We start from the raw sequence: 72,089 nt of genomic DNA on the forward strand, positions 1-72,089 counted from the left end.
GAGAGATAGCGATGAGAAAGAGATAGAAAAATACAGTAAAGGGCGCATAGTTAGGGCCCGACACACATGATTTTGCCTTGGGCCCCCAAATCACTAAATCCGCCCCTGGCTAGTTTACATATTTATACAGGGCCGAGCAATCTGTGCTTTTGGTCATTTTCTCTTACTGTGAGAAGATCATCTCCTGTGAATTTGTGAAAAGTTTGGATGTGTTTTGGTTAAGATATTGAACATAGAGGCATAAAGGTAAATTTCTTCGTCTTGTGTTTTTTTTCGATTTCTGAGTTGGGTGTGTAAGTCACCAAATCCAACCTTATATTATTTTAATGACTGTCTTGTTACCTAAAACATACAGTAACAACAGTTCAAAACATGTCAGCAACTCCAAGTAACTACCGAGCCCGTCTCATGATAAAGTTTTATAAATTCCTGCCAAGAATTTCATTAAAATCATCGGAATAGTGACGCTTATCGCAGCTCAATGCATTAATACATTGCTATTAAGTATAAAATTTATACACCTTATGGCTCGTGTATATATACAGTTTTTTTTAACTCCTTCCCAGAATTTCATAAAAAACATTGGGACATAACGTGAGCTAACGCATTGATACAGTGCTATATAATCAAATTCATACATCTTGGATCTTAATCCTGCCCGGAATAATAAAAAAAACCATCGGGACATTAACATGACGCTTAACGCATAAATACAGTGCTATTTAAAGATCAAGTTTACTATATATACCTTATTAATGAGTCATACTTCATATACAGTTTTATTAATTCCTGTGCAGAATAAAAAAAAACTTAACACAACCTTAGGGACATTAACATGACGCTTCATGCATGCTAATGCATTAAATACAGTGCTATTAAGATCAAAATCACTTTATTAATAAGTCACATATTCCGTTTTATTTATTCCTGCCAAGAACTAAAAAACATATTGGGACATTAACGTGAGCTGGCTCATGATACAGTGCTATATAAGGATCTGCAAAAAAACAAAATTTTCATAATAATAATAAAATCATTAAATCATGGCTAATTTTCCTAAATGAGTAACTATACAAAATTATACCTGTTTGAAAGACGGAGTTGCACACCTGTCAATCAGCTATTACATAACAGAGCCAGGCCAGAGATGAACGTGTTCATAAACGGGAGTAATATGGAATAATGTGTGCATCTTTGAATAACTGTAAGAATATTTCCTTTAAATATAATTTTGTCGTATAAAGTTTTGATAACATAACATAACATAAATTCCTTTAAAAAAACTCAATTTTTTAAGCTTTTTGATCAAAATGTTGTATTTTTGAAGAGAAATATCCATATTTCAGTGGTTATATTACGTGGAAAAAGTAATTATATAATGAAAAGTTTTTTCCCCATTTTGTTTGTTTATTGTTTGTTTGAAAGCAGAGGGTGTGTTCTTTAATTTGATATAATTTGTATGTTTATATATTTATAGAAAATAATTTTTCCTGCAAGAAATTTTGTGAAAATTTTGTTAAAATCACAAAAATGCAGGTGGGCAACTTTTCTCAAAAAGGCTGGCGGTGAATGAGTTAATAGATATGTAATTTAGCATTGTGTTAATGTCTCGATGGTTTAAATGAAATTCTGGGCACTAATTCATAAAACGTGGCCACGATTTAGCTTAAACGAGGGAACGAATTACTAAAACGTGGGCACGATTTAGCTTAAACGAGGGAACGAATTACTAAAACGTGGGCACGATTTAGCTTAAACGAGGGAATGAATTACTAAAACGTGGGCACGATTTAGCTTAAAAGAGGGAACGAATTACTAAAACGTGGCCACGATTTAATAATTCGTGGGAACAAATTGCTCATTCGTGGCCCTGATTTAAAAAAAAAGTTTTACCATGTCATGAGACGGGGTCCGTAAGTAACTGATAGCTGGGATTAAAAACATTTTTGCACAGCGGGGTTAGTTATAACACAGTGTTACAACTAAGCTTTCAGTATACAATGATAATGAAATGAAAACAATTTAAATAGTATTAATCAAAATGATAACTGTTTCTACAATATCAGGGGAAATAACTGACAATTATCATTTTGTCTTAATCGTGCAGCATTTTCAAAATACCTATTTATGTGCATTGAGGCTTAATACAAGGATGGTTAGATGAAGGATCATGGATGGATGTATTTGTGAATATCTATCTATTATAGGGAGATATATAAACAATATCCACCTTAAGTATATAGGCAGACTTTTATTGAATTATTTGTGTTAAAAGACACACTATGCAGTTATTTTACCTTATTATAACAGCTTCAAAGTTATTTTGGTGGTAAACAAAGTCATAGTAGGGCGAATCATCCTCCTGTTGAAGCTCGGGGAAGATGCCGCTATCAAAACCAGCAATGCAAGCTTGAGAGGCGCGACCCTGACAAATCTCGCGAGAATCACGACTTGCTTTACGGCAACAACGTCACACACGTTAGGCTTGTTCGACTTCATGTGGGGCTGCAAGAGCCAACCGCTGGATGACGTCAAAGTACCGCAAGAATGATCCGAGACGGCACTTTGACGTCATGAAGTCGATCAAGCCTATAACAACAACTGCACGCGCGAATTTGAGACGTGATGCTAAACGATTCAAAAGTTAAGAAAGTGCGTTCGGAAGAGAGTAGGAAAAGGGAATCTTACCGCGTTAGGAACCGGACAAGAGTTCCACTTGGTCAGGCTTTTACTCGTTGGCGTGAGCTTAAAGACAGCACTGGATGCAACAGGGATGCTGATCTGGCGATCTTGTTGATGGACTAGTAAGTAATTTGTAAACTTGTTATCTTATTTGTAAACTTGTTTGCGGTCTATGTTGTATGTTGTTGTGCTTGCTTGTAGTATGTCATGCGATTATCAAGACAACAGTTGTCAATATCTCACATAATTATCAGGACATAAATAAAGCCTAGAGGTTGTAAATAATGTAAACATGCACAATTTGCAAACTATTATTAATAGCAATAATCATGTATAGTGACATTATAATGACCAATGTTATGAAATAATGCAACGTACACAATTAACTTTGTCATGGCATTTTGTAATGTTTACAATACAATAAAAGAACACAAATGAAATTATACAGTAGACATAGACTATACAGGGAGTGCAGAATTATTAGGCAAGTTGTATTTTTGAGGATTACTTTTGTTATTGTACAACTACAGTGCTCTTGGTCAATTCAAAATGTTAACAAACCCTCAAACCTGAACATTTAAGTAGTAAAAGTGAAATTTTGGCTTTATTAAGAGAATATTTCTATGTACATCATTATTAGGCAACTATTAGTGTGCAGAATTATTAGGCAACTAAATGAAAAACAAAGATTTTACCATCTCACATGTTTTTTTTTCACCTGTTAAAGTGAGAATAATAAACAAACTCTACATTTACAAAAAAAATTATAAAACAATAAAAAATAAAAAAGATATAGACTCAATGACCAGTATAGCCACCCTTCTTTTCGATAACAGTCACAAGCCTTCCATTCACGGATTCAGTCAGTTTCTTGATCTGGTCTGAACCAACATTTTGTGCTGACGCAACCACAGCCTCCCAGACACTGTTCAGAGAGGTGTACTGTTTACCTTCACTGAAAATGTCCTGCTTAAGAAGGGATCAAAAGGTCTCAATAGGGTTTAAGTCAGGTGAAGAAGGGGCCATGTCATTCGTTTTTCACCTTTAAGGCCTTTACTGGCCAGCCATGCAGTGGAGTACTTTGATGCATGTGCTGAAGCGTTGTCTTGCATAAAAAAGTCTTCTTGAAAGATGCAGATTTTTTCCTGTACCACTGCTTGAAGAAAGTGTCTTCTAAAAATTGGCAGTAGGTCTGAGAGTTGTTTTTTATTTCCATTTTCAACCTAAAAAAAGGTCCAACAAGCTCATGTTTAATAATACCTGTCTGTGCCTGCCTGCCTGTAATGTGGAGGACGCTTTCTTCAAGCAGTGGTGCAGGAAAAAGTTTGCATCTTTCAAGAAGACTGATTATTTTGTAAGACAACGCTTCAGCACATACATCACAAGTACTCCACTGCATGGCTGGCCTGTAAAGGCCTTAGAGATGAAAAACTAATGACATGGCCCCCTTATTCACCTGACTTAAACCCTATTAAGACCTTTTGATCCCTTCTTGGACAGGGCATTTTCGGTGAGGGTGGACCGTGCACCTCTCTGGGCAGTGTCTGGGGGGCTGTGGTTGCGTCTGCACAAAATGTTGGTTCAGATCAGATCAAGAAACGGACTGAATCCGTGAATGGAAGGCTTGTGACTGTTATCGAAAAGAAGGGTGGCTATACTGGTCACTGAGTCTATATCTTTTTTTATTTTTTATTGTTTTATTATTTTTTTTTGTAAATATAGAGTCTGTTTATTATTCTCACTTTAACAAGTGAAAAAAAAAACAAGTGAGATGGTAAAATCTTTGTTTTTCATTTAGTTGCCTAATAATTCTGCACACTAATAGTTGCCTAATAATGATGTACATAGAAATATTCTCTTAATAAAGCCAAAATTTCACTTTTACTACTTAAATGTTCAGGTTTGAGGGTTTGTTAACATTTTGAATTGACCAAGAGCACTGTAGTTGTACAATAACAAAAGTAATCCTCAAAAATACAACTTGCCTAATAATTCTGCACTCCCTGTAGACTGTTTACTTGTGATTTAGCTGCAATCATGTAAAAATGTTATAAGCCAGCAAATGCGGTAGGCTACTTTATTATTATATGCCTACTCTACACTTGGAATAAACTTCTTATTATTCTATTACCATCATCAGTAGTTTAGTAGACTATGCAGGAGCATAATATTTGTATGAAATTGTGAAACATTACCTGGTCATTATCTTCGGAGGTGTACAGAGTGGGGGGGGGGGGGTTACGACAGTTGCAAGTATTCTCCAGCAACTCTAGGGGTCACTGTTTGACAAAAACGCAGAAAATGCATAGAGCGCCTTTAAAGCAGTCTAGCAGGTGTTACAACAAACCCTCTGGCCATTTCTCAATGTCAAGGATACTTCCTTGGCAGGACTAGTCTTATAGGATTGTGGGTGATTTCAGCGCATGAAGGATACACATATGCATCCTTTCCTGTATATGGGATACTTCCCGAACAAAGGACTCAGTTCTTGGCTAAATTCCGAGGAACCTCGACATTGGAACTGTCCTTCAACGGACGTCGATGACGTAGCATCCTCGAAATTCTGGCTTCCGAGGATCCTTCCTTGACATTGAGAAACGCCTTCAGTTTGTTACAATGAACCCCGCCTATGGGGCAAGTTGTATCGTTTGCACTCCTGTCACTTTCAAGTTGTTCATTAGTACCAGAGATGTGTCTGTTGATTGTGTAAAAACATAATTAATCTAACTTAAAGGGGACATTCCATGAAAATCCGACTTTTTCCATGTTTAAGTCCTATAATCGGGTCACCAGTACTTCTACCAACCCAGAAAACATGAAAAATAGCAACCCTGTAACTTTGTTTTTGTTAAGGCTCTCTCATGTGAATATATAGGTCATTCGGATTTCGCTCCCCCCATGAGGTATTAAGGGGATCTTATTATAATGATACCGCCCCTTCATCTGCGCTATCCAACCATAAAGCGAGTGCGAGAGACGGAGAGAAAGAATGACTGACAGCAGGACGCGTTTGTATTCCCTCAAACACAAACAGTAGCCTACAATCTTATAACTTGTAGTTTTAAAGGTCTTTCTTAAGGTTGAAGATGATGATTAATTACCTTAGTGCAAGAGAGAGTGAGCGAGCAAACGAACGAGAGAGAGAGAGAGCGCAACGCGACGGTTACAAGTATGTTGTTTAATATGTTTCTCTGAAGTTAGTATGAATGAACACGAGGATTAATGCACTGCACGAGACAGAGTGAGGGAACAACGTGTATTCACTATCATACACAATAAGCATAACTATGTTGTTTAATGTTTCTTTGAAGTTTCAAATCAATACGAGGAGTTACAAGACAGAGATTGAGAGACTGACAGAAACGCGAATGTGTTCCCTATGTGTACACAATAAATTTAAACCTCCACTTCTGAGTGTTTTTGGAAGTGTATTTTATTGTAACATGCTGAAAATCATTGTGCCTGTTTAACTCATTCCCCGCCATTGATGAGTTATCTCGTCAATTATGAGTTAATATTTAACTAATTAATATGCCTTTCTGGACGAATTTCAAAGTGAAAGTGTAATACCGCTTTTATCCACTGGATGGCGCCAAAACCGAATTTATCAAAAACGGAAGTTAAAAAGAAGTAATGACTGATTTTAAATGCCTTTATGTTTGATAGTCATTCTGAGTCTGATATCTAACATAAATTCCTTTACAAAAACGCAATTTTTTAAAGCTTTTTCCTCAAAATGTTGTATTTTTGAAGAGAAATATCCATATTTCAGTGGTTAAATTAAGTGGAAAAAGTAAATATATAATAAAAGTTTTTTCCCCATTTTGTTTGTTTGTTTGTTTGTTTATTGTTTGTTTGAAAGCAAAGGGTGTGTTCTTTAATTTGATATAATTTGTATGTTTATATATTTATAGAATATAATTTTTCCTGCAAGGAATTTTGTGAAACTTTTGTCAAAATCACAAAAATGCAGGTGGGCAACTTTTCTCAAAAAGGCTGGCGGTGAATGAGTTAAAACCCTGACAGCATGAGACCTAAAAGTCTTTAATTTTATTCCACAATGTTCCCCATCTGCTGATAAACATGTATTTAGTAACAGATGATTGACTTTTTAAACTTGTTCAAATATATAATGCTTAACAACGCTTACTAACTTCTTTCGTGAGAATATCTCCCTGATGCTCTGTCATGTCTACAGCGCGGGCGCTTGAGACTCCGCCCACCTGAGCAGCTCATTTGGATTTAAAGGGATATACACAAAAACGGTGCATTTTTGCTTAGACCTATAAAGTGCCTATTTTAACATGCCACAATAAGTTACCTATAGGGTATTTTGAGCTAAAACTTCACATAATGTACTCTGGGGACATCAAATATTTATTTAATATCTTAAAAACGTCTTGTGGAATGTCCCCTTTAAATATTGACTTGATAAAATTACTTTCTTAATTTCTAACTATTTTGTCTTATTTTCTTGTTGAAAAATTATAAAATTTAAGCGAATTTGCAAAAAAAAAATCTGCCAATGGAATAGGAATTTAGTGTTTATGAAAAAAATATGAAAAAGTAAACTTACTTCAAGAAAATTTTTCTTATAAAATTTTTTTTTTAAATCTAGCTTAAAAATCTGTATTATGACCAATCACTTAGTAAATATACTAAATTGTGTTCTCTTTTTAAATAAAATGCCTGATGTGTTCTGTCAGGGTTATGGGTTGGTGTGGAAGGGGATAGAATATAGTTTGTACAGTTAAAATCTTTACGTCTATGGAGAATCCTCATAAACCGTGCATGTGTGTGCGTGCCTTGGGGGCACTTTTAAAGTATTTGAAGTAGGGATGCACCGAATCCAGGATTCGGATTCGGCCGAATACTGGGCTTTTTGACGGGGTTCGGGTTCGGCCGAATCCTAGATTTTTTTTTTACCGAACCGAACCCTAGGCGTGCGCTGCGCTGGTCGCCGTCACGCGGCCGTTGATTACACACATCAGGTGCTGACGTGGAGATGAGCTTTTTCTTTCGGTGAGCCTTAGGGGCTGGACACACCAAAACTTTTAAACACGGCTGAAAACACCTTGAGGACGCCAAATGCCAGCTGTTTTTCAGCCGAGCGCTTGGTAGCTGTGATGCTTCAGCTGTGAGCCGGTTGGTTGCTGTGGTAATGTCCCCCTCCTCCACTGTAATTGGACGGCCGTGTGAAAACTGACATTGACGAGCGGATCTTCTCACTCAAAGTTGAATATGGTTTAGCGCGGAGCTGCTTGCTTATTGGAAAAACGAGCGTGTCACAACGCATCGCTTTCATTATGCATAGGCTTATGGTTATTGTCAAAATAGTTTTTCCAACTTGTCATCCTGGCATAATGTACAGTTAAAATTAAATAAAATGAAAAATACACTGCTGTGGATGTTGTTTACTTCATTAATGTGCTTTACTGTGTTAATGGAATAAGGATGCAAGTAGGATTCGGTATTCGGTTTCGGATTCGGCCGAATCTTAAACGGTGGATTCGGGATTCGGCCGAACCTAAAAAATCTGGATTCGGTGCATCCCTAATTTGAAGTATAGTTATGTTGTTGTATGTATTCAATAGTTTTCAGAAAAAAGTAAATTTTTTATCTAGACCCCCACTTTAGTGAATTTAATGAATATTCAATTTATTCTGTTAAAATGTTTTTTTACTCAGTCTGAATAGGTTGCATAATGATGAATAAATCAAACAACAATATTGTTGATTATAAATTCCAAGTTTTTTTAAAAATGCTATAAATCCATCAATTTATTTCCATAAATTTTTGTCTTTAAAAACAAAAAACACAAATAAGAGAACATGCAACATATAATCAGGGACTCTCTATACTATAAATGAATAAGGCTATGTCCACACGAAGCCGGTGCATCCCCTATCCGATCATTTTTTTCCCTTGCTCTAAAAAAAATAATCCGTACACACGAAACCACTGAAACAGACTGAAAGTGGTGTAGTATATATGCCGGACCAGTATGGGGCGCTGTAATTCTGCCACAGATATACACTATACACGGAGAAGACGACGATTGTTGGTCACCACAATTGCATAGAAGCAATAGATTTGGCTGTAATAAAGCTAGTAGGCTTTAGTAGCCTCTGTAGCACGAACACAATCACGTAGTCCACCGTTATTGTTGCTGCTGTTACGTGTGACGCTTCCGACACGTGATGTGATGACGTTTCCGCTTCACAAAATATACGGATTGGCTGTACAGACGAAACTGCAAGGGTGTCGGTTTCAGATTTATCCACTTTAGGACCCGGTTTCAAAAAATAGCGGATTCAGTCTCCCAAAACGCCGGATCCGTGTGGATGTAACGCCAATACGATAACAAATTTGTACGTATGCAGTGATACGCGTCTCCGTGTGGACAGCCCCTAAGTAAATTATTCAGATTGTGATATAAATTGGAGCCAGTACGAAATAAACAGAATTACACATAACTAACTTGCTATTACTCCCGCCACCATTTCAGTTTTTTCCTTAGCAGGGCGTTAGGAACCTCTTTTACTTAACATATTTCACATCTCTCTCTCTCTCGTCTCTCTCTCTCTCTCGTTTTTATTAACCTCAAATACATTAGGAGTTATACACATGCACGCACAAACAGCTCCGCTCGACCTGCTCTCGATGACATACCATGTAACAACACGCTCACATGTCCAATCCAAAAAGCACAGCTTTGCAGATATCCCTGCATTGTTCACTAGCCACATTTTGTACTTTTGCGCTACACACAATCTACCATAGCACCTTATTATGGTCAATGTATCAAACACCAGTCTATCTATCAGCAGGCTATCGAACTATTCAGTACTTTTCATGTTACGTTAGCAGGCTTCTTCACAGGGAAAAAACTTTATCGTAAAGGAGAAACCTATAAAACGGTAGCCTGACGTTGTCATACTCAATTCTAGTCAGAATTTGAGTCTGATACCGCTCCATTGAGCTATAATTATGAGGCGTGTCTCAACCGAAAAATGCCTCTGCACTCAATTGGATAGACCTACGACCAATCAGAGCAACGGAGTGTGTGACATACGTTACGTCTTTTACAGCCTGACCGAACTGCTAGTTATTTCGCAACAATGACACTAACATTGTGATTATACTGAGTTAGCGAATGTACATCAACACCTATTATGTTTACAACATTTCGTTTATATCACAACATGAAGTATTTACTAAGTCATAGAGTAAGACTATCTCTTACCATTTGTACGTTAGGTGAACTTCATCCACGACAATACCCATTACGTTTGCTTGAAAATATCGGAGCCTAGCATGTCCCTCCACTTATTCAGAAACCACGATTCCGGGCTTCCGAAAAGAAGCTGGCAACGACCGCTAATTATATCCACCTCGTCGTGCACGCTGAGTTGCATCGCCGTGATAACGTTAGCCATTTCAGTTGCGACCAACTTTTGCCGAATAGGAAGGACGGCAAAAACATCAACAAATGCCCTGCTCGCGTTTCTCTGTTCCTCTTTTAAAATCAATGCTCTGTCGATATCTTTTAGAACAGACTCAATGTCAGAATCCACACATCTGAACTCTACAGCAGCAGCCATTCAACACACGCGATCTTTGGTGACGTGGTTCATTACGTTACTGTTGATTATCTGTCCATCATCGTATAAAGCCCGCCCTGACAATTTGATTGGTTCGACCAGCATTTGTCCAAGCATAGTAGCTCCTCAACAGAGAAACGCCAGACCGATCTTCCCGTTTTCACATTCTTGTGGGCGGGGCTAAGATCGGCTGGCACCCAGGCTAATAAAACGGTATTAAACGAGCCAATTCTGAAACAAAAGTTGTACTTACCAAACACCTTGATGAAGATCGCCTTGCAAACGGGTACTTTCTCCGGATGACTAAGTTGTTATTAATCCAGTTGTTTTAATGCGCCACCCTAGTGGCGAACTTTCTTTTTTGTTGTTTTCTGTTATTTTCTTTGTCTAGTCGGTGTTTTCTACCTCAGGTGTAGGTCTTGCTTGCTTATCAAGGCCATCAAAAGTTTACACCGTTTAAAGCACTCATTTTGAGGAATGAATGGACACAAATAAACATCTGTTCAGAAAACCGCCATTGGATTGCGTAGAACGCTCACCAAATTTTCATTAGTTGACAGGATAAATCGCGTTTAGGCTAAAATAGGCTCCGCCGCTTATCACGTTTTGAAAAAGATTGGCATCTTGTACCTACATTTTAACAAGGAAATTTAGTGATTTGGCATAAAACGTTCATGGAGCAGTTCAGTACACAGCCAAATGACATGACAAACTGATTTTTTTTTTATTGCGTTTATCGCATTTTGGAAAAGAGCTCTTCACATATTTGTTTACATGTCTATGTGTTTTAATAAATGTTTGTACTACTAGCTTAGATTTTAAACTATAGAGATAATACATTTCAAAGTACAGCTTTGCAATGACAAAACGGTTTTATATTCAGTATATTAAGTGTGTAATATAAATAACTGATACAGTATTGTCAGGTAAAATACAAATACATAAATGATTATGGTATGTCAATCATTTTTGTATGCCTTTTTAATGACATTGTGTTATTATATGTTATATTAAATGCCTTCTTGTGCATTAAAACATTATGTTAAAGACATATTGCAAAGCAAGATATATTTTGCACTTATTAATAATTAATTGTTTGTATAAAATTATCACCATATCAAAAAAAGTGCTCAGAGTTATTTCAAAGGACCTTTCTATCTCAGATTTTTTTATAGTTTTTATTATACTTTTTTTAACATAAGTATATATGTGATACCTGAAATTATATAGGTCAAAGCTATCCTTTGTGTCCTGCTTTTAAACATTGTGGCTTCTCTGACTTCATCATAATTCTGAAACATGTCTTTCTTACAATGATCTCTTCTCCGGTATCTGATCCTTACTGAAAACTAAGAAAATACAAATGTTTGTTACATACCAATGAAAGGTAAGCAAAAAACATTTCAAAATATAAAAACCTTAAGTACTTAAGTATGACCAAGTTTAAGTATGTGTCACCGCTAAAACATAAGGTAAAATATATCACAGGACAATTGAATAATCAATAAGCTTTCAAACTAGCAGTTATTAGACCGCTCATTAAAAAACCAAACCTTGACCAGGGAGATCTTAATAACTTTAGACCAATCTCAAATCTACCTTTTCTTTCTAAAATATTAGAAAAAGTAGTGGCAAGCCAGCTACGCACATTCTTAGCAAATAATAGTACGTATGAAAAGTTCCAATCAGGATTCAGGCCCCACCATAGCACAGAGACAGCACTGCTTAGAGTTACAAATTACCTCCTCCTAACATCCGATCATGGCGAAATCTCACTCCTTATATTATTAGACCTTAGTGCAGCCTTTGACACAATAGATCACACAATCTTACTCAATAGGCTAGAAAACTATGTTGGCATCAGTGGTCAGGCGCTAGCCTGGTTCAGATCGTATCTAACCAATCGCTATCACTTTGTTTATGTAAATGAGGAGGAGTCATATCACTCCCTGGTTAAATATGGGGTACCGCAGGGATCAGTTTTAGGTCCTATCCTGTTCTCGTTATATATGTTACCTCTAGGAGATATTATCAGGAAACATAACATACGGTTTCACTGGTATGCAGATGATACCCAGCTTTACATCTCCTCACATCCCAACGAAACACACCAGTTTTCTAAGCTAACAGACTGCATCGGTGATATTAGTGACTGGATGGCATATAACTTTCTTATGCTAAACTCCAATAAGACAGAGATACTTGTTATCGAACCGAATCGCTACAAACATAATATGACAGATTACAAGTTGCCCATAGATGGCTGCACTGTGGTGCCAACCTCCACGGTTAAGAATTTAGGTGTGATGTTCAACAGCAATTTATCCTTCCATAGCCATATCTCCAATGTCTGCAGCACAGCATTCTTCCATCTTAGAAATATCTAAAAAGTACGCCATATGTTGTCTGCATCAGATGCAGAGAAGCTTATCCACGCTTTTATGACCTCTAGAATAGACTATTGTAACTCGTTACTTGGAGGATGCCATGCAAATCAGGTAAACAAGCTTCAGCTAGTTCAAAACGCTTCTGCAATAGTGCTTGCTTGATCTAAGAAGTACGACCACAAAAGCCCAATTCTGGCATCTTTACACTGGCTACCAGTTAAATATCGCAGGGCCGGCCCTGGGCATAGGCGGAATAGGCAAATGCTAAGGGCGCACGCACAACCCTTGGGGCGCCCGTGCGCCCAAATTATTATTTTTATTATTATTTATGTATACATTTAAAATATTTAATGTTGTACAAGAAAACAGCCATTATTATGAATTATTAGAGCATATTATGATGTCATGATATTATGAGATTGTGCTCATTAGTTAAATAGCTCTGTGGCTATACTGCACTGAAGCGGCAGTTTAAAATATAAACCCAGAATTCAGCCTACATCAAGGAAAAGAAAACAAAGACAGAGACGCGGGATTTAGGCTACATAACGTTACATCGACCATGTTTAAATTTCAATGTTTCTGGACAGAAAAACCAACTTGTTCACTTTGTTTGGTATTAATAAGCTGCTGACCAAGACCCTCTCGGACGGAGTACTGGTGGCACATATGCACAGATATTCACATGCAACCTATTGGAAAGCGCCTAACCCAACCCTAATATGTATACGACGGTTTAACGTAATGGGGTATTTTAATTATTCGTAATTATTTAATTATTTTTCATTATTTTCTATATAACTTCCACTTACGAAGAGTTCTGTACTTTTTATTTTAATAAAATAATCTCTTTATATAAATATAATTTCTTTAAATACTATGTTGTACTTAAAGCTATAATTTCATTATTTTACTAACGCAACTTCATCTGCGCTTTCCAATAGGTTGATGTAAGGGGGAAAAGTATAGCTTTCTTCCACTTGAGAAGAGTTGTGTACTTTCAAACACTTTAAAAAATATATCTCTTTACATAAATACTTTATTCTTAGATTTAAAAGCCATATTTTCTTTATTTTACAAACCCAACTAATGACTCATCCATGCTTTCCAATAGGTTGCATGTAAATATTGGTGCATATGTGCCACCAGTACTTCGTCCGAGCAGGTCTTGGTCTTCAGCACCGCGGGAGCAGCCAGCAGCACTCCAATATGCAGCTTATTAATACCAAACAAAGTGAACAAGTTGGTATTTCTGGCCAGAAACATTGACATTTAAACATGTTCTATGTAACGTTATGTAAATCCTGCGTCTCGGTCTGATTGATGTTTCCGCTTTCTTGTTCTTGACATTCGCTGAATTCTGGAATTATATTTTAAAGGGCAACCAGGCATTTGCGTAATATTTCTCTATGAGCTCCCCCTAGTGTCTGAAACGTAAAAACGAACTGTTGTCCCTCCCCCCTCGGAACCAAGTTTATCAGCTTATTTCCAATCCAGTTAGTTTCCCTTCCGTCAAGGGTTTTCGATGCTTCTTCCCCGGCTCTGCCATTTGCAACAATCGCTAGCCGTGTTTAGCTCGCCTGCCTCTGTGTTGTTTGCTGTAAAGTGATCCTGCTTCTCGCGATATCTGAGACTTTGCGAGACTGAAGGACACGGGGTCGGATACAGCGAAGTTGCAAGTGGGGTATTCTTCCTACAGACGGTAGGGGCGGGCGAGAGAGACTTCATTCGTCCGGTAATGAGTCATTTAATCCTCTGGGGTCCGACCATTTTGGGACATTCTCAGAGGTTCTGACATGCTCTTACATTTGGTCTTTTTTCAGTTGCTTTAAAACATAATAATGGGAAGTGTCTCATACCACTGCGTTCAGCACAAACTGGGCTAAAATAGTATATGAGCTACATGTATGTACATGTTTGTATTTTTGAGAGAAAATGTTTATGCGTGGTTTTTAAAAAAGCAAAATTTTTAAGTCACTGATATAAGTCCACAAAACCCATACTAAACATGTTTTAACAAGACTTTCCTAAACATAATCTAGTAGTCTAGAGTTTTTTCTTTAAAATGATGTGACAATCACTATGCCTACTTATTCACCTAAAACAATGTATTGATTTAGAAATTGTAAGACACTTTTTGTTTAGAGGGGCCGTATGCGAGAAGGATTGATTGACAGCAAGCAAACAAAGGCTCGCATAATGAGCTGCATAATGAGGCAGGAATGTGAGAATGAACTACAGTAAAGAATGTGAGGACAAATGTATACATGTTTGTTTGAGGTTTATTAAGTTAACAAAATAATCAAAATAGAAATGATGGTTAGTAGGACATTTTAAGTTTATTTGGAAAGAAACCCTATTCAAAAACTTTGTATAAACTAAGAAACTGATACACAACAGAGCTGTAAACTTCATGTGGCTCATGTTACCATATAACTTCATGTCCATAAAGTGTTTTTCCACTTCATAGTTTTGTACTGATGAGAGAGATGCAGACCTCTAAGAGAGTTATAAACAGCTGTTAGCATAAATTGTCCACAGAAATACCCTTACTTATATAACTGATGGGTAAATGTCACTGATACTAAGTTACATTCATATACTATCTTGTACATAAACTTAATCTCAGATAAACATCTGCAGCAATTCATATAAAAAGCTGTTTTCAGATGACTGTTTTCAGATGCCCATCCCCTTATCGTCTAGCTTCTGTTTTAAACCTGTTTCTGTAAGCGCGTATGAACTTTAAAAACACATCGCATGTGCGCGAGCTCGCGTCTCCGTGTAACGCAGCGCTCATAAAACGGTGTCGCGTGTAAAGCGCAATGTATGGAATTACCTTGCATGTAAACAATATGGAATCATTTTACAGCAAATCCCGCAGTGCAGCATTTACTCAAAGTTGCCATGACAGAATAACTGTGTCTTAACACTGTACAACATGTAACAGATATCCGCCATTACGGGAGGTCACGCGTACTCGTTTGTAAATAAGCATGTAAACATGGAATCATATTACAGCACACACTTAAAAGATACAGCAGTTCAGGCTTACTGAAAGTTTCCATGAAGGATATAAGTGAATAACTGTGTTTAACACTATTACAGCATGCAACAGTGAAATCCGCCATTACGTGAGATTGCGTCCATTTGTAAACAATGCGAAAGTTTTTCAATCCGAAGCGTGCAGTCTGCTAAGGTTGCTTAACGTTACTGTATGTAGGCTGAACTGCACAAGCCATGAGCATATTAAGTTACATGATAGCAAATATAAATGGTAAAAATTAACTGTTAACGTTACTTACTTCTAATCCAGCAGTGCGTTCTCCATTGTTCTTCTTAGGTAACGTTAAAGATAAATGCTTCTCTTCCTCAATGTCCAGACATAAATGAAGATATTCCTCACGTGTGTGAATAAAGTTTATAATCCAAACATGCGGTAAAAAGTCTTTAAATCTGATCAAACTTTACGCTTTGCTTGTTATGGTTGAACAGCTCGTGTCTTCATTACCACGTCAACAGCTGTGGGCGTGACCAAATTAAAGATAATGAAGTCAGCCAGGAAAAATGGTACTCTCTTTACTTCAATGCAGATTACATAAACAGGCAATATTTGTTTTCGATTATATTTAGCTTGTTTAAAAGTAGACATTTCTTTGGATGTGTGTATCATGCTTGTGTGACGAGTATTCGCGGAGTTTCAATTGATTTTTGTAACGTGTTTTGAGAGACAGCTGGCGGAGACAGACATGTCTGGATGCACACCCTGTTTATTTTCTTTATTTGACAAAAACACAAAGATCTGTTGTTATTGTGAATGAACACATATTAAAGAAGACCCTTTAACGTTTCAAATGATGTCAAACACGTAAGTGTATGATTATTAATGATGGAGTATTTTAAGTTGATTCTGCCATGATAAGGAAAAAACACGTCAAAACGCGGCCACGCGTTTTTGGACCCCAGGGGGTTAACCATATACCGACTTACGAAGATGATTTATTAACATAAAAATGCTGCCTTGTGTCCCTTTAAACTGCCGCTTCAGTGCAGTATAGCCACAGAGCTATTTAACAATGAGCACAATCTTCTGACACACTACAATATGCTACTAATAATTCATTAATAATAGCTGTTTTTTCTTGTACAAAATTAAATATTTTAAATTAGATGTACAGTGTTAAAACATGTAAAAAAGACAAGATTCTTACAATGTCAAGATCAAATGCCTGACAAGGTGTGTGTGTGTGTGTGTGTGTGTGTGTGTGTGTGCTTTCAAAATATTTTCCAAATAAAGAAAAACAAGACAAAGCTGTGCAGTTTGTTTCTTTGTAAGTTTATGAACAAAATGATCGGAACGTTTGGGATTCTAGGGGCAACAGGTGAAATCTTGCCTAGCCCTGTAAGACCCAAATATAGAAAAAAACTTTGAAAAAAATATGTAACCTTTTATATGTTGTTGTAGGAGTCCTCTAATGCAAAAATGATTGTGTTTTTACATTTTTGACATTTTGGTAAGTTTTTATGGAAATGTTGTAGTGTTGCAGCGTTGGGCCTTTGGGGTAGCAGAATTGCTGTGATTTTACTCACTGTCTGAACAGATGTTAATAACATCTAAGAGTTCATTAGCAGGGTGTACTGCTTATCTACCCCAATAATAGTATCCTATATATCCATATACATAATCACACAACACATAATAACCAGACAAAACCATATTTTTATGAAAAATAATTTATTATAAAAATATGCTCAGATTGTATTCACAAAACCAGATAAACTGAAAGAAAACTGGTATTTACTGTGTTTAGCTTAGCTGTCTTTAAAGACATGTTCAATGATAGTAATCCCATTTTGTAACTTTTGGAAACTGTACTCATTGGTGTTATCTGTCAGAGCCGTGATCATGTCTTCTGCCGCAAATCTTCAGAGGTACTTCAGTGGTATATCAAAGGAGATGCCAATAACAGAAATATCAGTATTGAGACTAACAAAATCATTTTTCAGACAGTAATACCTGTTATGGGGCATGGTCTGTGTTCATGAATGGCTTGGTTTTGTTGGCGTCATGTCCACATTATCATCATATGGACAAAGTTTTTAATATCTCTTTTATAGTTGAGAGGCATCACCACATTCCTCCTCATCAGTTATATCAGAGTCCCATCTCAAAGTCACTTTTTTCAAATTTAGATGATATAAATGACATCATACCACATTGTAGATAAGACAGTCATGGCTGTTAGAATTCTGAAATAAAGAACACACTGATTATTTTCATGCTTATTAATCTTGATGCAAATCATTTCCAATCCCATTTCTACATTTCAAAGGATTCACCCATTCCACAGAATTCACCAATACGGTCTAGGAAGCTTTTTGTCCTCTATTTATAATGCTAATATCACCTATACCCCCCACCCCACATTCCGAACATTATCACCTGATGTTGGACTTCATGGCGTCCATTGCATGTTCATAATTAGAGGAGAGGCACAGTATTAAAATTAAACTATTTATTGATCAGATATGAAAAAGTTTTACAGTGCTGGGCAGTCTCAAGGCCACAATAGGCAATCGACTAACAGCCAGCATTTGGGGAAAACAGTTATTTATAAAGTATGCGACGTCGATCTTCTTCTTAGAATCTCCACCCACAAAGGCCGTTCCCCTCGTCAATCTGACTTCCTCACCACACCCAGTTTTAGCCTGTAGTCGAAGATAAACACACACAGACAAAGAAAAGACTAACTGTTCTCCGCTCATCCCTAGGGCTGGGAAAAAAATCGATTTGATTTAAAAATCGAGTTGGTAGGTCAAATCGATTCATATTTTTTTTAAATCGATTTTTTAGATTTTTCTCCCCCTATGCAGTATAGCGAAATACATACATTTTGCATTCGCCAAATCTTCCTTCAGGGTTTCCGTAGCACGCTCCCTGCGACGCAGCCCTCTGCCCCTCCCCTCTCCCGAAGGCAGCGCATGCATATACACAAACAACATGGCGGGAACAGCCGGCGAAAGAGAGCAGCTGCTTCCAAAAAAAACTTCTTCGACTTCAGTCGTGTGGAGTTGGTTTGGATTTACGGCATCTGACGAGGAACAGACAACACCGCGATGCAAACTATGTCTTAAAGCTGTTGTTGTTGCTGGCAGCAGTACGACAAATCTGTTTCAGCATTTAAAGCGAAGACATGCGGCTGAATGGGAGAAGTGTTGCCTTCTTCGTAAAAAAAACCACTCTAGTGGCGTTAGCGCTAGCACCCCGTTTGCAAAGCAAACAACTCTTCCACAAAGCTTTTCAAACAGTTTACCGTATGAGAAGAGCGGGGCAAGGTGGAAAGCCATAACGGAGGCAATTACACTCTACATAGCTATGGATATGCTGCCAGTTTACTCTGTTGAGAAGAGAGGCTTTAACAATATGCTAAAAGTTTTGGACGCTCGATATACAGTACCTAGCCGCAAGTATTTCTCTGACGTTGCTCTTCCTCAGCTATATAATAACACTCGGCAAAAGATAATAAGCGAGTTGAAGGGAATTGACTTTTACGCTGCCACTACTGACCTGTGGTCGAGCCGAACAATGCAGCCTTACATGTGTCTTACGGTTCATTATGTCAGCGAGAGCTGGGACATGCGAAGCGTCTGTCTCCAAACGTCATATTTCCCCCAGGACCATACGGGCCAAACTATTGCACTAGAGTTAAAAGATGCTCTGAACTCCTGGGGACTTTCAGAAGAGCGCCTTACCCGTATGACGACCGACAGTGACTCCAAAGTAAGCAGAGCTATGAAGGACAATAATTGGCCAAACCTCAAGTGCTTAGGACATCGACTGCACAATGCTGTCGGTAAGTTTGTGTGAAAATAAATTAGAAAGGTTTGTGTGATATAACAAAAAAGTTTAGTACTACTCACCTTTAATATAAAAGTTATTATTAGTTTTATAACTTAAATTACACTTTGAAGTATTTTTTTTCTTTGTTAGTTTATATTTTTTTCCAACTCAACATTGTTATATGTATTTCCCCTGACTATTTTAAAAGGTAGAGTATTTTTGTTTTGTATTGTCAAAGCTACATCTAGTACTACACTGATTTTTCTATTACCATTTAATACAGGGGTGTCCAAAGTCGGTCCTGGAGGGCCCGTGTCCTGCAGAGTTTAGCTAAAACTTCCCTCAACACACCTGCCTCAAAGTATCTAGTCTGCCTAGTAAGACCTTGATTAGCTGGATCAGGTGTGCTTGATTAGGGTTGGAATAAAACTCTGCAGAGACACCGGCCCTCCAGGAGCAGGAGTGGACACCCCTGATTTAATACTATATGGTATGAATATGGCGTTACAATAAATATGAGAAAAATACATTTCTAAAGTAAAGATACAATTATTTGTACCTAAGCTGTGTGTAGGGCATGTGCTCAAAAATGTACACTTACAGAAACTAAATATTGTTGTTGTTTTCTTTATTACAGTGAATGGTGTGAAAGATGAAAGGATTGACCGTGCCATTGGAGTGTGTAAAAAGGCAGTTTCTGCCTTTTCATATAGTTGGAAAAAAAGACGGGACATGGCAGAGGTTCAGGCAGAGCTTGGTCTTCCTCCTCATCAATTGGTAACAGAGTCACTTACAAGATGGGGTTCGCGTCAAAAAATGATTGAGCGATTTCTTGAACAAGAGAGAGCCATCGTCCGTGTTCTGGGTGCTGACATGAAAACCCGCCATCTTGTTCCTATGTGGCAAGATCTGGAGGTTTTAGATGCCACAAATAAAGCTGTCAAACCACTTCAGGACTTTGTTGACGCGCTGTCCGGAGAATCTTATGTAAGTGTTTCATACTGCTGCATCTGTTCAAAACGAGTCTCCTTCAGCGAGAGGAGAAAGATGTAGATCTCACTGCTACAATAAAAAGAAACATTATGTGCTACCTTGAACAGAAATACAGTGACCCTGAGAATGACGAGCTCCTGGACATGGCTTCACTAATGGATCCACGTTTCCGTACCAACTACATTACCCCGGACAAGTTGGACATTATTAAGAAAAGAGCTGTCACTGAGCTCTCTGCCCTCTGCTCAGAGGAAGAAGGTCCTGCTGTACAAATGTGCCAAGAAGAACAGAGCCCACCACCCAAGAAGAAAACTTTAGCTGCCTTCTTTAAAAAAGCAGCACCTGCATCACTGTCCCACCAGACAGTAAAGGAAAAAGTCGAAGCAGAGCTCACCACCTACTTATTGGGTCCTGAGGTGGATCCTGACACTGACCAACTTGAGTGGTGGAAGCAGCATCAGCCCAATTTCACAAGACTCAGTCGTCTGGCAAGAAAATACCTGGCCATTCCAGCAACTAGCGCCCCATCGGAGAGGGTCTTTAGTGTGGGTGGTGGTATTGTCACCTGTAACCGAGCTTGCCTCAAACCTGCTGTTGTTGATAGGCTCATTTTCCTCGCAAAGAATGTTTAAAATGCAATGACTTTTTTATGGCGAATGGTGTTATTGTTTACATGTTCAATTCAACTAAGAGTTACCTCAGGATTTTTTGTTGTTTGTTAGCTCAATCCAAATACAGTATAAATAATTTGGATGTTTAACAGTCTTTGTTGCACACTGCACAGTGACTTTTCAGTAAGATAAAGGGTTTGCCTTTGCAATTTTATGTTGATGCACTTTAATTAACGTTCCAGCAACTAGTGCCCCATCGGAGAGGGTCTTTAGTGTGGGTGGTGGTATTGTCACCTGTTACCAAGCTTGCCTCAAGCCTGCTGTTGTTGATAGGCTCATTTTCCTCGCAAAGAATGTTTAAAATGCAATGACATTTTTTATGGAGAATGATTTTACTGTTTCCATGTTCAACTCAACTAAGAGTTACCTCAGGATTTTTTGTTGTTTATTAGCTCAATCCAAATACAGTATAAATAATTTGGATGTTTAACAATCTTTGTTGCACACTGCACAGTGACTTTTCATGTTAAAGTATTTTAATTAAATATAATAAATATATTTAAAATATATGTACAGTTTGCAATTATTTTGTTTTAAATGGGGGGCGGGGGAAAAAATTCGATTCGAATCGTAAATCGAGTTTTTTATAAACAAATCGCAGATTTTTTTTAGGGGGGTGAATCGCCCAGCCCTACTCATCCCTGAGATCCATGCAGCCCTTCACTTCACATATGATTGACTTCAGATAGCATATTATAATGCTTTCTTAAAAACAAATCATTAATAAAACATTCATTTATTCATAAAGAACATAAGCTGTAAGATGAAAGTGATTATTATGTAAAACACATTTCAATATCATGACATCATTTCATTATTCGTAAAATTGGTTATATGAATAAGGCACACATTAAAGGAGCAGTATGTAAGAAATTTATATCAATTAATCATAAAATGGCCCTGATATGTCACTAGACATTAAGAAATCATTTTCATTTCAAATACTTATATCACTGAAAACAGTGATCTGGTTAGGATATTGTCATTTAAAAAGTGGAGTTGCAGCCCTCAACTGATGTTTATGTTGTCATTTTGTGTATTAGCCACCAGTTGTGTGATTGCAGTACCACTTTTAGCCACAAGTTTTGTGATTGCAGTACCAGTTTTGGCCACAATCCTACATACTGTTCCTTTAACTTCTTTAGATAGATAAACACATATTAAATCTTTTACTGCAATACTACTTCTAAGCAAACACTTTAATCATTATTAAAAAACCATCTGTTAGGGAAGAATACACACACACAAAGAACAAGCGCAGGAGATTCTGTTCTTCAAAGTTGAGCTGCCATCCCCCCATTAAGTTATTCTGTATGCAACCTTCATTTCATTGGTTAATACACATTTATCAAAGACAACCTCATATCATTTATTACATCAATTATTCAATGATTAATACTGATTAAGTAAGAAATATATTGCATATTTTATCCTTTGAATATTAAAGTATTAGTTAATACATGGTGTCTGTTTGCTTTTCCTCTTCTGGTCTCTCTCTTATCTGTGACAATCTCCAGATCCACATTTTTTAGCTAATCCTTCTTGCAGTTTTACACACACACCCAAGCTGGTAGCTTTCCACTCTCAAACTCAAACACCTCGTTTTTACATAATAGCTCAATGCATATATGAAACACCCAGTGTTTGTAGAATAAAATGATTAATTAAAGAAATATAAAATGGAACAAAATCAATTTCCACAGTCCTTATTTGGACATCTTTGTAACTTTAACACTTTTGGCAATCATAGTCAGTAAATATGTAAAACATAATTATTCAACAACACAACAATACTCCATTGTTCATGAATTGGTTAAATGCATTCATTAGTTAAACATACTAATCTTCACTTTCTCTAAATGTAAAATAGTTATAAAGCAAACAACTTGTTTATTGAAACCATCTGTTCTGTGTGTTTTCCCTTAAGGGCTTTTCTATAGCCCCCCTGGCTCCCACACACATATCAGCCTCCTTGGTAACTTTCCACACACACAGACAACTTTCTTGTGGTCATCACAGAAATCATTATCGTAACAATACACATAAATTAAGACTTATAAACAGCACGATTAATAAAACAAAATCAAATCCCACACTGACCGTCATGCAGAAAACAGATATTTGAGGAAACAAAGCCCAGGCAAGATAAGAGGACCAGCTAAGAATATTTTATAAACAATAAGATATAAATAGTTTCAAATGTTGGCGCATAAATGCTTTCAAATTCTCAAATAAATTATTGATTTCCTATAAACATATTTTATAATCTTAAAACTTTAATTAAAACTCAAAATAGACATTTAACATACATTAACATTATTATATTTTGTTGCTACAAAAAATGATTAAAAAAGTAAATTTTTAACAGTTTAGAACAGGGCTATTCAATTAGTTTGTTGTGGGGGCCAGTTCATGAAAAGCATCTCAATTGAGGGGCCGGAGATATAACAGTGATGTAACAGAGATATACATTTTCCAACATTTAAACATACTAATGTTATATTTTGAAACTACATAAAAACAAAATCAGTGCATTGTACAATGGGCTTTTTCTACAAACATGTATTTTGAGACTGCGTTCAACAACATAAGTGCATTGTAAGATGCCCAAGTAAGCTTTATTCTACATTTAAATAGGTAAATAAGATCCATATCACACTCATTGAGAATTTAACTTATTTACTCACTTACATACACATAACAAAACAGTTTATAATATGGAACATAATTGTTTTATGCTGTTTTTTGTCAAAGCTAATTATTACAGTAGCCCTATTTAAACTACAACAGCTATCTTAATAATTGGCAAACATTAGGCTACCTTCTAATAAGACAGAATATGTTTTTAGATTGGCCAAGAGCAGTAAAATCAGGTGTATGTTTGTCAGCACGATACGCATACAGTGGTTCAGGTGCTGCGGTGGGCGATTAACTCGTTTTAATTGCATTCTTGTGTGAGAACGTTGACTCGCATAATATTTGAGCCGTGGTCTGCTTTGAATTTTGGAGAAACGGCAGGATCTTTTTGTCTAGTTCACAAAATCATTTCAACGAGTTTCCTTTATTAAGACATCTAACGTAAATGTCATTGTGGATAAGCAAGTCATCATTAAGCTGACATATCAGACAACAATTGTCGGAAAAGTGTTTTTAAGCTGGAAATACAAGAAATAAAGTTAAAACAGCCATAGAGACCGGTCTCTTAACCCACCACTGTCAGCGGGCGCGAGCGGGGGAGGCGATCGCGTTGAACTTGTGGAACAAAGCTCGAATATAAACACGTGACACAGCTGCTCACACCAGTCACGTGACTCGCGCTCTTCAGCGCATGCTGTATGAAACAGACCCACGCGCATCAACTCGTAACTGTAGGGCCCGTTGTCTAACTTACTAAATGTATTCTAGAGATGTCTTTTTTACAGACTACATAAAGGGCCGAATTAAATCACCTGGGGGGCTGGGTTTGGCCTGCGGGACACCAATTGAATAGCCCTGGTTTAGAAGAACAGCAAATTCATATAATGTGCAAGGTGCACAGGTACATTTTGTTACCCTTCAACCCAACGTTGTAAAACTACAACATTGACATAAACTTAAAATCTTATATAATCAAAACATTCAGCTGTATCTTAAAATCTGTATGATCTAAACACATAACTAATCACAGAAAAAAATATTTTAGGCATTTTACTTACATGATTGTTGATTTATTTAGTCCAGTAAAAAAGGTTATGTTCCTGTAAGTTCACGGCCAGCAAAGCAAACCTATTTACAAAAGTCTACCATTCAATATAATTGCAGGGTCAAACATTAGGACTTTTTAAGTGTAAATGTGGTTTTAAAGAGAAAAAACATGTAAAAGTATACTTTATTCGATTTTAAACTGATGTTGTAATGTTGCAACCGAGGGTTTTACAGGGCTAGGGTAGCAAATTGGCCAGGGCCAGCCCTGAAATATCGCATACAATTTAAAATATTACTAATCACCTACAAAGCTTTAAATGGCCTAGCACCCTCATATCTTAGAGAATTACTATCAGAATACAATCCATCACGTGCACTGTGGTCGCAAAATTCTGGTCTCTTAATTATACCTAAAATATCTAAAGTGTCTAAAGGTGGCAGATCCTTTTCCTTCTTAGCCCCTAAGCTCTGGAATGATTTACCAACCGATGTCCGAGATTCAGACCCACTAGATACCTTTAAATCTAGACTTAAAACTTTTCTCTTTAATAAGGCATTCACATAATTTGTTTTAGTAATGGTACTTATCTCACAATAGCTAGCTTGTACAACCTAATAAAAAAAATTAATTAAAACCTCATTTTCGTCAAGACTCCAAAGCATGGTAAATGTCATTAATATTCTTAAGAAATACGTTGAAACTTTGAATTAGTAGTCGGTTGAGTCCTAATTTCCACATATGGTCGGGTTGCGATTTTGGCTTTTTCCATGATCTTGAGAATAGTATGTCATACAGAACTGTTTGCCACTGTACGTTAGTATTAACGACGGCAGTGGGGCCCCTGGCCTTAGTCAAACGAGTTTCTGTTTCTATTTTAAAGATCAGATGGGGGGCCCCATAAATAGACTCGCCCTGGGCCCACAAATTTTCTAAAATCATCAACTATAGGTAATACACTTAACCAGCAATAGTTAGCCTGTCTGGAACCGAGCTGACTTAAACCACATCACTGTGTGACACTTGCATTACAAGTGAACGGCCCATACGCTAATACGATTTTGTTTCTCTCTCCCTGTCTCGCCCTCGATCCCGAGCAGTGTTGCCAACTATTTTCAATGGAAAGTAGCTAAAGCTTGCTTGGAAAGTCGCTAGATTACGTCATTGCGTCATTAGCAAAATGGTGACATCATCACGTCGTATATGCATTCTTACTACATTGGCTTTTTCACGTTTCTCTTTCTCTATGAACGATCACAAATTTAATTTTAATACACATGAATGCATAAAAATGTTTTCTCGTTCTTTACCTGCTTCTGTTCTAATGAAACGAAATATGTTCATGTTTAAAATATGTCCAAATAGTACAGTTTTAAGACATATGAGAATAAACTGATAAATGTATAGCTAATATAGCTAAACGTGTATAGCTAATTAAAGCGTCAACTCCGTTCACTTTGGCTGTTCTGAATGTGCTGCTGCCCAGCTTACTCAAATACATTTATTTTTGTAGAGTGATTTATTTTATTAAAAGACCATTTATTTACATCCCGCCATGTAAGCCATCGCGGGATCAGGCAGCTCCGGCTTACCGCATGCACGATTATGCCGTCTGGACGCGGAAAGATGTACAACATCTCCTGCCCTGACTGCAGCTGGGAGAGACTCTGCTCTCCTGCGCGAGGACTAGGCCACCTGTGAGTGCTTTGGGATGGTGGTGGAGCCCACGAAAGCAGCGGTAGCTGCTCGTTGAGAAGAGTGAATGATACGTGCTTTCAAGTCACAAAGTCTCCAAAAGTCTCCAACAACGCCAGAAAAAGTCGTGAGATTTGTCGCTAGGCCCTTTTTAAAAAATAAGTCGCTGAAGGGGTCTGAAAAATCGCTAAATCTAGCGACAAAGTCGCCAAGTTGGCAACACTGATCCCGAGGACAATGAGACAAACAGACCCAGTTCCGGTAAATGTGAAAGTCGGCCCACCTCTGATCTACTGGCTGTTCTTCAACATGTTGCCCAGCTGATGCCTGACCAACGACCACCGGCAAAACTCGCTCAATCTCTTTATCCGTTTCAATGTATATATATATATATATATATATATATATATATATATATATATATATATATATATATATATATATATATATATATATACACCTCCCAAGGGTTTTTCCCTCCTAGAACTTTTTTTACTTCCCCGGCTAAAAAGTCTGGGTTTTTTTTTCTCCTAGGGGGTTTTTCAACCCGGGGAGGCAGCCTTCTTGGGCTTAACTTAGCACCCTTTTCTATACATTACATTAGTAATACGTTCGCTTATAATGTTGATTCATAGCCGCAACAAATTTAGCTGCTTGTGCTATCGTGTATCATGTTGTGCTATCTGTCGATTTTCTGTGCTTTTCACGGCTTCTATTAATGTAAAGCTGCTTTGATACAATTACCAAATTGTGAAAAGCGCTATATAAAAAAAATTGAATTTAATTGAATTAAAGTATTTAAAATACAAACTGAATTCCATGAAAGTTCTATAACAGCAAACTTGCATATCAGGGCCACATGACAGATGTAAGTGGCTTACAGGAGCTCTGTTATTTATTGCTATCAGTTAGAATTCATCAGATTTTTTTGAGGTAATTGCTGTTTAAAGTTAAATTCTATTTAAATGCTGAATATTGTGGATATAATTGTTGTAAAGTTGATACACTTGTAATCAGCCTAATGCGTTGGATTTGCTAATAGACAATAGCATTACAATACCACCCAAGTTGTCCATGTATCTTTAAACATAAATAGTTTGAAGCGCTTCTAAATTTTACTTGATGGTGTGTAAACTGACACCTTTGTCAATGTTGAGAGACATCATTTACTGTAATCTGGGAAAGTTCTTGTAGGCAACGCGTATAAAACATTGTCTCAGTCTTTTTGCCAGATAGGGATCAATGGCTTCAAATGGGCTTTCACCCCCTAAAGGAAAATGCTGATGTGACCATGCATAGAGTTTATAGGCTTTTAAAGGGACACTTCACCGATTTGCATTAAGCTTTGTATCTTTAGAACCCCAGTCATGTTTTTGAATGGTCGTGTATCATTCCCTCAGTTTCCTCTGAGACTGGAGAAATACAGATTTCAGTGTTGCACTTCCTTCTTTCAATGATGTAAAAATTGTCATTCTGTGTCATTGAAAGAAGGAACTGCTGTATCTGTGTCGAGGGTGAAAGACAACAGACACTCATTACTCATTTTTCCAAGGTGGGGGCTATGGGTGGGACCCACTCAGGCTACAGATCTGGAAATGGACATTTGTTTGGTGAATGGTCCCAGGCAATAAAAGGTACTTTGCGCGTGATTCTTTCACAGACGTGTTTCAGCTTACGAGCATAAAATAGGCACACAATTCTAAATTTATGTTACATTTTGACTACAAATATGACCCACTTTTAATAAAGATTAATGTTTCTATTGATGAAATTTCCCTTTAAATTATTGATAGACATTTAATGTAAGTCATTAACATTTTGTCATCATTTACCTTTACCCCCTATTGGTCCAAAGCCATGTGTCTTTGTATTGATTGGGAAAGTACCCATTTATCCCACAACCAGGTGGCACCCCAACTGGACTATGGACACTCTATTCTCACACTACATCCACTTCCTGTTTGTTGTGTGTGTGTGTGTGTGTATTCTTGAAACACCCTTTTGTTTGGTTGACTGTCTCTCTGGTTTCTTTGATTTATCTGCCTGCCCTCTGTTTTGGATCTGTCTGTCTTGGTTGTTTTAAATAAACTCTGCATTTGGAGGCCACTCTAATCTAATCAGAAATACGTCTCATCTTTATAACTTTAAAAAAGTAAAGATAAATAAAACAAACATACAATATTAACAGTCTGACATCTACACTGCTTCCTTTTAGAAGTAGATGCAAAAAGTTAATTTATATAGAGTCAATAAGTCAGTTCATCCTCTTCAGGCCTCAAGCGTATCAAAAGGGTATTTGTATGTGGCAGAAATGCTCTGTCCTCCCTCTGGCTGGAAAAGCCATGATGCTGCTTCATATTTACCACTGGGACCCTCGCAGAGGTGACAGAGGAGCAAGGCCACATCCCACCTGACCAGCTGCCAAACAGATTAAAGAGGGCTGAAAATGTGTAGATTGCCACAAGGAAAAATAATAATGCTGACATGGCCTTCCTTTTATGACAGCAACAAAACATTCCCTGGAGACCAATCTCTTTATCATTCCAGAAAGAATGACAAATAAAATACTTCCAAAGGCAAGGAATTCTCACATTTATTGGGCTGAGGTGGCCAGGACAAAGCAGCATTATCACTAAGGCCCCCAATGTCTTGGTCAGATGTTGCAGGGTTTTCATTTGCCATTGTGACAGATAAATTCAATCTGTGGCCCTTTCAGTACGGCAGCAAAATAAATGGTTAAAGCTGACAGTGACATATACACACAAGATGTTCTGTCCAGTGAGATTTACATAAAGATCTAATCATGAAGGCACCGTAAAGATGTGTTAAGAGTTGTCTGTGTAGCAACTAATATAACAACTGCAAATAATTTAAGTATTACATTATTATTATTGTAATGAAATGTTCATAGTGTAATAATTTTATCACATTATAAGCTCAAATCTTTATTAAATTATGAGAAATGTATTACATTATAAACTCACCAAAATACTGTCATAACTATAATAGGCTTTTTAAACATTGCAAACTTATTATTAGTGGTGCTTGTAGAGACATGGGGGTGGGCTTATTTCACTAAGCATAATCATTGGCAGATGCTAATAAACTCCCTAGCAACCACCCTGGGTACTCTAGCAATTGCAAAACAATACACTATCAACAGCCTAGCAATCACCCTAGGTACCCTAGCAACCGCAAAGCAATACCCTAGCAACCACATAGCAATACCCTTGCAAGCACATAGCAATAACCTAGCAACCACCTAACAACTCCATAGCAACAGCATGGCAATTACCCCAGGTACCCTAGCAACCACATACTGTAGGAATCACATAGCAATCAAGCAGAATACCCTAGCAATCATTTAGCAAGACCTATATTTCTGAATCAGAACATCGTAGAGATATGTGTAAGCACTCTTTTGACTCATGTTAGCAAACAGGAGTTTTGCCACGACAAGCACCACTTCACATTTTCTTCAAAAAGGTTAATTATACCACAGTAAAAAAATTGAAAACAAGGATTAAAATAATTGACTAATAAACGTGCAAAATTAAAGAGACTGTGAGGATTTTGGAAAAGAAACTATGGCTGAGTCCAAATAACCACACTTGCGGTCTTTGCACTTGACCACTTGAATACTTGCATGACGTATTACCTGTATTTTGCCCAAGTGTTCTAGTGGGCGTGAAGATCCCAAGCATGCATGTAAAAATTATTCACCTGATGGGACACACTTAGCAAGTGTTAAAATCTCAATCCAAGTAATGGTAGCAATTTGCACCAAAACGTATTAAATTTTTATTTAGGCTACTTAAAATTAAAAATAAATTTTTAAGGTTTGCTTTAAATAAAACGAACACAAAACGGAAAGTGTTCCACATTTCATTGGTGCAAACATTGTTATGTATTTTGTAAAACATCTATAACTACTTTTATAACATTAAAACAACACTAATGGTGGCCAGTTCTGCCTTAATCGACTCTGGGGCGGAGGGGAATTTTATTGATGAGGATTGGGCGCTTCAGCAAGGTATTCCTCTCACACACTTAAACGACTCAACCCCTCTTTTTGCCTTAGATGGTAGTTCTCTACCTATAGTACAGAAGGAGATTTTTCCATTGACTTTTACAGTTTCTGGTAACCACAAGGAGACAATTTCTTTTTGATTTTTCATTCTCCATTTACCCCTATAGTCCTGGGTCATCCTTGGCTTAAACGACATAGTCCTCATATTGATTGGTCTAAGGGTTCTGTTGTGTCTTGGGGGTTGTCTTGTCATGTTGAGTGTTTAGCATCTGCTGTTCCTCCTGTCTCTTCTGTTTCTGTTTTTCAGGAAGAGGCTGGTGATTTGTATGGAGTTCCGGAGGAATATCACGATCTGCGGCAGGTCTTCAGTCGTTCACGGGCCACCTCTCTCCCTCCTCATCGTCCGTATGACTGCGCTATCGATCTTTTGCCGGGGACAACGCCCCCAAGGGGAAGACTATTCTTTGTCGGCTCCTGAACGGGAGGCGCTAGAGAATTATCTTTCCGATTCTCTTAGTGCGGGTACCATTGTTCCGTTGTAATCTCCCGCTGGTGTGGGGTTTTTCTTCGTTAAGAAGAAAGACGATTCGCTGCGTCCCTTTATTGATTATCGAGGGCTGAATGACATCACAGTTAAGATCTGCTATCCCTTGCCACTGATGTCTTCAGCCTTCGAGATCTTACAGGGAGCTAAGATTTTTACCAAACTCAATCTCCGCAATGCATACCATTTAGTGCGTATTAAAGAGGGAGACGAATGGAAGACCGCCTTCAACACTCCCCTCGGTCACTTTGAATACCGGGTCCTTCCCTTCAGGCTAGTCAACGCCCCCTCCGTGTTTCAAGCTCTTGTCAATGATGTTCTCCGCAACATGCTTAACATTTTCGTGTTTGTCTATATAGACGACATGCTAATTTTCTCTCCTTCTCTTCAGGTTCATGTCCAGCATGTTCGCCGTGTGCTTCAACGCTTACATGAGAACCGGCTATTTGTCAAGGCAGAGAAGTGTTCGTTTCACGTACCTTTGGTCACGTTTCTGGGTTCAGTAATCTCGGCAGAGGGGATTAGTATGGATCCTTCAAAGGTTCAGGCGGTGGCTGATTGTCCGGTTCCCGATTCTCGTGTCTCGCTACAACGCTTCCTCGGCTTTGCAAATTTTTATCGCCGTTTCATCCGAAACTTTAGTCAAGTGGCCGCCCCTCTCACCGCTTTTAGTCAAGTGGCCGCCCCTCTCACCGCTTTAACATCTGTCAAGTCACGCTTTAAATGGTCAGAACCCGCTCAAAGGGCTTTTGATTAGGGATGCTCACATTGATCGTTTAACCGTTAACCGAAGGTAAGAATTTATGACCGATTAACATTATCAGTTAAAATAAAAAAATATTTATTAATACATGGTGCGTGTCGTCATGAGCCGACAGACATTTCGTCACTTTTCTATCTTTAATTTGTGAATGTCCTGTAAATGACACAAATGATTGCTGCCCTGAAGGTCTGATCATTTGTATGCGTGTTTGGAAGCTGAACGGAGACGCGCGCGTGTCCCGGACCATGTGAGCAAATTAAGCTCCCCTATATATTCTACTGTTCAAGCGCTCCACTCAGTCGCTCACCGCCCAAGCAAGCGCTCCGTTAACTTTCCGCTCACGCTAGCAAATAAACCAATTCCCGCTCAGATCCCGCTCCGAGATAAAAAAATATTTAGTAAGCCTAATTGTTTTCTGTACTGACGTTCTTGGATAATTGCATTTAATTAAAGTATTAGCTGATAAATCGCAGTTATGTACAGTTGTGTGTTGGCTATTAGACCTAGTTTAACTGATACGGTGCTCCGGATATAATTCAAATTAACAAATTGTTTCCACGTCATCCACGTTTTACTCATTCACAATTTTAAGTAATAATAAATGTAATAAGTAATTACGAAATATTATAATAATTCGTTCCCCTTATGAGAAAAAAATTTAACAAACTATACTATTATATAAATATATTATTTGAAAAAACTAAAATAAATTGAAGAACAATTTCAAGTGCAAAGTGCAAATTTACAGTGCATCAGTAAATACAGAACACAGCTGTGTCTTAAAGAAATTAAAATTAGACAGTATTTATGAACCTGTAAATGTACAAAACGAATGCAATACAGAAGGCCATGAGTATTTATTTATGGCATTTTCAATAGTATATTAGTAGCTAAATTAACGTGTATCTAATATAGTATGAAAACGAATAAATCATTATTTTGGCTAAATTTATCTGGATAGATCATTTTAGTCAGACTGATTTGTCAACATTTCAGAAGCTTAAATGCTATCTAAAACAACTTACATTTTATCCCGAGTGTTACTTGGTCGAAAATATGTAGAAATATAACCTACGCGAGAGCAAATTACAGAACAAAAATGTTTAGCTCACGCGGACCGAACGAAAAGCCGTTAATTAAGCGGACTCTGTAAAATAGAGGACGTGCTGAATCAGTCGAGTCGGCAGATTATCATCGATGTTTAAAATGTTCCTCGCATGCTGTTGATGAAAAAAATTAATATCTAAATGTCCATGGAAGAGTGAAGTGTTCAGTCAGTTAATACTAAAGGCACCGGCGTTTTTGGCTGAAGCTTCCTCATCCACGGAGCGGAGAACTATACAGTTTTTTATTTTAAGTGGTTTAAATGCTGGTTAGCAATCAGTTATATTATGGCGCTTTGTATTTGTGTTGATCAGTTAGATTAAAGTAATTTTCATCTTTAAAACTGCATCTAGATGCAGACGACGCTACAGTTATTCTGTCATCTTAGTTTCATTTCTTTCATTTCTATATAAGGCTGGCGACTTCATTAAAACAATATTTGAACTACATAACTTATTGCTATAGATTCTCGAACTATCAAATTACCAAAGGGCATACTGGGATGAGCGAGCGGTGCTGCGTATTGAGCGAGCGGAGCGGAAACTTCGGAAATGCGTTCTGCGCTCTGATGGAAATATTACCACTCCGCTCCTGCTCCGCACCGCTCACACGCTCTGTCCCATAAACATCTCTCTTTCTGCACAAACGGAGAAAGACGACGCAAAAACAAAACTTTCTGAAAAGCATCCTGCTTTAGAAATGACCACTGTGGTAGATGAAACGGAGACAATCTGCCCTTTTTGGATATTAATCCTCTGGACTGATCGCGTGCTTTTTAATAAGGTGAATATTTTGCGTGAATATCTGATAATGTATGAATCCTGGTTCTGTTGTTGATCTGTCGCTGCTGTTTGCACGTTCAAATTAAATCTTTTGTTTTTACTAGTTCACAGACAACCGTCAACTGTATTTTTACTCAATGACAATTTCATATTAAAATCTTATCAGTTAACGGTTAATGTTCGGTTTAGAAGCTATGGTTGTCGGTCGGGAAAATTAACTGATATGAGCATCCCTACTTTTGATCATTTAAAGTCTCTTTTCACTACCGCACCCATTCTTATCACGCCTGATGTCACTAGACAATTCATTGTCGAGGTTGATGCGTCTGAAGTAGGGGTGGGTGCCGTTCTTTTGCAGCGATCTGCAGCTGATGGAAAGATCCACCCGTGCGCCTATTATTCCCATCGTCTCTCGCCTGTGGAACGTAATTACGAAATTGCCCTAGGGGCTTACTCTTTTATCCGGTTCCCACGCGCTTGGCTGTCCTACAATGGGGGCACTCATCTAAATTAACTGCCCATCCCGGCGTTCGGGTCACTCTTCCAGCCGTTCGGCAGCGTTTTTGGTGGCCTACCTTAGATTGTGACGTTCGCCGTTTTTTTGCATCGTGTGCTGTTTGCCCTCAAACTAAGGCTGGCAATGCCCCGCCAGCGGGTCTGCTTCGCCCATTGCCCGTTCCTACTCGCCGTGGTCTCACATCGCGCTCGACTTTATCACCGGTCTCCCCCCGTCTAATGGTAACACGGTCATTTTGACGGTGGTTGATCGGTTTTCTAAGTCTGCACACTTTATCCCTCTCGCTAAACTCCCCTCTGCCAAAGAGACCGCCCAGATCGCTGTCAATCATGTGTTTAAGTTACATGGTCTACCCTCTGAAGTTGTTTCTGACAGAGGACCACAATTCGCCTCTCTATTCTGGAGAGAATTTTGTCGCCTCATTGGTGCCACTGCCAACCTCTCGTCAGGCTTTCACCCCCAAACCTGTGGTCAGGCTGAGCGAGCCAACCAGATCATCGGCCGCCTCCTGCGTAGTCTCGCGTTTCGTAACCCTTCGTCTTGGTCCGAGCAGCTCCCTTGGGCAGAATATGCGCACAATTCGCTCCCGTCCTCTGCCACGGGACTGTCTCCCAGTTAAACTACTGTTTAGCTGTGGCCTGGTTAGCTTACATACTTGCTTACATAAATGTAAAAATGTTAATGTCTGTCATCATTTTTATAACTTTTATTAATGATGAATGATGTGTATTGATGTAGGTTACTAACTCTTTCCCCGCCATTGACGAGATATCTCGTCAATTAAGAGAAATTGCCCTTCCGCAACTTTTTAAACCCGGAAGTATTGCCCTATGGCAAGCTGCTGCATGTCCGTGTCTGTTTTAAAGATCGCTCTGAATGGGATCTCTATGAAAAGTCCGTCACAAAAATGGAATTATTTCTGCTTTTTGCTCAAAATGTGGTGTTTTTGCAGAAACCTACCCATATTCAAAAGCTGATTACAAAAGAACTGCTCAAGGTAGGATGAAACGTTTTTTTTGTTTGAAAGCAGAGGGTCTGTTCTTTCATTTGGTATATTGTATGTTTATATATCTGAAGAAGAACATTTTCTGGAAGGCATTAAACTTTGGTGAAAATCATGAAAAACGCTGGCGCTGGCTGGCAACTTTTTTTAAAAATGCTGGCGGTGAAATAGTTAAACTAGTTAAAATACAGTGGTGGCTGGTCACTAGGGGGCGCTGCCCCCCAAAGTTAGCCAAAGAAGAAAGCTACTTTAACATGTTACAAAAAGCCAAATATAATATGGTTTAGCAATATAATGCAAATTAATACAAAATTAAATCGTTTAGTTGTACTTCAGTTAGTCATGTTATCATTTATTTAAAAAAAAATTAAATGTCAAAAATGTGTTCATTGTGTGTGTGTCATGTTTGTGTGTCTGGGGCGCACCCCTAATAAGTGTCTATGTAGGTCAGTAAAAAGGGTAAAAACATGTGACCTGAGGCTGAGCTCTAATAGGCTGGTTTCGGATCCGCCCTGGGGCGTGTGTGTTTGCATGCGAGTGTGTGTCAGATCGCGTTAACCGAAGCGTAATGTAAGAGTACATGATCAATCTCCAGAACAAAAGTAAAACTTCGTTGTCTATCTGAGGTATAAACACAAAATCTAATGACAAGAGTCTGCATTTATCTGCCTTCAAGCGTTTATTACACAAGATGGTTTCAGATAACTTACACAGTGTTTAATTCAATTCAGATTTGTACACGTCGGTTGCTATTTTAATCACACAGTATTTATAATTTGATCTGTTCATATTTGCCTGTTCAGCCAAAGTTTGCGTGTTTTATCGCCTCAGCTGTCTGTCACTGCTAGAAAAAAGTAATTCACTAATCTGCTTCATGTTAAACATGTAAAGTGATGCACGTCTCTGTTCATTTGTTCTTTTCGCAAAAAATAAACACATTTAAACTTGAATGCTTGTCTTGTAAGTTCATGATTAGAAATAAACAGGTGAACAAAAACAATTATTATCATATAATAAGATAATTGACAATGTCGGAATTTTCAAATGAAAAAGTCTAATGTACACTCTGGTGTGAGTGTGTGTGCTTGTGTGTGTGAATTTTGAATGATTAGTTCATAATTGATAATAAACCCACATTATACTCAAATTTACACATTCATGGTAAATTTATTTAATGATTTAGTTGACTTCAACAGTAACATTTTCAGCATTTTAGCTAAGCAGGATTGATATTCATCACCTGATAAACGGCTATTTACAGTCCTGCATTACTATAGTAAAACTTTAATTTCAAGTTTGTATGCACCCACCCCCAAATTTTTTTAGCACCAGCCGCCACTGTTAAAATACTGTTTAGATGTGGCCTGGTTAGCTTACATACTTGCTTATATAAATGTAAAAATGTTAGTGTCTGTCATCATTTTTATAACTTTTATTAATGATGAATGATGTGTATTGATAACTCCGCCAAGGACGGTCCCAAGGAGGAGGGTTGGGTGTGGGGCTAGCACCCCCACGCCGTTAAAAACAAATCCTGCTACAGAAACGACAACAAGAGAACAAACGCCAACCGGAATCAGGAGTGAAGAAGATCAGGCAACTGTATTAATGACGGATCGAGACCAAAGCCACAAGGACGTCTCCTTCCCGATAGCCGATCTCCTGAAGCTAAAAACATGGATAAGAGTTGGATGTTGGAATGTGCGAACGCTCTACCAAACTGGACAGCTGGAGCAAGCAGTATACGAACTGAATCGCTACAACCTGACCCTCATGGGTGTGACAGAATCACGATGGACTAGTGCCAGCAAACAGAATTTGAACATTGGGGAGGTCATCATCTGGTCCGGAAGAAAGGACAATATTCACCGGGAGGGAGTCACCATTATTATCAGCAAGAACAAGGCAAAAACCATTCTACAGTGGAAACCCGTGAACGAGTGCCTGTTGTACGTCAGACTAAACTCCAAGTATGCCAAGTTGTCTGTTGTTGTGGCCTATGCACCAATAGATGACACAGAGGAAAAGGTCAAAGACACTTTCTACGATGCTCTTCAAGCTGTTCTAGAGGACATCCCTCAACATGATGTGCTGATGCTGCTTGGCGATTTTAATGCTAGGGTCGGCTGCGACAATAAAGATAGAGAGAGGACTATGGGGCGCCATGGAGTAGGGGTGATGACCGACAATGGAGAGAGACTGGCCAACCTTTGTGAAGAAAATGACTTGGTCATAGGAGGGACCCTTTTCGAGCATAAGTATATCCACAAACTCACATGGACGTCACCAGACAACAAAACACACAATCAGATTGACCACATTATAATCAATGGCCGATGGAGACACTCCCTGCAAGACGTGCGAGTGATGAGACACGCAGACATCGGCAGCGACCATAGTCTTTTGGTGGCCAAGGTGACTTTGAAACTTAAGAAAGTGAGGATAGGGAATTCCAGAAATCAGCGCTTTGATGTAGCCAAGTTGAAAGATCCAAAAGTGAAAGAAGAGTTTAGGTTAGCTCTAAGGAATAGGTTTAGTGTTCTAGAAAACAAAACAGCTGTGACCATCGGAAATTTCAATAGAGCAATGAAGGACGCAGGAGAAGATATTATAGGCTTGAGAAATAGCAAGAAGACAGAGTGGATATCAAAAGAGACATGGAATCGCATAGAAGAGAGAAGGCAGATTAAGAATAGCTTGCTGAACTCCAAATCACCACGACTAAAAGAGAGGATTTCAAAGGAGTATAGAGAAAAAGACAGGGAGGTGAAGACATTGGCAAGGAGAGACAAGAGAGAATACATAGAGAGGTTGGCGGATGAAGCAGAGACAGCGGCAGAACAGAAAGATATGAATAAAATGTAACAGATCACCAAGAAGCTGTGGGGCGAGCACGGACAGTATCATGACCTTCCAGTAAGAGATGAAAATAGAGGCATGTCACAGTGGAGAAGAAGAAGTTGAAGACATGGAAGCAACATTTTGAGTCCATCTTAAACCGCCCAGAACCATCAGTACTCGCTGACATCCGTGAAGCAGAAGAGGACCTTGACATCAACTGCGGTGCCATCACTGTTGAGGAGGTCATGCAGGCCATCCTCAAGCTGAAAAATGGGAAGGCACCTGGTGATGATGGAGTGTGTCCCGAAATCCTAAAGGCAGAAGACATCAAGACACCTCAACTTCTTTGTCATATTATCCAAACAATCTGGGATAGTGAAGAAACACCGAATGACTGGAAAACAGGAATCATTGTCAAAATTCCTAAGAAAGGAGATTTGGGGAACTGCAACAACTGGCAAGGAATCACCTTACTACCCCTCACCTGTAAGATCTTCAGTCACATCATCCTTCAGCGTATGGCACAAATCTGGCACAAACACTATCGCTGAAACCATAGCAACACGTCGATGGAGATGGTTTGCCATGTCTGCAGAATGCCCCTTGACTCACTACCAAGGGTGGAACTGAGATGGACTCCACAGGGAAAAAGGAAACAGGGCCAACCCAAAGAGACCTGGCGTCGAACCGTGGAGCGAGAACTCGAGTCTAGAGGGCTCACCCTGCAGACCGTTCCCGCAACAGCAACCGACAGAATAAAATGGTGTTCCCTTGTAGTCGCCTCAAGCACCAGGCAGCGCAAAGAGGATTGAATGAATAATAATGATGTGTATTGATGTCGATTAATAAACTCTTAATATTTTGCTATGGCCCGGTTAGCTTAGAGTGCATTTACACAGGCACTGTTTAGGTCGGCCCACCCTGCTGAAAAAAACAGCATCAAACCAGCATGGGAATTATGCTGGTCTATGCTGGTTTAGCTGGTGGCAGCATACCAGCACCAAAACACAACATATGCTGGTCTTGCTGGTATGACCAGCATGGGATGCTGGTGCTAAGCTGGTTTGGTGCTGGTTTAGCTGGTGCTGATGCTGGTTTAGCTGGTGTTCACTAGCAAACCAGCACAAAAACACAACATATGTTGGTCTTGCTGGTATGCTGTTTTTTTCAGCAGGGCAAATGAGCTTTCGGTCCGAGTACTGTTCGTTTGTGTGTGAACACAACAGCCATACTCTGGTCGCTCTAAACGGTCACTGCACTGAACCGACCCATTTCTGGTGTGAATGCTGCTCATCCACGGGCTGAACCAAATACAGGAAGATCTCCAAATGTTTAAGACACTGGGCTTCTGTCGTGACATGAGCCAGGTGTTATATTGTGGGTAAACAACAAACAGGGCAATCTTGGTCCGTTGCAGAGATTCGCTGTCTCCTGGAGGTTTAAGCTGATGATTTCATAAATACATAGCTTTCCTCCACAAACACCAATAGGTTTTTAGCAAACGGCCCAGAGAAGGGCTATAATAGAACAGTTGTTCAATTTTTTGTTAAATCAAAGAAACTTTGCAAAGACGTGCATCGTTTATCTCCATATCTTGCTAGCTTCACTCTTCCTGTTAGGCTGGTTGTCGTGGAAACGTGGGGGATGGTCATGGGGGTGAGCGCTGTCAGAGACCAATGACAGTGCTGACCATTGTCACATGGTGTACAGTGCGGCGTTTCGAGTACAGTAAAAACAACATATGTGAACATGAACCGCACACACTGAAAAATTATACTCGGCTGAAACGAGTATCCGGTACGGATAAAGCACTTCTGCCGAGTACGAGTATTATACGAGTAATACGAGTCAATATCTGCTCGGATTAAATGAAAATCATCATTGGGTAGCTGATTGTGTCAGCGTTCTGTGATAGGCTAATAGTAACAGCGCTCCTCCCCTACACACATACAGATGTATTGTGTTGCTGTGTCCCGCTCTGCTTGCTCACTCACACACAGAACAGCTCTCTGTCTCTCTCCCTCAGGCTATGTTTACATTAATGTGTTTATCCTTTAAAACGCTTTACTTTTGCTATGTTTACGCCTTTCATTTACACTACACCACCGTTTTCGACTCTCATAAACGGATTTGTTTGCAAACGCTGCAGACCCTGTTTTAGTTTGAGAACTCAGACGTTGCGCTGCAGTGTAAATGAACATAGACAGAGTCTTATGTAAACGAACAGCTGATGTTAACGTGACAGCGCATCATTTTAAAAGTACAAATTATTTTTATTCAGGTAAATGAAAATTTGCAACGGAGGTTTTGCCAAAAATAGTAATCTGATATAGCGTTTATAATAGCTGGTTGGTAGATGTTTGATTTAACATATATCCTTATAGATAATGTCTGTTTTATATTTATGTATTTATATTTAAGTATTGTTAGGTTTGAATATTGTTGTAATGTTGTTATTGCGAAAGATAGACTGTAATTTTAAACTCCATATAGCAGTGGTTCGCAATCCTGGTCCTGGAGGCCCACTGCTCTGCACATTTTGTGTGTCTCCCTTGTTTAACACAGCTGATTCAAATCATCAGCTCATTGGCAGAGATCTCATTGTCTGTCAGATAGGGGAGACGTGCAGGATGTGCAGAGCGGTGGGCCTCCAGGACCAGGTGTGAGAACCACTGCCATATAGGGCGTTGTAAAGGCCAATATGAAGGGAGAATTGTAACGGGTCAGACATTGTTTTTGAGTTTAATTTAAGTTTTGTTTGCTACTTTAAAATTAATTTTGTTTCATATAATTTGTCTCTTAATTTTAATCTTTGTTTTGTTGATAAGTTTTGTGAATATAAATTAAAAACAATAAAATCAACGTCATATTAATATTTAATGCTCGTTTAGCCGATTGCGCTTTTTGCTATTTCTGTGTTGCTAGCAGAGGACGTGCACGGACCTCGCATACTTTTAAAAATTAACGTCATATTAATTTTTATTCATTAGTTGCACACTGAACAGCGACAGGTAAGGGAATATAAGTATCTGCTGAATTTGCTGAAATTTATTTTTGCTTCAAGTTTGCTACTGTTTAGTACTGTTCAAATGAATGCTTCTTTTTAAATCATAATAACTAGTGATGCACCGATGTATCGGCCGCCGATATTAATCGGCCGATATTTGATGAATTTGAAACCATCGGCATATCGGCAATAGCACGAGAAAGGCCGATACCGATTGTTTATTAATTAACTGCATAAAGAAATCCATTATATGTAAAAAATGAGTTAATGTTGTTAATAAAATAAATGCTGAATAGCTAAAACCACCTTTGAAGGTTGTCATGCTGTCTTATTATATTTGTTTTAGCTTAATTTGTGCCTCTCTTATTATGTTGGTCAGTTGAATGTTAATTAGATCCAATCCATGTTCAGTCAAAATAATTTGATGCAGAAATAAACTAGCTAATAGACCAACTGCAAGTGTTTAATATCGTATCGGCATTGGTATCGGCCAGAAGTTGTCTGTTTAAATTGGTATCGGCCCAAAAAAATCCTATCGGTGCATCCCTAATATTAACCTTTCTGTTTGGTTCACAAACATCACATCAACATTAACCTATTAATCATATAAATATGTTGTTGTGGGAGGAGCTGAAGACTTTCCCAAACACATTTATATATGTTCAAAAATAGTGTCTGTTGTAGTTGCCGGCAAAGGATCCAGGTATGAATTTTTGTCAATATCGCACACCCCTAGGCTGCATAAATGTGCAAAGGTAAGCTATTATTAGAGTTATAAGTTATTTTACACTTTTAAGCGCATGCCCAGTTACGTGATGGGTCATGTTTCATGTGTTTATGGTCGTGTATAGTGTGGATGAAGATTCTATTTAAATGCCAGTATAAACGGGGATTGTTTTCATTTTAAAATGTCAATTTAAAACGCAAATGCTCTAATGTAAACAAGGCCTGAGTGTCTGACACGTTTTTGCTGTATTTCATAAAAAATAAAGGTTTTAAGCTAGTGTTATAAATATTACAAATTAAATATTAAGCTACACACACACACTCACCTGGTGTGGAAATAAAAAAATAAAAAAGAACCAAAAATTTAAATAAATAACACTGATCATAAAAAAATTTAAAGTTAAAAAAGAAAGTTATAGTGTGCATTACATTTTACTTCACAATTGCATACTGCAGCACTGCATTGTTTTGATTTCATTGTTGCAAAACTTCTGTAATATAGTTCGTTTGCTATTGTGATCAAAACCATTGATCGGAAGCTCAATCCTGATGCTGTCCTGTAAATATTTTTCTAATCCGCAATAAATATAACAATTTCTGATCAACCCATATATTAATTGCTTAAAATAACATACCAGTTAAAGCCCGCCCATTTCAAGACAAACCCCGCCTACTTTCGGGTTAGGCCACACCCACCCCGAATACAGATACAGATCATTCATATGGTTAACTGATACAGATAAAGCTGTACTCGCTCATCCCTAATACAATGTTATTTTTTGTGCGCTCCGAGGCCGCACCACGGTGCGCACCAACATGTGTGAAAACAGCCTTACATACTTGCTTACACGAGTGTAAAAATGTTAGTGTCTGTTATTGTTTTTATAAGTTGGGCTAATGATAAATGATGTGTAGTGATGTCGGTTTTTAAACTCTTAGGGCCCTATCTTGCACCCAGCGCAAGTGACTTTGTCAGTGACGCATGTATCATTTCGTATTTTGCACTGGCGCACAGCGGGTTTTTCCCTCCACAGACGCACGTCGGCAAACTAGGAAATGAACTTGCGCTCCCTGGGCGGTTCAGCGCAAAAAAGGAGGCGTGCTCCGGCGCAAACCATCTCTTATGCTACTTTGCCGTTTCAAAAAACAATTGCGCTACTAACAAAAAAAAAACTAGTCTAAAGTCAGTGGCTCGTTGCACGTGGTTCATTATGCTATTTTAAGGGCGCATGCTTGACCATAATGTATAGCGTGCACAACGCGCATTGCTTATCTAATCTACACAGATGCAACAGTTATTTTTGCAAATCATAAATTGTTACAATAAAAAATATAAGATAAGGGAAATCATTAAATCATAAATTGTTACAATAAAAAATAGTAATACATGAGATAAGGGAAATCATTGTGGTGAGCATTGTGGTGATAGTTTTTATTTATTTTGTGTGGCAGCGTTAAACAATTATCATGCAAATAACGATTAAAATATTTTCATAAGTTTGTTGTGTGGCTGTATTACGTTTATTTTATCTAAATAATAATTAAAATGTTTTCATAAGAAACCTTCATGTATGTGAACTTGATTTGTAAGTGTACTTTGGGGTTGAACCTTGCTTGCGTTTCTTGTGTCCGATTTCAAAGCCCCCAAACCCTTTCAGCGGTGAGGGTGGACGCAGCGATGTCCTCCTGTGTGCCCGGCGTGCCCGATTATGCTGGCAAGCTTGGGATCCCCCCGTCTCCTGACATCATTGTAGTGCTTGGCGCAGCTGATGAGACAATTGCGGCTATTTCCTCTCACGCCTGTTTAACCGACGCTGATTTGGGCGGGTTTCTCCCATCCCCATACAAAACAACTTCTCTGTCTTTGACTGCTCTTACAAGAACGTCGGTCTCCTCGGCTGTTAACCGCTCCTGGCGTGCGCCTGTCAAATCCGTCATAATAATAGCAACCCGCCATGGAACTTGCGCCCTTGCGTTTGAACGGAATGTTGGATAGCGTTCTGATTGGTTTATTTGACGTTACGCCCAAACCACACCTATGAATAATGAACCTACTTCAGACCAACCCCTTATTGATTTGCGCCCGGCGCAAGACTTATTTCTCCCGCCGGGAAAATAGCAACAGCGCCCAAGACCCGCCCACAATGTCACTTGCGCTTTGCGCTTCGGACTTGCGTTTCAGATCGTTAAAATAGGGCCCTTAATGTCTAGTCAGTAAGTCATGTTATGCTCAGTAAGTCAGTGTGAAACGTGTGACAACTTACCCCGTACTACCCTAAATGTATTTATGGTTATGACATCACAACCATGAAGATTTCTGAACAGTTTCTTTCCAAAGTTACTTTTTAGGTTCTGAAAGTTAGAATATGTGTACATCAAAGTCTTATTCAGAAGAGCCAGGCATATTTTACCTTTTATAAATTATACACGATTGGAACATTTCTTCAATTTCTGATAATAATTGTGAAGCTAAATTACTGTAGCTGTTGTTTAATTGGCTGAATGGATGACATTTCTCGAGCTGTAATACAATTAGCCTTTTGCCGAGCCCCGCCCCCCTTAGTTACTGTTGCTACTTCCGACAAACAAATGACCAGCGCTACAGATTGCCATGACGGAAAGCGATATACCCGTGCGTGTCAATGATATTTTTTGGAGCAATACCTCCACGATTTCCTCCAGATCGATGCAAAAGGGGTTACAGTATGCAGTGGAGGGATATATTCAAAATATAAAAATATGCAATGAAGGAGACACAACTACAATCGAGGCTAATGCTTACCGGTCTCACGCAAAAAATGAGAAACCACATGACCTGTAACTCAAATGCAATCAGCACAGCCTTGTGGACCAGTCATGCTCTTGCACTGGCGAGTAAGTTATCTTTCATATGGTATAGTCTATTAATGTCTATTGCGAGTAGCTATTTTGTTAAAATACAAGGCTATGTTGGTTAGCTAAACCTACGTGTGTTTCAAAGCCATTCAAAGCTAACTAACATTTCTCTGTCTGTTGTTTTGAGGATAGCCGTTTTGAGAATCATAATGTTTTATTTTTGGTGATACTCTGATTTCACAAATAGGAAATTGTTTTGTCTTAAAAGTTGCAGGACAGATAATATAATAAATAAGATGTATAATATAATAAAATTGCACAGCAACTCAGGGGTAGGTTTTCCGTTCATAAAATGCTACATGAAAGATAAAAACAAATTATTTAAAGTTGATTGTTAAGGGGGCTATGTTCGACTTTGTCGTTAACTGAAGAAAAATAAAGTTGGGGAGCTGAAAGTCAGGGGCGGAGCCAGACATTGTAGACATTGGGGGCTTAGCCCAAATCTAGGGGTTTCGAAGCTTGGTCCCCTGTTGATATTTTTTCTCCATTTACGGCAGCTTTATAAACTATTTTTTAATCTAAGTGTTCTCTGTATTGTCCAGTGTTGGGTGTAACTAGTTACTAAGTAATTTGTTACTGTAATTTAATTACTTGAATAAATAATGTAAGGTTTTACTCTTATTTTTCTTGTAATCGAATTACAGTTACTTCTGATGTAACTAAATACTGTCTATGGACTGTAGAACAATTATGTATACTATAATAAATAATGGATTTAACATGGTTTTAGTTTACAATTCTCACTATTAACTGGTTGATTATTAGCATTAATATTACCGAGATGTTGACTGTTTTTTAGTAGGCCTACTTAAATAGCACATATTAATGCCTGATTCTGCAAAACCTTATTCTACACCCTTAACCCTCCCCATTTCTACAAATACTTAAAATAAACAACTACTTTAGTATTAATAAGCAGTAGTTGGAGTATATTGAGGCAAAAGTGGTTAATAGTTAATTAATAGAGAGAAATGAACCCTAAAGTGGGACCAGAATAATTGATGTACTTTTATATATTGTTTCTTCAAGCCATTTCAAGCCTATCCTTGTATCATGTACTAAATAGGATTTAGAAAGTAATTAGTAATAATTAAATACTTTTTGGAGTAATTTGTAAAGTAATTTAATTACATGATTGAAGATGTAATTAGTAACTAGTAATTAATTACTTTTTTGAGTAACTTACCCAACACTGGGATTGTCATTTTGAAACTGCAACATAACACATTTTGACAATGATACTTTAACTTCTCTTATCCAAAAATAGGCAAACATGTTTGCTGAAGGCTAATCCAGTAACTATAAAGCTACATAAGAATAACAATTTTTGACTTCATTGACAGAACAATTTCTCACCTGCTTATGGAAGCGTTTCTCTCTCTTTCTTTCTCTCTATCTGTCTGTCTGTGATCTCTCTCCACCCTCCTCTCTTCCTATTTGCACTGACAGTTATCACACATAAGGATATTTTAATGTAAGAGATTGGGGATTCACATTTTATAACTGTCTATCAATGTATTTCTAAGGTAAAATCATTGCGAATTTCAAATGCATATGGACAAAACATACCTAACTAACTATATACTTTCTCACCTTCTTACTTCTGACGTCTTTAAAAATATAAATCGTATATCCATCTATAAAAAAGTATATATGCAACAAAGAGCAAGTTTTTTCAAAGTTTTAATTCACTGTTATTAAATGTACTTTAAATACAACGTTACCAATGACCAATGAGGCAGACTAGACCAGAGCACCACAGTAAGTTAGACGTTAGCCATGCAGATAATATATCAGTTGACGCTATTTAACAGTACTTACATCACATAACTATAAATATACACTTACAGTAATAACGAAGGCACTGTAATAATAAAGACACTTTGAAAATGCGTTTACTGTGGGGAGATTCAGAATGTTATTTTGCCTTCAACACGCATCTCTTATTCATTTTCTGCTGAGTGGGGGACCGGAGAGTTAAAGCTGAGTGCCGCCACCTAGCGTCCTGGATGAATTCATTTTACAGATCTGAAAAGATTCGGGGCTTTTGACAAAACATCCGGGGCTCGAGCCCCAAAAGCCACCCCCCTGCTCCGCCCCTGCTGAAAGTCCCAACACAACAGCAGCTAATGTAGCTAGCGTTAGCTAACATGTTAACTAATGTTGGCAAAATAACTCATTAAATTTAGCATAGAGAGTAGGTTAACATTCTGGGGTGCGTTCTCCGATAACGTTGTCTCTTAGCGCGCTACGAAGACTCTTAAGTTAAACCTTAACTACAGGTATACCTTTCCTACGTGTGTTCTCCGAACTATACCTTAGGATGTTGCTTAAGGTAAACCTTCTTAAGTTCGACCTTAGCGGGTGCTGTCCATGGTGGAGGTGCTGAATAGGTTGATATCGATTGCTCGACAATCAATTATTCACTTCATGTAATAGGTTTTGCTGCGTTATGAGAGAGCGGTGTTATTTATTAAAGAAACATTTTAGAAATAGTTCAAGTTACATTTATTAGGAATATCTGGTAAAAAATATTTCAAATTGCAAACAACTAAATTCAACCTTCTATATTTTATTTTAAACCCGTGCAAAACCCGCAACTTTATTTCCAAACGTATCATGTTTAAACTGCTCCAATTCATCCGCTATGCCTTCACTTGAAAGGATAATTTATATTAGGGGTTCCCAATAAGTGCGTTGCACAGGGGAATAAAGTGGGTTGTGCAAGTACTTGGCTGTGCATTACACTTAAAGTATATAAAAACAAACTGCTGTTGTTCATTAGTTCACGCGTTTATTGTGCTTGGACACTGTATGCACAAGCAGCGCGTTAACCATGCGGATAAAGCTTAATGGACGCATTTCTGGAGCCTGTCTGTCTAAATATGACATATCAAATATTATATAATAGCCTATATAAATATATAGTATGATTGCTTTAGATTTTAGCTTTGATTAGTTTTAATGTGGAAATTTTGTTGACCTTAGACTAATCAAGTGCACAGTTTATTTTGAATGTTTATAAAGAATATGGCATGCAGTTGCCTCAAAGTTATAAAACATTAAAAAACTTCGATGCAAAGTCGAATTAACATTAATAATCATAATTATTTTTTGTAATTTTACCCGATTTATTTATGCAGCTAAAATACTAGCCGGTAGACTAAGATTTAACGGATCTGAAATGCACAAATGAAATAGTAGGATTCGCTGTATAGCTGCCAGGTTCACCAACTCCATAACCCAAAATATATTTTTTAAATAGTTTCTTAATCCTGTAGCATTTAATAGTTCGCAGCTGATGTCCCTTTGGAAAACATAATTAAAAATCTAACAACCATCAATGTAATGATGTCTAATTATGTGAATGTTTTATTCTTTAAATCTAAAAATATTTGCCTAATTAAACACGGAGTGTATTGCATTTTTTTTTTACAAATATTTAGTTATATAGACTGCAATGTAAGCTTTTATGAAAGTGATGGCCCCTAGTGGAGTCATGTGGGATAAGGAATAGCTAAGAGTGCTCCAGACCAACCTTCCGAACGAACGACTTACAGAAGTGATACGTAACTAAGAATGTTTCGGAAAACACATATTAACGATAAGGTACAGCTTAAGGTACAACTTAAGAACGACGTAGCGTTAAGGTAGTTTCGGAGAACGCAGCCCTGGCAATTATATTCATGGTAATCATAACTTTGGTCCAATTTGTGTTCTTGCCTCTAGTTAGTAGATCTAGACCACACTGTAACTAGTTAGCTGTAAGCCTTACCTTTGTGCAGACGTATTTATGCTTCATAAATGTTCAACACATTTAACTGAATGGGACAGTCCACAATGTTTTATCCATTGTATTGGGCAGTCCACACTGTTTTATCCATTGTATGCACCGCTCACAAACGCTGCGGGTGTGAATGTTAACGGTTGCTGTGATGTGTGATTGGACAATGGCCGTTTTGGGGGAGGGGCCGGCGAAAGGTCAATTATGATGTTAAATTAAGCCATTTCTGTATTTTACAGATACTGCACATCTGAGAGATTTTTGCAGAAATCCTTTTGCACACCAATTTTAAGTGCAAGTATGGTCTGATTCACGATTTTAAATTTCTTTTGGTGTGTAAGTGTGTATTAGTACATGTTAACGATATTCAAAAGGTACAAACCCCAAGGTAAACGATGACGCGAGTTATTGTTTCCAACGTAAATCTCTTTTCTTGGACAACAACAAACATACGGATTGTAGGCAACAGTTTACTTCCTGGGCCTGTTGACATGGACAACGACTGTCATTATCATAATTCCTCCCGCTTTGACTCACAGCCCGTAAGTTAACTCCTGTCAGCATTGCGAGCAAATCTGTCAAACATGGTAAGAAGCGCCACATTTTGTCAGAGGTATTTAGGCCAATGACACTTACAAATTAGCTGGCGAATCAGGGACACAGTGCTTTTCAGATCGATGAGTTTTGTACAAAATCAAAGCATTTGAGGAAGGCAGGATATCGGGAACCACAAAAATAATGGAAAATAATGTCTTTTTAAGCATAAACCACGCAAACAAATTGTATTATTTCAAATATACAAATAACGTTGTTTTTTAGCAATGAAATACGTGCATTTAAGGTCTTGGGGTTAATTTGTATTCCTTTGAGGGAAACAGTGACACTTTCCTTTTTATTTCAGCACTTATTCTGCAAGAAAATAGTATAAAATTATTTAGTGTTATGAAAATAAAATTTCAGAGCATTAGGGTATAATTAGGATAGTTAATGTAAGAATCCAATGAACTGAATACAACCTGAATGAAACATTTATGCATTATTGCTTCCATTTTTCTCAGAGTATTTAAAAAGAGCCTTGAACCCCTTAGTTAACACAGATAAGAGGGAAAAGGATAGGCATGAGACAATTGGGAGCACAGGAAATAAGCAGTTTTCCAATATTACTGACCCAGCATTTGGAAATACCAGGTAAAAGACATGAAAAAACTAATGCTTTTTTAGTCCAGAAATCCTTTCACCCCCTTACATTCAAATGATCAGATTAAGAGAGAGGTTTAAGAAGATTTGGACAAAAAAAATCTACAGTGCAGTGGAAGGAGTGGAAATGGTGGGGGTAGGGGGGTGCAGAACAGTTTGCGATTCAGTAGCCTCAGGCAATTCATCATAGAAATTGAGTTTCTAATGCAGCATCTTGTGAATTCCTTTTGCTCTGTCAACGTTTTAATACATTACATTGAGAAATTGTAAATCATGTTATAAAAAGGCCACTATAAGCTGGCTCTAACTGCCCCCCTTAACTAACTCTTTCATTTCTTGGCTTTGCTCTCTCTTTGATTGCTCTTTACATCTCACACACATGCATGTGTTCTCTATACAGAACTGGATCTGTTGAGGAAAAAATAAGAAATCCTTACAAGAGAAATCAAAATTTTATTGTGTGTGTTAACTTTTGATTTGAAGTGAGTGAAAAGTTGTGGGCCTTGACAGATTCTCAGAGTTTGTTTCTTAACCCTCTCACCATTGTCTGTCACAAAAAGGGACTAACGCAGACAAAAGGGGGTGGACAGTGGACTCAAGCCACAACTCCTTGCATTTTATTACTAATTATTCTGTTGTGCATGATCATGGCACTCAAAGTTTCTAAGAACTAAAGCTAAGTTCACACTGCATGATTTTAAGCCAGATGTAAGGCCAATTTGCAAGTCGTTCGCTCACCGACAGGTCGGGGTGTGGTCGGGTGCAAATTGCGGGGGATTAGCGGGCGATCGACGTTCGCGAATCTGTTGGTATGAAAGAGCCAACAACGCATCAAAGACGCTCGCAGACGCGTCGCCGACACCAGAAAAATATCTAGCATGCTAGATATCTGGAGCTGTCGTGCGACTCGCCCTCCTGTGATGTCACCAGCTACAGCCAATCCGACCAGGGGTTGAGGTCACACGGAAAGATGAGTAGCATGTCACAGTTATGAATGCCTGTATGACGTTTCACATATATGTACCACAACTGCGCTGAGAAAAAGAAATGGTGGAGAGAAATAGCAAACGCTGTAAAACAGCCTGGTGAGCAAATGTTATTATTACATTATCTAAATGTTATAGGGTAAAATGTAAATTAATTGGTCATATTTCTATATACATTAATATTATCGTAATCCTATTTTTTGGGATATGTCTGTAAAACATTATAAAGTGTATAATTATTTTACTGTAATTCTGTTTATTGTTATATATTGTGTATTAGAGGATATTCAGCTACATTACAATCTGCCTTTTGTACCAGTCCAAAGAGCTTAAACCAAGGAATAAATTCTCATATTTAGTTTGAATAAACAAATGAAATAAATGAAAGTGTGAATGTAAATATTAACTGAAAACAATCAATTTCTTTATTGATTTTAGACTGTTGCACAAGTGAACTCACAAACAACTATATACATCAACTTCATTTGGGAACCATGGCTTTGGAATTGAGGGATATTGAAGACCCAGTTCTCTTATCACATCTCAAAAATGCCCAGGAGACTGACAGAAGCGGATCAACGTTGTCACCTGAACAACCTACCCTATGCATATATCATACATGACATGTGCAGTCCCGATGTGTTGTTGTTTACAAACTATTGACTTTACTATGTATTGCATTTATCAATAAGTTGATTAAACTGGTAAAGGGTTTAGATTGAATTTCCCAGTGCTGTTTCATGAAATAAATGGTCTATCGGAAAGTAATACATTTAATGCAACAAAGTATAAAAGTATAAAACACATTGAGTCATATTTGACAAAAACAGGCAATATGAATAGTGCTTAGTTTAGTGCAATGTAGTACATTTGAATGTATATTATGTGAACAGACAAATATATACATTGTTAGAACACATGCAGTGCGCCACATTAACCCAATTAAACATTACCAAACTCCCTATGTAGAATTCCTTTAATGGCTGGGTGATATATAAATATCGTAATATAATTGTGTGTGATTGGCTGTTAGATTAATCCACATTGAGTAAAAATGCCCAGAGCTTATCATCACAATCGCCATAAATTTTATCATGATCAGATATGTTGATGTTTAATTGCCCTAGTATAGAAACATTGTTAATGTTCTGTGAATAATGAGTGTGGATCAAGAAATAAAGTTAGTATAAGGCACTTAATTGCAACATGCAGATTGCCTTTGTTACATTCCTGCACCTTTTGATTTGTATGCAATTAAAATTAATTGAATAATAACACAACATTAAACAGAATACTTAAAACAATGAATAAGTGAACCACATGTGTGTTCTTTACAAATACAGGACTTTAGAACACACAAGAAAACGAATGTCCTAAACTGACAATAACTGGCTTTAATCTGCTGTTTGCTGGGATAACTCTACATCAGTTCCTTTTAAAATGTGATGAACTTGCCAATAAACACTACCCGCTGGTGAGACAAAGTAGTCCCGCATCAGATTGCAGAACTTTTGCTGTTGCCATACAATTGCGATGTGAGGTGTATTTCATCGGTTGAAAAGCACCCATCCCATGATTCTTCCACTGCACATCAACCATGTTGTGGTCAGCAGTCTGCTACAGCTGGAGTGGTAGCAAGTACCCCAAAGCAATGTGGAAACTACAACTTCCTTTCGAAGTCCATGGCTATTGTATGCCACTCTCCTTCCCTTGATGGTTTTTAAAACAATAGGACACAACAAATGTCAGTGATTAAATTATTATATATTCAAGACTACAGTTTACAATGGATTTATTTGCATAGTTATATGCAGAACAAAGTTGGATAGCCATGCTTTTGTGAGTCAAACACCTTGGGTCTCATTTATAAAACTGTGCGTAGGATCCTTACTAAAAGTCTACGTATGCACAAAAGCCAAAATGGCATATGCCAAAAAATATTAAGACAGACAAAGCAATGTTCCCTCTCTGAAAGTGTGCGTACAAGAATGATCTTCAGATCCCACCATGCAAGCCCATTCTCCTATTAAGTTTTTTTTATAGATCACAACCTTTGCGTGGGAACTGGCGTACGCATGTTTCCAGACCTGTTTTGTGCGTACGCATGCTTTATAAATGAGACCCCCTCTTACTTAATCCATATATTTAAGTATAACGATAAACTAAACAACATGTAGAATAACAAATATTACAATATTAGGTTTTGAAGTAATTTTATATTTATTGCTGTGTTAGTTAACACAATTCATGTTTCTACACAAAACACTTTAATATACACATAGTGTAAGCTCAGATAAAATAATGAAATTAATGTATAGCCTACAGGTATGTATAGACATAAAAATAGAATTACTTATGCTTTTCAGAACAATATCCCTGTTTCTAATAATACTTTTTACTAAAATACTTTTATCAACTGCTGGTGTCCACAATGTTATGGGTGTTCTTTTTTTAAAATGAAGTAGTAGATTTTATATATATATATATATATATATATATATATATATATATATATATAAAATATACAATCTTTATATTTTGTAATAACCCTACCTTCAAGAAAACGTCCTTTATAACCTGGTACAGAGCAGAACATCCAAAACTATTTGTGAGATGATGCTGGTCTCCCATTCTGGACTTGAACCTGAGGAACTTGAACGTGTCACCTGCATGACACAAAAAAGTTCAAAAACATACCCAGACAGAAAAAACGTTATGACAACATTCAGTTCATATTCGTTTGAAATGAAATCACACAAACCTGTTGCATAGAATCGCAGGGTCAAAGACAAACGCTCTTCAAATCATGTTTTGCGAAGCCTGTCCTATTCTATTTGAACGATAATTAAATCAAGAAACACAGCTTTTAAGCACAGTAGACAACACTTTGATATTTTAAATGTGATCACAGCCAAACATAAGCATGCAGCTATATTTCCTATATAAACAACTCACCTCAAATCTTTAATCCCTGCTGTCCGCGTGTGGTTCTGATCCACCTCTCCACATCACATCTCTATAATTTTTTTCTTTTGCAGCTTTGCATCGCGCAAACGGTTTGCAGCACTAATTTCTGTCTGAAGTCTATATACAAACAAAAGTTTTGCGCGTCTTCTTGTTTCTTCTTCTGTGGGTTTTTACCGGCGCGCGTGTTGTTTCTCGTCATTTCCGGTTTGTTTTATCGCGTGATTTTTCGTGACAGAACGTGGTTTGTAGACAAGATAGAATCGTTGGGTAATAGAGTTGTTCTCAACTCGTGTAGTGCGTTACCTCCTGTTGTGGGGCATTCACGTTGTGTCGTGTGGTGTGAACTGCTCAACAACGTGAACACTCCTGATTTCACAGAGAGCAAGTCATGTAGTGTGAACCGCACAGTACGGACCTACTTTTCAAAATCATGTAGTCTGTACGAGCCTTAAGCATTCTCTGCCAACAGCAATTCAATACAATGAGGTGAAGTAGAATAGTGCTGCAAGAATTCACAAGCTTAAAACAAACATGCATAAGAAACTATGTTTTGTCAATGAAAGGAAATAACATGTTAAAAGAAATAAAGAATAAAAGCAAAGTAAAATCGACCCAGCAATCAATAGTTGAACCGAACATCAGAAAGGGATTTTAAATACAAATTTATACTAATATCCAAGTCATTATTTGATAGTAGCATATGATGCAGACAGCATATGGCATATCTCAAAAATACGCCATATGCTGTCTGCATCAGACGCAGAAAAGCTTATACATGCTTTTATGACCTCTAGAATAGACTATTGTAACTCGTTACTCGGGGGATGCCATGCAAATCAGGTAAACAAGCTACAGCTGGTTCAAAACGCCGCCGCAAGAGTGCTTACTCGATTTAAAAAGTATGACCACATCAGTCCAATTCTGGCATCTTTACACTGGCTACCAGTTAAATATCGCATACAATTTAAAATATTACTAATCACCTACAAAGCCTTAAATGGCCTAGCGCCCTCGTATATTAAAGAACTACTAACAGAATACAATCCATCACGTAAACTGCGCTCACAAAATTCTGGTCACTTAATTATCCCTAGAATATCAAAAGTGTCTAAAGGTGGTAGATCCTTTTCCTACTTAGCCCCTAAGCTCTGGAATGATTTACCAAATAATGTTCGAGTATCAGACACAGTTGATCAATTTAAATCTAAACTTAAGACATTCTTCTTTAACAAAGCATTCACATAAAATGTCCAGTAAATGTACATTTCCCGCAGTAGTTAGTGTGTCTAGAACAAAGCACTCACATACCTCATATGGGTAATATACTATTGCCGCAATAGTTAGCCTGTCTGGAACCGAGCCGACTTGAACCACTATAATGTTTGACACTTGCATTGCATGCGAACGGCCCCTACGCTAATAGAATTCTGTTTTTCTCTCCCTGTCTCGTCCTCGACCACGAGGACCATGAGACAAACAGACCCAGTTCCGGTTGCTGTGAAGATCATTGCATCACTGATCCACTGGCTGTCCTTCAACGTGATGACCAGCCGATGCCCGACCAACGACCACCGGCTAAACCAGTTTAATTCGCTTACCCGCCTCCTATCCCTACCGTTTCTATATATATATATATAAATATATATTAATTCCTCCCAAGGGTTTTTGTCCCTCTAGGACTTTTTCCCATTGGGTTTTTTTTCCTAGAGGGTTTTTAGTCCCAGGGAGAGTCAGCCAACTTTGGCTTAACTTAGCACCTTACTGTATACGTTACATTATTAATATGCTCGCTTGTACGGTTTAACCACTTTCTCTACTTCTTATATTATCTATTGATTTTCTGTGTTCTCCTCTACATCTTCTCATGTAAAGCTGCTTTGCAACAATTAACACTTGTGAAAAGCGCTATATAAATAAAATTTAATTTAATTTAATTGAATTGAATAGTAGCATTTCCTTTAGCTTAGTGCATTATTGTGATTTTACATCAGGGAATAGTGTACCTTTGTAGTTTTCCATATCACATAAACAGTTATTACCTTAGCTTATTTTGAGTTCATATTTTTGTGTCACACATTTTTCAGTGCTGGTCAGGCTGTTTTTGTTTTTTACCAAAACTCTAGTTGCCTATGAAGTATGATACTGCAATACTTGAAAAGATTGATCCCACTACCACCACTCCACACCCTCTTAACACATAAAAATTATGCATTTTATATCAATCACTAGACTGTGAAGTTCCTACTAAATATTATATATATTATCATCCTATCATTAAGAAGAAATCATTACAGCTGACTGAATTGCTCATGGTACTAATAACTTTTGCTAATATTTTCTATCAAAGATTATACTAAAGCAATAAACCCCGAGAAGCAGTGGGTTACCAGTGCATTTTATAACAGCTAAGGGGCGTTGTTAGGCACGGCGCGAAGCGGAGTGCCTAAAACCCCCTTAGCTGTTATAAAATGCACTGGTAACCCAACGCTTCGAGTGGTTTATTGCGTTTATAAAACGGTTACTTCATATGCATAACGTTAGCGGGATTTTATCAAATAAAACCCAAATAAGTTGTAATTATTTTAGTACAAATATTGCTCTTCCGCCAAACAAAGTAGTTCCTCAGAATCAAGTGTGACTGAAACAGAGCGCAGTTCCCAACCAACACAGACGCAGCAAAGACACAATGACAACATGATTTAAGACTGTGGTGTTTATGTTATAAATCACCATTCATCTAATTTATACATTAACATTTATATTAATGTATAAATTAGATGCAACTGTTGAAGTGATGATCAAATATGCTTGGAAGCATGCTGAACTCTTTCCCTGTCAGCGTTTTTTTTTTAAGTTGCCACCCAGTTAAAAACATAAGATATCAAATGAAAGAACAGACCATCCGCTTTCAAACAAAAACAAACAAAAAAACATTTCGTCCTACCTTTATTTGTTCTCTTATCACCTCTCAAATTTTTGTATTAAAAGCGGAGATAATTCCATTTTTGTGAAGAACTTTAGTAAGAGATCAGATTCAGACGGAGCCATGAACAGTACTACACGGTGTTTTCAGTGAATGCGTCAGTGTTTAAGTGGGGTAAGATCGCCCCCCAGTGGATAATAGCGGACGTATGAACTTGAGTTATAAAATCCTCAGACAACGTTTTCTCTTTATCGACGAGATGACTCAACAATATTATTGACATTTATCTGGATATCGCCATTAATTGTGCAATTGTAGACAAATTAAAAATATGATTAAAGACTGTGGTGTTTATTTTCATAAATCAGTACGCAGCAACAGTGGCGCAGTGATACTTATGTAATGTGGTCTGAACCGTGAGGTTACCGGTGTATTTTATCACGGCTTAGAACGCGTTTCAACCAATCAGAATCAAGAACCAGAACTGCCCGTTTTATAATACACATCTGAGAACATAGACCTGTTCCAAAACAAAGTATGCTGCATAACCAGTGGCGGAGTGGCCATCGGGAGAGTCGGGACATTTCCCGGTGGGCCGGTATTGTTTTTAGGCTGCAAGGGTCGGTCTGATAATAGTTATACATTGCGAGTTATAGCAACCCCGTCTGGCGGCTTGATGTGCGGCCGCTTCCCGCTGGTCAAACTGTGCAGCCTCTTTGCTCAACATAAAAGTGCTCAACCTGTTCAGCAGGTCCAACCATGTTTAGGATTTTTATAGGGGGATATATAGGGGGATCATTGAACGGCTCTCCCCAAATGGCATAGCCTGTCGGCAGGGGCGATTCTAGGATTTTCATTTTAGGGGGGCTCAGCCCCCAGTAAGGGTATGATTAAAAAAATTATTTAACTAGTATACTACTAACCTTATTGCAATCCACTATTCCATTGTATTCCCCGTGTGTCATATATGGGACTAGAAAATGTTCATTTGGGAATGGAGATTTTTTTACAGTGAAGACTTCCTGATTCATTATTCACTGTGCATACACATTTCCAGTACAAACACATCATTTTACTGTTTGCATTTCTATGCTCACATAGAAACCTTAGCCAAGGATTTTTTTGACAAAATAAACTTTTAACCAGAAAATAAGATAAATGTGTGTGTTAACATACATGTAAACATAAACCGGATTTGCTAATCTTATAGGTTAATATTATTAGTTGATAGCCACTGTGTTAATCTGGGAATTATACAGATCTAAAATATAGAAAAGGGGAATGACCAACAAGTGATCTACCTTAATACTGAGTTGTCAAGATGCAGTATGATTTGGTTTTCAGGACAGGGTTTAGATTAAGCCAGGACAAGGCCTTAGTTATATTAGGATGTTTATGTAGTTTTTACAAGCATACCTTACAAAAATATTACAGGTGTGCATCTTGAGACAAAACAATGTGACTGATGTATTTTAAGATATGTTAGTGCAAGCTACTTTTAGTGAACTAGACTTAAGCCCTGTTTGGGAAACAGCCCCTATGACTATACTGTAGGTCAGGGGTCTCCAACCTTTTTATAAGCAAGGGCTACCACAATGGATAAAACTATCTGGATGGGTACTTACTACTTTCTGATATAGTTTAATCAAAACTTTTTTCTTTTACTTGTTGTTTTATTTTATTTTACTTGTTGATACGTTTTAGTATTGTTTAAAATGTTAAGATAGGTAAACCAAGCCAAGCTAATATTAAAAATACCACGTTGAACCCTCAAAAACTTAATACACAATGCCAAAGACAAATACACAGGTGCCTTAAATTTTTTAAAAGGAAGGAGTTCAAATGTTGAAATATTAATATTTTAAATGAAATGAAACAAACATATTTAATAAGCTATACTTTACTTATATTGTTAGATTTTAAAAAAGTTATTTTACTGCAAATAAAAGGTGAATTGCCCATTAAAAGCTCAATTTGCACGTTTGATCCAGTTTTTCCACACAAAAAAAACTAGTTTTATAAAAGGATACACTTCACAATAACGTGGTATTTCGCTGCATGAAATGATCTGCCTGATGCGTTCAGTACAACAACTGTAAAGCAATGGATCACGCCAGCACCTGACTTAAAAACCTGTAACGTTAATAAGCAATATAGATGCGTGCTTTTACTGGTAACTTGACTGACCTGCTCCCTTCTTGGCGAATATTTCTGTGATTGATTTTGCAGCATCTCGCTGCGTCTGTCTCTCTCTGCGTCTCCTTTGCGCTGCATATTTGTTAGATAAAGCCAAAAAGCAGTGGGTTGGCGCCGTTTGGTCATGTGGTGGAATTTTCTCGTATAAAACTCGTAGGTCCGTCATTCATTCATATCATATTATTTCACATGTCAACCTGAGCTGACTGCACGGCAGGTTAGAACAGCCGCCAGGTCAAGATGGCCAGTCCGCCCTGTACTACTGATGTTCGCTCTGCTCGGCCCCCCTGCGGATTGAAAAACGCGCTAAATCCATGCTGACTCAGTTCAGGGGAGGAGCCGAAACTTGACGCAGCATGCCGCCTTCTCTAAAGAGTTTTTATAGGGGACTGAAGCGATCACAAATTAATGAATCAAATTTTTTTTAGGGGGGCTGGACAGAATTTTAGGGGGGGCTGAAGCCCCCCTAAAATGAGCCTAGTGACGCCCCTGCCTGTCGGCCTTTGATGTAAAAAGCCGCGCCGCCGAATGCCTGTTTATTGGAGTACATATGCGGTCGGATTGATCCATCAAGCAGATAGACTATTTGATAGTAATTGTGGATTAAGGATGTTTAAAAGCTTGGTGGTCAGTACATTAATGGATCAAATCAGCACATTTGCAAATGTTTGTCTCCATATGGCTATAATAAATAAAAATAAGAAGGGTAACTTAGCAGTATCACATTATATATTTCCTACTATGTGATTTTAATATTATAAACGAGAGTATTCAACTGCAATATGGCAATATATATCCTCACAACATTATTATTTCTCAAAACTTTGACAAAAATTATTTTTAAGGATTAACTGTATTCTTACAGTTATTCAAAGATGCACACATATTCCCCATATGATTTGAATATTAGTCGAGAGTATATAACGGCAATAAACGTCTTATATGGCAATAAATATCCACTTAACTTAATATAACAGCATAATGAAATGAATAAAAAGACAAGGAAGTAGGATTGGCATGTAAATTGTATTATTATTACCGGAAAAACAGCAAAATAACTTAAATAAACTCTGAGGAAACTGCACCAAACACATTAACATAAATAAGCAATAACAGTGGAAAAAAACAATATTATCTCTCAAAACTTTATATGACAAAAATGATATTTAAAGGAAAAATTCATACAGTTTTTCAAAGATGTAAAGAAAGTATTCTGTATTACTCCCGTTTATGAGCACGTTCATCTCTGGCCTCGCTCTGTTGTGTAATAGCTGATTGACAGGTGCGCATCTCTGTCTTTCAAACAGGTATCATTTTGTATAGTTACTCATTTAGGAAAATTATCCATGATTTGATGATTTTATTATTATTATGAAATATTTTTTTTTGCAGATTGATTACGATTTGTATTACCGTAGTTTTACTACAAATACAAGACCTTTTTTTTACCACGGAGGGCCGGTGGTATACGAAATTTCCCGGTAGATTGTTTTGTCCCCACTTCGCCCCGTGCATAACTGTGCACTGACTACACAGGCAGCTGCTATCTTAGACATGGCATTTCATAATTGTCAGATTTAGAACGCATTACATATACAATAAATAGCACTATGCAAGGGAGATGCAACATGCAGTTAATTTCCATTGTTTTAAATTAGCTTATTGCTATATGTATACATTTAATTAAAGGGGTCATATTATGAGATTTTTTAAAGATGTAAAATAAATTGTTTGTGTCCCCAGAGTGTGTATGGGTGCTGTCAATTATTTTTTCCTTCTTTCTCTCTGCACTAAATGGCACTGCTGTATTTGGATAGTGCAGATAAAGGGGGCGGTATTATTGTAATTCGCTTTGCTACCTACCTCACAAAACAGGCAAAATTTCAACAACGTAATTTTTCACATGCTTACAGAGAATGGTTTCACAAAGTTTCTGGGTTGATTTGTTTCACGTTTTCTAGGTTGATAGAAGAACTGGGATCCAATTATAGCACTTACACATGGAAAAATGCTGATTTTTTACGCTTTAAGACACAGACAGTTGCATATGAAAAAGCGTCTGCCAAATGTAACTGAAATGCACTTTTTAATATTTAAACATTATGTTTTTAAACACATTTATTCATAAATAACATTTCTCTACACCATGGGTCTTCAACTGGGGGTATGGATGGAACTGCAGGGGGTCCACTAAATGATGCTTAATCAAAAGCTATATTTTTTTGTTAAAAACGTACTACAAAACATTACATGTTCTTTTTAAGTTGCGCACGTGCGTGGCCGCATAGGCTTATTGAAGGTACACGTTCAGTGCAATTTTTGCCTGTGGACAAAAACATAATATTTAAAGCGCCCACTCAGGAAGTAGCAGTAGTGACAGAAAAAGCATTATAAAACAGGTAAATCATATAGTCCTTCTTTCAGAATGTTATTAGAATCAGCATGACTGTTCTCATCTATATTTCTGAACTTGGACGTGTGCTTCAAGCTGTTCAGATTTGTTATTGTTAAAGCGCTAATTGACAGGCAAATGGCACCACACCACAACGCATCTGCATTATAAACTGTGACAAAACTATTGCTCACATTTAAAGGGGACATTCCATGAAAATCTGACTTTTTCCATGTTTAAGTGCTATAATCGGGTCCCCAATGCTTCTACCAACCCAGAAAACATGAAAAATAGCAACCCTGTAACTTTGTTTTGGTAAGGCTCTCTCTGCAAGCATGTGAATATAAAGGTCATTCATCCCCCATGACGTATTAAGGGGATCTTATTATAAATATAGCTGCAAGCAGCAATCACCGGGGTCAAGCCGAAAAGGGCACAAAAGGATATAAAATTGAGATTGGATAAGCAGATTGAAGAACCTAGGTAAACCTAATAATTTTAGACGAGAAAACAAAAAAGTTATCAAAAAAAATAATCTAAGTTTTTGTCTACTGCAATCGTCCTTCTGTTATTGACGATCATGGAGCATTAGAGCACTGAGTGACATGTGAGTGGTGTTTGCAGTGGCAAAACATGGGTCACATCATATTATAACAAGTTTAATTAGTCAAAAGAGACCATCCCCGTGTCTCTACGATGTTCTGATGCAGAGATATAGCTCTTGCAAAAACGGTTGATAAGGTATTCTCAATGGTTGCTAGGGAGTGAATTGGCAACCACCAGTGATTATAGTCAAAGCCATAAAAGAAATAATCCATGATGACTCATGGCTTTAGATGTGTTGTTGCAGTAGTTTTAGGCAAAAATACCATATTCTATCTCAAAACCAGTAGGTGGTGCAATGAAAAAATTGTGCATGCAACATCAGGTCATGATTGTGTTACATCTAGCTAGTTTTATGACAATACATTATAGTTTAGTTAAGAAACAGTTGTATGACCATAAGGCTGGCTTGTTATCAAAGGTTTTGTTCAATTATAAGGCCATCTAGTGGTGCAAGCATACAATTTTTTGTGTGTAGCCTCAGAATGTGCTCATGCATCAGCGTATCAAATCTGGTGAAAAAATATATTTTTGTTACGAAGTTACAACCATTTATGTGTAAAAAACACAAAATTTGAAGGTAATTTTTCGTTTTTGGCAAATTTCGGCCATTTCTGATAAAAATTTTAATATAACGCCAATAGAACTTTTTGTTCAGAAGGTAAGGTTAGTTGGTGTTTTCGAGTCGATCGGAAAAACGCTTGCGGAGATATTCACACGTGTTTTTTTAAGCGCTATTTTGCTGCGCAGGGTCAACCGTAAGGCGAATTCTGGCATGTTTGGTATCATTGGACTCGGCAACTATTCAGAACTCCAAAGAAACAAGTCCCGTGAAAATACGTCAATCGGAGCCAAAGTTATAGGCGTGTAAAGCATAAGTCTGACCACTAGGTGGCGCTGTGACAAAACTCTGCAAGCACCCATAGTTCCTGACTGGCATCACAAGTACCAAGTATCGTGTCAATAGGCTTAAGTTTGCCGAAGATACAGCCTCAAATCCGTTTTTTTGCACTCTACATAAAATTCGTTGACGCGGTTTACGGAAACGGATTGACGAATTGACATGAATTCCATAACTTTTTGCCGTGAGGGTCTGTAGATGCTACATACAGATTTTCGTGGAAATCGGGCAAAAGCTCTAGGACGAGTTCGCAAAAGTAGGTTTTACGAATAATTCAAAATGGCGGAAAAATCGAATCGAATTGTCTTGAGCCAAGGAATCAGATGAAACAAGAATTTCGTTTCTAGGACTTACGGATCAGAAGTTATAAGCAAAAATATAAGTGCAACTTTGGACTGTTGGTGGTGCTAGCGGGTTAGACATAGAGATTCCAAATTTGCTGTGGGGACACATTGGACTGTCCTTTATCAGTGTGCCAAATTTCATAACTTTCCTACGTACGGTTCTATGGGCTGCAATGGCGGAAGAAGAAGAAGAAGAAGAAGAAGAAGCAGAATAATAATTATTATAAATATAGCTGCAAGCAGCGATACCGGGGTCAAGCCAAACATGGCAAAAAATGATTCATACGTGATGACTGTCATGATTTAAGATCTAAGTTTGCATTAGTTTTATGAAAAAATAGCATTTTTTGTATCTTGAGACCACTAGGTGGCGCTGTGCCGAAACAATAGATGGTGCTTCAGGTCTTGATTGTGATGACACCCACCAAATTTGGTGTAAATACAATAAAGAGATGCAGAGATATAGCCTTAAATGACTTGACCACTAGGGGGCACTGACCAAAAAATAAATTGTGACTCAGGTCTTGATTGTGATGACCCCCACCAAATTTGGTGTAAATACGATAAAGAGATGCAGAGATATAGCTTCAAATCTCTTGACCACTAGGGGGCACCAAAAAGTTTACAAGTCCTCCCAGAACATGTTGCTGATGAACCATACCAAGTTTCATAACAATACGCAATTGCGTTTCTGAAATACTTGAACTTAAAGAAAAATTCAAAATGGCCGACACACAAAATGGCCGACCAAAAACCATTTGGTATCGTTTAAACGGCATGCCTCACGAAATCTAAAAAAAGACCAGTCTCGTAATTTTACATTCAAGTTTGCAGTAGTTATAAGCAAAAATAGACATTTTTTATATTTCGTGACCAGTAGGGGGCAGTGTGACGAAACGGTGCATGCACCCTCAGGACATCACTGTTATGACATATACCAAGTCTCATATTAATACGCAAAAGTTTTGCGAAGATACAGGCTCAAACACATTTTGGCGTGCTCGCCCTCGCATTCTTTGATGCGTTATACGACAACGGATAGGTCTACCAAAAAGCTTTTGATAACTTTTTGTCTGGAGTGTCTCTAGATGATGCGTACCAAAAATCAAGCCAATCACTCGAGCGCTCTAGGAGGAGTTCGAAAAAGTAGGTGTATGGCCGACAGGAAGTAGGTTTGACTCAGACATATTTGGTACAGTCGGACTCAGCATGAGCCAAGGAATCAATAGAGTGAAGTCTTATGTCAGTGTGGCAATTTAATCAAATGATATAAAGATTTAAAAATTTATTTTTACATATCCTGACCACTAGGTGCTAAAGATTTATAGGTGCGCTCAGAACATGTCACTGATGAACCATGCCAAATTTCGTAGCGATACGCCATTCTGTTTGTGAAATACTGAACTTAATGAGAAAATTCAAAATGGCCGACACCCAAAATGGCCGACCGAAAACCGTTTGGTATCGTTTGACTCGGCATGCCTCAAGGAATCTAACAAGACCACCTTCATGATTTTAGACTCAAGTTTGAAGTAGTTATAAGCGAAAATATGCATTTTTCGAATCTCGTGACCACTAGGTGGCGCTGTGACGAAACGTTGCAGACACCCTCAGGTCATGACTGTAATGACATATACCAAGTTTCGTGTCGATACAAGAAAGTTTTGCGAAGATAGGGCCTCACGTCCATTTTGGCGTGCTCGCCGCAATATATGTTGTCAATTTATACAAGAACGCATTGGTCTATTAAAAACATTTTGATAACTTTTTGTCTGGGGGGGCCTCTAGATGCTACATACCAAATGACATGCAAGTCGGACAAACGGTCTAGGAGGAGTTCGCAAAAGTAGGTTTTACGGAAAATTCAAAATGGCGGAAAGATGTGCATGACACAAATGACATCTATGTGCAATTGAATCATCATGAGCCAAGGATTCAGAGGAAACAAGAATTTAGTTTCTAGGACTCACGGGTCAGAAGTTATGAGCAAGAACATAAGTGGATTTTTGGACTGTTGGTGGCGCTAGAGGGTTTGAGTCAGACACACCAATGTTGCTATAGTAACTTCTGAGACTGTCCTTTACATGTGTGCCAAATTTCATAACTTTCCTATGTACGGTTCTATGGGCTGCCATTGACTTCAATGGCGGAAGAGGAAGAATAATAAATATAGCTGCAAGCAGCAATGCCGGGGTCAAGCCAAAAAGGGCATCGAAGAAAGTAAAGTTGAATTCGGATGAGCAGTTTAAAGAACCTAGGAAAATCTCTTGATTTCAGACTAAATAATATAACAGTTATCAGCAAAAAAGCTGTGTTTTCATTCAGTGTAATCTCTCCCTCTCTTCTCGAGGAGCATTGACAACTAGAACACTGAAGAAAATGTGAGTGGTGCTTGCAGTGGCAATTCTCAGCTCACAAAATGTTACAGTGGTGTTAATGAGTCAAAAGAGACCACCCCCATGTCTCTACGATGTTCTGATGCAGAGATATAGCTCTTGTAAAAAGGGTTGATAAGGTATCCTAATTGGTTGCTAAGGAGTTAATTGGCATGCACCAATGATCTCCAAGCCATGAAAGGAATAATACATGATGACCCAAGATTTTAGATGTACCGTTGGAGTAGTTTTAGACAAAAGTACCATATTTCTATCTCAAAACCACTAGGTGGCGCAATGACAAAATTGTGCATGTAACCGCAGGTCATAACTGTGTTACATCTAGCTAGTTTTATGACTATACACTTTAGTTTAGTGAAGAAACAGTTGTATGACCATAGGGTGGCTTGATTTCAAAGGTTTTGTTCAATTATAAGGCCAACTAGTGGTGCAAGCATACAATTTTTTTCTGTAACCTCAGACTGTGGTCGTACATCAGCGTATCAAATATGGTGAAAAAATATCTTTGCTTTACGAAGTTATAACCATTTATGTGTAAAAAACACAAAATGTAAAGGTAATTTTTCGTTTTTTGCAATTTTCGGCCATTTCTGATGAAAATTTTAATATAACGCCAATAGAACTTTTTGTTCAGAAGGTAAGGTTAGTTTCTTCCTATGGTGTTTTCCAGTCGATCAGAATTACGCTCGCGGAGATATTCGCGCGTGTTTTTTAAGTGCTGTTTTGCTGCGCAGGGCTAACCGTAAAACGAAATCTGGCACGTTTGGTAACGTTGGATTTGGCAACTATTCTGGACTTCAGCGAAACAAGTCCCGTGAAAAAACACAGATCAGAGCCAAAGATATAGGCATGTAAAGCATAAGTATGACCACTAGGTGGCGCTGCGACGAAACTCTGCATGCCCCCTCAGATCCTCACTGGCATCACAACTACCAAGTGTGGCGTCAATAGACATAAGATTGGCGAAGATACACACTAAAACCTGTTTTTTTCGCTCTACGTAAAATTTGTTGACGCGCTATACGAAAACGGAATGGTTTATCAAAATTCTTTTAATAACTTTTTGCCCTGAGTGTCCCTAGATGCTACATACCGTTTTTCGTGGCAATTGGGCAAAAGCTCTAGGACAAGTTCGCAAAAGTAGGTTTTATGAATAATTCAAAATGGCGGAAAATTTTTCATGACGGAAAATGACGTCATAGGGTCCAATCGAATCGTCTTGAGCCAAGGAATCAGAGGAAACAAGAATTTTGTTTATATGACTTATGGATCAGAAGTTATAAGCAAAAACATAAGTGCAACTTTGGACTGTTAATGGCGCTAGCGGGTTAGAGATTAAGACTCCAAATTTGCTGTGGAGACTTTTTGGACAGTCCTCTATCAGTGTGCAAAATTTCATAACTTTCCTATGTACGCTGCTATAGGCTGCCATAGACCGCAATGGCGGAGGAAGAAAAAGAAAAAGAAAAAAAAGAAAAAGAAAACTAACAGATACAATAGGGGTCTTCGCCCATTCTGGGCTTGACCCCTAATAATAATAAGAACACTAACAAATACAATAGGGGTCTTCGCCCCTTCGGGGCTTGTCCCCTAAATATAGCTGCAAGCAGCGATACCGGGGTCAAGCCAAACATGGCAAAAAATGATTCATACATGATGACTGTCATGATTTAAGATCTAAGTTTACATTAGTTTTATGAAAAAAATAGCAATATTTTTGTATCTTGAGACCACTAGGTGGCGCTGTGCCGAAACAATAGATGGTGCCTAAGGTCATGACTGTGATGACACATACCAAATTTAGTGTAAATACGATAAACCGATACGGAGATATAGCCTTAAATGACTTGACCACTAGGGGGCACTGACCAAACAATAAATTGTTTGGCCTTGATTGTGATGACACCCACCAAATTTGGTGTAAATACGATAAAAAGATGCAGAGATATAGCTTCAAATCTCTTGACCACTAGGGGGCGCCAAAAAGTTTACAAGTCCTCCCAGAACATGTTGCTGATGAACCATACCAAGATCATAACAATACGCAATTGCGTTTCTGAAATACTTGAACTTAAAGAAAAAATTAAAAATGGCCGACACACAAAATGGCCGACCAAAAACCATTTGGTATCGTTTGACTCGGCATGCCTCAAGAAATCTAACAAGACCAGTCTCATAATTTTACATTAAAGTTTGCAGTAGTTATAAGCAAAAATAGACATTTTTTATATCTCGTGACCACTAGGGGGCGCTGTGACGAAATGGTGCATGCACCCTCAGGTCATCACTGTTATGACATATACCAAGTCTCATATTAATACGCAAAAGTTTTTCGAAGATACAGGCTCAAACACATTTGTTTATGTCTTAAGTGTGTATGTATAGATGGTTTCATTGGACGCACATGAGGTGACGTGATTAGAGGTCTGGTTGGAACTTTATTTCCGGTGTCTGTTTGCCTAATCATAAATATGTTGTTTAATGTTTCTCTGAAGTTTCAACTGAATAAGAGGAGTTACAAGACAGAGAGTGAGAGACTGACAGAAACGTGAATGTGTTCAATCAGGGCCGTGCACAGACATTTTGAGGGGCAGTGGCCCAAACCAAAAAGGGGGCAAGGGGGGCACAATTTATATGGTTTTAACAATATGATGTGTTATAGATTAGTATCAAATAATATAAGTGATTATAATGGAAAATAGACTTTATAACAAGATTAAGAGTGTGACAAAACTTCTTAATATTCTATATGATTTACATGCTGAAGCTTTGAATCCATGTTTGCTTTTGCAGCCTCCCTTCCAACTCTGTCTTTTTTTAAAAAAAACATTGTTTTTTATTTTTTGTCGACAAAGTGTGCCAACAACAGCAAATTTGGTGTTATTTATATTAGATCTCCTCGGGTACTCATTAGACAATCACTGTAATTCTAAAAATGTTTGCTAAGTTGTTAGTGTCATGACTTTGGTCTTTCGACTCTTCTGTTTCTTTTGTTTTTGTTCTGTGTGTGTGTTTTGACAGTTCTCACGTGCGCGTCTGCCACCGGAGCGATCTCATCATCACTGATTTCATTCACCTGCGACACCCACCTGTTTCTCATTTGTCTCCCCATTCGTTTGGTATTTTAGCTCTCTGTGTTTAGTTGCTCCTTGCGAGTTCGTCAATGTTATGTTGATTTAGTCTTGTCATGTCGTGTTTCGCCGCTTTTGTTGGATTTATATATTTTTTGACCTTTTTGTATTTTTTGTCATTTTTGCTCTGCCTGCTCTGTCTGCTTTCTATCATTCACCTCTCATTAGGACATCAGCACCTCCGCTCCTCTCCGCTTCAGTGGATTATTATACCTCTCTCTGCCCTGCCAGTCTTTTGCCCAGCTGTCTCTCGTGTGTGGCCGTTGCTCTGTTGCACTGAGTGAGCTCCTCTCCGCTGCTCTGCTGTATCTATCGGACTTCATGCTGTGCGCTGTCCAGAGTACTGGTAATCCCTGCTGTCCAGCAGCACTGTGACGGATCATTTGGTGTCCAGCCTTCAGCCGGCTGTATTGCCGGGTTGTCATCTCTCATCTCCCTGATTCAAATCGGTGGTTTCCCTACATCGTGCTGGGCACACGATCTCCAGTGTACGTCTGTGACTTCTATCCTCAACTCTTCACTGCGGCAGAAAACTTTGGACAGTTTCTTGGACTATTTGTGACCGTCAGAGCGGTGGTTTGAGTCCCCGAGTGTGTTTCCAGATTTTTCTCCCTGGCTAGCCCAGTGGTTTTTCTCTGTCTATTATTTGATCTTTATTAAACTTTTGCTGTGCAGGGCTAACCGTAAGGCGAAACCTGCCATGTTTAGTGTCGTTGGACTCGGCAACAATTCAAAACTCTTAGTAAAAAAGTCCCATGAAAATACGTCAAACTCAGCCTAAGTTATAAACATTTAAATTATTCGTCCGACCACTAGGTGGCGCTGTGACGAAACGAGGCACGCAACCTCAGGCCATGACTCTCATCACAAGTACCAAGTATCTTGTTGATACTTCATTTCTGTCCCCAGTTATAGCCAAAAAAGTCCAATTGGCTGCGCACGCTTCAGACGTTTGGGCGTGGCATGTCGACCGAGAGTCAAAAGTTCAACTTTTTTTTAATAATTATTGATAGTCGAACTCCAAGGAACATTTTAGCACTGGAACGATTCCGATCGAGCGAAAAACCTAGGACTAGTTCGTTTTTATTTTTTTCGACAAAATCGAAAATAGCGGAAAATTTTTAATGACGGAAGTGAAATCGGAGATATACATTTTTTAAGTTTGGAGCCAGGGATTACAATGATACCAAACACTTGAGTGTCTGATGTCCGGTTTAGGAGTTATGAGGCCCAACGCGTCGGGCATTGCTATAGCGCCACCTATGGGTCGATTTGGCTGATTCACTGTATCTGAGTAGCCTGCTAATATACAACCAGTTGACCAAGTGGCAAGTTTCTACGACTTACGGTTTGGGCTGGGCAACGCGTTTTACCGTGGAAAAATAATAATAAATATAGCTGCAAGCAGCGATTACCGGGGTTCAAGCCATTTAGATCACAAGACGTTTAAGGACATGGCCATATAGATATTCTGCATTGTATATTGTACACACACATGTTTACCTGAGAAAGGAGAAACAAGACTTAATACTGACATGGTTACACACTCATTTGGAATGTAGTTTTTTTTATAAAAAACAAAAAAATATAATTCTTACTGCAAATGTTGTGTAAGTGCCTCCAAAATTATGTTCACATTTCACAGCTATCATAAAGTGACATGAGTGTTAAAACTGATAATTCAGAACAATTGAAGTGTTAGTCTTTCACTAAATGTGATTTTAATATTATAACAGTAAAATCATGAAGTTAAAGGTGCAGTGTGTAAATTTTAGCGGCATCTAGTGGTGAGGTCACGAATTACAACCAATGACTTAGTCTACTGCTCACCCCTCGCTTTTAAAACACATAGAGATGCTACGATAGCCGCCACCTGACAAACATGTCATCGTCAAAGACAACTTGGTAAAAAAAATTAATCGAGTACCATGAAGGCTTTCTGTTTTAATTAGGTAAATAAAGTGAGGTATGCAAGTTATTAAACCGTTTATATTTTATGGACAAAAGGAACATATACACAAACATGCTCTGCACATTTTGTATGTTTCTCTCATCTTAAACAGTCATTTTAGTTCATAGAGATCTATTCTGTAGGTCTTACTAAATGGTTGCTTGTTTAAAGGTGCAGTATGTACATTTTAGCGGCATCCACTGGTGAGGTTGCGAATTGCAACCAACGGCTCAGTCCACTGCTCACCTCTCGCTTGTGAAATGCATAGAGAAGCTATGGTAGCCGCCACCGGAAAAACATGTAATTGACAGACAACTTAGTTTGTCCGTTAAGGGCTTCTGTAGAAACATGGCGGCACAAAATGGCGACTTCCACGTAAGGGGACCCTCTGTGTATGTAGATCAAAACGTCTCATTCTAAGGTAATAAAAACATAACGGTTCATTATAAAAAGGTCTTTATGCACCCCTGATAATATTGTTTTGTATATTATTTTGCATTTCTGTCAAGAGGTCCTTCAAAAAATTACACACTGCACCTTTAAAGCTTTTAGACATTTTTTTAACAAAAGTAATGGTTCTTATAGAACATATATATTCTTTGACATAGATATTATGTGCAAACATACAAGTATTTGTATGATGACAGCCTCTGTCATATTATAGTAGGCCTAAAAGTAGTACTAAAGCTCTACATTTTTTTATATTTAACCACTGGCTATGTCCATACATAACTGATACAGATGTGTTGTTTATATCAAATGGAGTTAATAACAAATGATGTCATTAAGCAAATGTCAGTCAGATTTGCTATTAAGCACTTATTAGTGTTCACACATGTGCTGTGCTAGAGTAAGTTTTCAGCAAATCATTTACATTTAAAATAACCAATTGTATAATAACATTACAATTTCATTGCAATAATTCTATAAACAATTATTAAAAACTTTATAAGATACATCATGACATGTTTATGTTCTGGAAAGTAGATTAGAATACTAAAGCTACTGATAACCAAATATATATTCTCTTTATGTATGATTATTAGTTATTATTTCTAATGTTGGCCTATTATTGTTCTTTAAGGATCCACATATTTACAGCAATCTTTTTCATACCTTTGGGATTTGAAAAATTCTAAGACAACATTTGAAGCTTTATAACTTTATTGGGTTGTTTCCCACAGGTTTAGATTGATGCATGACTAGCCATTAGTTATGTAAAAACATTTAGGTACTTTTTACAAACAAACCTTATAAAAACATTACTGGTGTACATCTTAAGACAAAACTATGGCCCTGATATATTTAAAGGTAGGCCAGTGTACGCTATTTTCAAGTAAGACAACTAAAACTTAAGCCTAAATTTTAGTCTGGAACTACACTTAAACCAATGGTCAGTAACATTAATCTCTAAGACTAGTATTCAAAGTTAGTCATACATTTTTATCTTCACGATTGAACACAACTGTTTTAATTATCACGTCAATTTTTTTTTAAATTATTTAAATTATATTTAAATCCAAATAGTAAGACTGATTAGCCCTAACTAAC

The 72,089-nt window shown here is 37.9% G+C and overlaps 1 protein-coding gene and 2 long non-coding RNA genes across 3 annotated transcripts; 1 reads left to right on the plus strand and 2 right to left on the minus strand.

The window, feature by feature from the left end:
- The first annotated feature begins 18,674 nt into the window (after window positions 1-18,674).
- On the plus strand, window positions 18,675-21,139 carry LOC129450939 (E3 SUMO-protein ligase ZBED1-like). Its single transcript, XM_073870956.1, has 3 exons — window positions 18,675-19,527; window positions 20,152-20,501; window positions 20,615-21,139. Exons 1-3 carry the CDS (start codon window positions 18,675-18,677, stop codon window positions 21,137-21,139), a joined length of 1,728 nt encoding a protein of 575 aa, XP_073727057.1.
- A 24,316-nt stretch (window positions 21,140-45,455) lies between these two features.
- On the minus strand, window positions 45,456-46,817 carry LOC141365951 (uncharacterized). The gene is made up of 3 exons (XR_012370908.1): window positions 46,492-46,817; window positions 46,361-46,404; window positions 45,456-46,209 (listed from the first exon to the last, which is right to left on the minus strand). It is a non-coding gene; the product is annotated as an uncharacterized lncRNA (long non-coding RNA).
- Window positions 46,818-53,285: 6,468 nt separating this feature from the next.
- Window positions 53,286-54,250, minus strand: LOC129451263 (uncharacterized). Its single transcript, XR_008646719.2, has 3 exons — window positions 53,690-54,250; window positions 53,496-53,564; window positions 53,286-53,400 (listed from the first exon to the last, which is right to left on the minus strand). It is a non-coding gene; the product is annotated as an uncharacterized lncRNA (long non-coding RNA).
- Window positions 54,251-72,089: the final 17,839 nt, after the last annotated feature.

The sequence above is a fragment of the Misgurnus anguillicaudatus genome, chromosome 8 (genome assembly GCF_027580225.2).
Source record: "Misgurnus anguillicaudatus chromosome 8, ASM2758022v2, whole genome shotgun sequence".
Taxonomy (NCBI): Eukaryota; Metazoa; Chordata; class Actinopteri; order Cypriniformes; family Cobitidae; genus Misgurnus; species Misgurnus anguillicaudatus.

Coding starts and splice junctions, on each gene's coding strand:
- LOC129450939 (XM_073870956.1), top strand. CDS start 18,675: ATGGCGGGAACAGCCGGCGAAAGAGAGCAGCTGCTTCCAAAAAAAACT. Junction 19,528..20,151: donor TCGACTGCACAATGCTGTCG/GTAAGTTTGTGT, acceptor TCTTTATTACAG/TGAATGGTGTGAAAGATGAA. Junction 20,502..20,614: donor CGCTGTCCGGAGAATCTTAT/GTAAGTGTTTCA, acceptor TACCTTGAACAG/AAATACAGTGACCCTGAGAA.